This window comes from Helianthus annuus, chromosome 1 (genome assembly GCF_002127325.2).
Source record: "Helianthus annuus cultivar XRQ/B chromosome 1, HanXRQr2.0-SUNRISE, whole genome shotgun sequence".
Classification (NCBI taxonomy): Eukaryota; Viridiplantae; Streptophyta; class Magnoliopsida; order Asterales; family Asteraceae; genus Helianthus; species Helianthus annuus.
Window position 1 is genome coordinate 15,252,717 of NC_035433.2, and position 72,089 is coordinate 15,324,805.

General features: G+C 39.8%; 5 protein-coding genes across 8 annotated transcripts; all 5 read right to left on the reverse strand.

The window, feature by feature from the left end:
- Nucleotides 1-2,926: 2,926 nt before the first annotated feature.
- Nucleotides 2,927-3,643, reverse strand: LOC118492505 (glutamate receptor 2.9-like). The gene is made up of 4 exons (XM_035990628.1): nt 3,639-3,643; nt 3,493-3,561; nt 3,280-3,364; nt 2,927-3,174 (listed from the first exon to the last, which is right to left on the reverse strand). Exons 2-4 carry the CDS (start codon nt 3,511-3,513, stop codon nt 2,996-2,998), a joined length of 285 nt encoding a protein of 94 aa, XP_035846521.1. The 5' UTR covers nt 3,514-3,561; nt 3,639-3,643; the 3' UTR covers nt 2,927-2,995.
- Nucleotides 3,639-6,769, reverse strand: LOC110935504 (glutamate receptor 2.6-like). Of its 4 annotated transcripts, none has more exons than XR_004894086.1 (8): nt 6,517-6,769; nt 6,261-6,425; nt 5,930-6,011; nt 5,344-5,394; nt 5,075-5,176; nt 4,662-4,747; nt 4,319-4,556; nt 3,718-3,743 (listed from the first exon to the last, which is right to left on the reverse strand). XR_004894086.1 is itself a non-coding variant. In XM_035990623.1 (5 exons), exons 2-5 carry the CDS (start codon nt 5,137-5,139, stop codon nt 3,719-3,721), a joined length of 342 nt encoding a protein of 113 aa, XP_035846516.1. In that variant the 5' UTR covers nt 5,140-5,176; nt 5,344-5,516; the 3' UTR covers nt 3,639-3,718. The 4 variants fall into 4 exon arrangements, 1 of the variants encoding a protein (XP_035846516.1); XR_004894084.1 differs by having other exon boundaries at nt 4,651-4,747; nt 5,081-5,176; nt 6,517-6,766; XR_004894085.1 differs by lacking the exon at nt 5,344-5,394 and having other exon boundaries at nt 4,651-4,747; nt 5,081-5,176; nt 6,517-6,765.
- Nucleotides 6,770-15,954: 9,185 nt separating this feature from the next.
- LOC110864661 lies at nt 15,955-21,881 on the reverse strand. The gene is made up of 2 exons (XM_022113803.1): nt 21,018-21,881; nt 15,955-16,341 (listed from the first exon to the last, which is right to left on the reverse strand). The coding sequence occupies exons 1-2, from the start codon at nt 21,879-21,881 to the stop codon at nt 15,955-15,957; spliced, it is 1,251 nt and encodes a 416-aa protein (XP_021969495.1).
- A 2,933-nt stretch (nt 21,882-24,814) lies between these two features.
- On the reverse strand, nt 24,815-30,038 carry LOC110864742. The gene is made up of 2 exons (XM_022113897.1): nt 28,484-30,038; nt 24,815-28,377 (listed from the first exon to the last, which is right to left on the reverse strand). The coding sequence occupies exons 1-2, from the start codon at nt 30,036-30,038 to the stop codon at nt 24,815-24,817; spliced, it is 5,118 nt and encodes a 1,705-aa protein (XP_021969589.1).
- A 1,696-nt stretch (nt 30,039-31,734) lies between these two features.
- On the reverse strand, nt 31,735-32,340 carry LOC110864814. Its single transcript, XM_022114005.1, has one exon. It carries the CDS (start codon nt 32,338-32,340, stop codon nt 31,735-31,737), a length of 606 nt encoding a protein of 201 aa, XP_021969697.1.
- Nucleotides 32,341-72,089: the final 39,749 nt, after the last annotated feature.

Below are 72,089 nucleotides of genomic sequence, written 5' to 3' on the forward strand. Positions count from 1 at the left end.
TCTTGATGCTAGTTTACGGCAAATGGAGGTTCAATGTCTTCATGAGTTTCAATCAGCGGCATATGATGAGGAGAGCTTTCTGAAACAAAAGTCTAAGGTGGAATGGTTATGTGCTGGTGATTCGAATACAAGTTTCTTTCATAATATGGTGAAAAGCAGGAATGCAAGATGTAAAATTCATAGTATTCTGGATGCTTCGGGTAATCGGTATGATGGAGATGGTGTTGTGAATGCGTTGGTTTCTCATTATTCTAATTTTTTGGGTGTGGAATACCCGGTTGAATCGGTAAGCTTGGAGGATGTCTTCACCAATGTTCTCTCGGCTAATGTTGCGGGTTATATGGTGCGTCAGGTTACCCGTGAGGAGGTTAAGCAGGCTATGTTTAGCATTAGTGAAAATAAAGCCCCAGGCCCTGATGGGTACACTTCAGCGTTTTTTAAGCATGCATGGGATATTGTGGGTGACGAGGTTACTAATGCGGTGTTGGATTTCTTTGATAATGGTCAACTGTTGAAACAAATAAATCATACGATTCTGGCATTGATTCCTAAGAAAGATACGGCGGATTCAGTTTTGGACTATCGTCCAATCTCTTGTTGCAATGTTCTGTACAAGTGCATAAGTAAGATTATTACGGATAGAATAAAGGGTAGCCTGGAGTCGCTTGTGGGGATTAACCAATCCGCCTTTGTGCCGGGTAGGAAAATATCTGATAATATCCTTCTCACTCAAGAGCTCATGCACAACTACCATTTAAATAGAGGTCCTCCGAGATGTGCTTTTAAGATTGATATTCAGAAAGCTTATGACACGGTAAATTGGAGTTTTTTGGAGATAGTTCTTCAGCGGTTTGGTTTTCATAATAAGATGGTTAAGTGGATCATGACATGTGTAACCACGGCTTCGTATTCGGTCAGTATTAATGGTGATATCCACGGTTACTTCCCGGGGAAACGTGGCCTTCGTCAAGGGGATCCCATGTCGCCTTACTTATTCACGCTTATCATGGAGGTGCTCTCTTTATTACTTCAAAAGGCGGCGGAATCTTCGTTTAAATTTCATGCTCACTGTGCTAAGCAGAAAATCATTAACGTCTCATTTGCGGACGATTTGTTTATCTTTGTAAATGGTGACATCAGCTCGGTTAACAAGGTTAAAAATGCTCTTGAGTTGTTCACTAGTATATCCGGCTTAGTTCCGAGCCCTTCAAAGAGCACGGTTTTCATGTGCAACGTTCCTCCATCGGTTCGTCAGCAGATTCTGAGTGTTATGCCCTTTCAACAAGGTAATCTTCCTGTTCGGTATCTTGGGGTTCCGCTTATTACCACTAGGCTGAATTTTAAGGATTGCAAGATCCTTGTTGATCGGTTGGAACATAAAATCACGAGCTGGATGAATAAATCTCTGTCATTTGCGGGTCGGCTCCAACTTATAAATTCGGTCCTCTCCTCAATGCACATATACTGGGCCTCCGTTTTTATTATTCCTGTTCGTATCATTCATGATCTAGAGAAAAGAATCCGAAGATTTTTATGGAATGCGGGAACTGATAGTAGAGTTCGAGCGAAAGTGGCTTGGAAGGATGTTTGTTTACCCAAAAAGGAAGGTGGTTTAGGCATTCGTAGTATTGCCGATGTCAATAAAGCTTTAATTACCAATCATATATGGAGTATTATCACTAAACGGAAATCTTTATGGGTAAGTTGGATTCACTCTTATAAGCTGAAAGGCAAGTCTTTTTGGGATATTCCGAGTCGAGGAAACATGAGCTGGGGGTGGAGGAAAATCCTCTCCATTCGTGAGTTGGTTCGACCGCATGTTTGGTTTACTATTCGAAGTGGGACTCAAACAAATGCATGGAGTGATAATTGGAGTGAATACAGCCCGCTTAGATCCTTTATTACGCCGAGACACATTGCCAATGCAGGTTTTAACCTACAGTCTTCTGTTGCGGATCTGATTGATGATCACTCTCAATGGAAATGGCCTCAAGCTTGGAATGACTTGTACCCGGTTTTAATTAACTTACCGGTTCCGACTCTAGATCAAAATATGGAGGATAGAATCAGTTGGAAGGATCGGGAAGGAAACAAGTGTAGCTTCGGATCTGGGGTGGTGTGGGATTCTATACGCAACAGGGATGGAATCGTTTCGTGGGCAAACATGGTGTGGTTCGCTCAATGTATCCCGAGACATTCGTTTCATATGTGGCTTGTGTGCAAAGATAAGCTAAAGACGCAAGACAGATTGGCGGCATGGGAAGCAGGAAGCGAAACTAACTTAAGGTTAATGTGTTGTCCTCTTTGCAGGTACGGCCGGGACTCGCGTGATCATCTTTTCTTTCAATGTTCCTATGCGTCTAAAATTTGGAACAATGTAAAGACAATGGTGGATTTGGATAGTGTGTCTGACCAATGGAGCTCTATTATGGTATGGATGGCTCAATATGCTGATTCGAAGACGTTGGTTCATGTTATTTGCAAGATTCTTATAGCAGCATCTTCGTATTTTATTTGGCAAGAGAGAAACAACCGATTATTTTCTCAAAATTGCCGAACTCCCGAACAGGTGGCGCAGGTGATACTTCATACGGTCCGGTTAAAAGTGATGGGGTTCAAAAAGGACAGCAATCCGGGGAACAGGAGAGTTTTCGAGAAATGGAAGATCTCTACAGAGAATCAGCTAAATGATCCAGGCTAAATGAATTAACTAGAGTCTTGAGTTGTCTAGTTTAGTTGTGGCCGTTTTTGGTTTTGTTGTTCTGGGTTGTTTCTGTAGTTGGTTGTGTTTGTTTTTGGACTGCCTAGTCTTGGTATGCCAAGTCTAGTAGTGTGTGCCAATTCTTGTCACACCCTGTTTTGTTTTTTGATGATATATAAAATTCACCGGGGTAACCCTTTACCCAAAAAAAAAAAAATGTACCAGCTTAGAACTGACCTATTTAAACCACGCGTTCGAGCCTTGTTAAAAAATACTTACTTTTATAAAAACTCATCAGTACCCTACTGTTGCATTCGTGTTCCTGAGCACCTCAATGTTGGTTATTGTGGGTTCCAACCTTTGAGCCGTGAGCATGCTCGTGAAGCTAGCCGTGTAGCTCTGTGTGATGATTAGTGCCACAAAGAGCCACACAACCACCACCATTCTTGACAAATTGCTATGTAACTTGTCACCTGTAAATGAGTATAATCGTAAGTAATGAGTAACAGTAAAACGCTTCATGAACAACCATGGCTGGTTTGATAATTTGGATTTAACAGGTATAACCATCTCCAAACCTGACTCGGTGTACAGTTGAGTGAAATCCAGATAGTCCAGCTGGCTTGACCTGATGGCTACATCACCAGCTACTGCATCGAATTTCTGCTAAAAAAAGATCATAGAAGAAACTACCAAATCATGATGTGCATATATAGTGCCTTAATTATAATAAGAAGTATTTGTATCAAGTATATGTTCACGCAAAACAAAAATCACTGTAAACAAATTACCTTTAAAGGTATTTGTATCATGAGTTCATCATAAGAACCATTGAATGGTATATGTTCAAACGATCCAGCCTATTCAAAGGAACAACAGCATCATCATAATCATTGTAAAAGAATTAGTAAACCGCTTAAAAGATTAAGTACGACACCTTAAAGCTTATCTTTGACCGGTCAGCAGATGTTATGCCACGAAGAACCGAGGTAATGAGGCTTAGTTTTTCATTCCAATTTAGCGAGTTCCACACCCTTTCGAGCTAAAACAAAGAATGACGGTCGTTTCTTTAAAAATTAAAATTAACAATAATAGTTTATATAAATACAACCTATTTATGATATATTTCGACTCGCTTCTTTTTAAGTGAAAAGGTGTTCGACCCGCTTCTTTTTGAGCGATAAAGCATTCGACCCGCTTCTTTTTTAGCGATAAAGCATTCGACCCGTTTCTTATTAAGCGAAAAATCATTCGACCCATTTTTTAAGCAATATTTTATCTAATTTTTTTACATATTTTACCTATCAGAAAAAACCCAAAGAATCTCAGGTTATTGAAACTGATCCAGTTCCCGTGTAGGAAAACTTTCCCTTTTGACCCGTTTAATAGAACTGACTCATTCGACGTTTAAGAATAACTGATCGTTCAACCCGTTTAATAAAACTGGCCTACTTGATCCATTTAATAAAGCGAATCGATAGACCTATTCTATAAAGCTTACATGTTCGACCCATGTAATAAAAACTTTAGAGTTATGCGGCACATAGACACAAAAATGATGGAATAAATCAAAAGTGTTAGTGACCACTAATAAAAATGTACCAGCTTAGAACTGACCTATTTAAACCAGGCGTTCGAGCCTTGTTAAAAAAAATACTTGCTTTTATAAAAACTCATCAGTACCCTACTGTTGCATTCGTGTTCCTGAGCACCTCAATGTTGGTTATTGTGGGTTCCACCCTTTGAGCCGTGAGCATGATCGTGAAGCTAGCCGTGTAGCTCTGTGTGATGATTAGTGCCACAAAGAGCCACACAACCACCACCATTCTTGACAAATTGCTATGTAACTTGTCACCTGTAAATGAGTATAATCATAAGTAATGAGTAACAGTAAAAGGCTTCATGAACAACCATGGCTGGTTTGATAATTTAGATTTAACAGGTACAACCATCTCCAAACCTAACTCGGTGTATGGTTGAGTGAAATCCAGATAGTCCAGCCGGCTTGACCAGATGGCTACATCACCAGCTACCGCAAAAAGTAAGCTGGCAAGACAGGCGAGTCGATCAGTAAGTCTTTAACAATATAACTCAAAAAGTAAGCTGGCAAGACAGGCGAGTCAAAACTGTTTGTTTCAAAAAAGTATAAAATTTGGTGCAAGGGAAAACGGGTTCAGAACCATATGGGCTTGAGTTAAAAGAGCTCGTTTAAACATCAAATGCAATGTTATTCAGAAATAATCCTTGCAAAACGGGCAGGCGGGCCATATAAACTAACGGGTCAAAACGGACCATTTCAATAAAGTATCAATTGGGTTCGTGACAAACTTAAATCGAACCAATTCGTTTATAAGTAAATGTTCGTATTGCCACCTTTACTTGATTAATGTTCTTTTATTTACTTGGGAAGCAAAAGTATTTGTAGAATTTTGATTCATGTCTGTTCAATATGCTGCACTGCAAAACCACCAATACCTGCAGCATCAACATACTTCTTTAACATAAAAAAAAACTACAAATCATGTTCCCCGCAACTTATGTTATCCGTTTGCCAAAACTTAAACAAATAAACGAATTATGGAAAAGTAGAAAGGTAAACTTCAAGGGGATGGCAAAGTGGTAAGCAAGTGAGCCTCTCGTACCACTGGTTTTCTGCCTTTAACCATTTGAAGGCCACCTACATAGCGCGTAAGCTGCGTTTTTTTCAAGAACTCGTTAGCGGGGTATTGGTGGGGGTGTCATGAGCTTTCCAACAACGGTTTCTAGTGGTTATCAAAAAGTCCATAAAAGATCACATCATGTTTCAAACCAATTAAGGAGGTTGAAATAAAGAAATAAAAAAACAGTAACTGTTACTTCATACATCAAAAAAAGTCAATACATCAAAAAAAGTCAACCAAAGAAAACCATTCCTTTGACTATCTTGATTTCCAAATCAAAATAATCATATTAGACCCACTTTCCACACATTAGAAGCCAAAAAAGTACAATTTTTTTTCCTAATATTAATCAAACCCAAAAGAAAACATACAACACTAAACCACACTTGATAAATCAAAGAAGTCCTGAAAAAAAAAACAATTTCTTTAATCATCAGAACCCCAAAAAATCACAAAAAAATTCATCACACACCCACAAAAAGTTCCACTCTTTTTCACATATCAATCAATGAAGAACCCTAAACATAAAAAAAATAAAAAAAGCAAACAAATTAATAAAAAAACTTACATCTTCAATAGGTTTAAGAGAAGAGAGTGAATCCCCATAGAAAACTCCAATCCCCCATGACCGTTATTTGTTCTTTTATATCCTATAAACAGGTAAAAGACACACCCATTTTAATTCTAATATTCACTTGGTTAAATGCGAAAAATCAAAAGAACATCATTCAAAAAAATCGGAAATAAATAACTTCTTTACGGGCAGCCAAATGAAAAGGTGTTGCCCCTTTACCATCTCTAATATTCATAAATCTTAAGAATCCCCTTAAACCCTTAATTTAATTTACAAAATTCAAGTACAGATCATAAAAAAAAGTATCATAAGTCCTTGAAATTACCTTTAAGTGAAAGAAATCTAGCCGTCGTCGTCGACGTCGCCAGTGCTCTAATCGGAACCCAAACATCACCACTGGATGGATGGCTCCAACCACCACTTGTTTCCATTGTCTCTCTCTCTCAAGCTTTAAACTTTTCTGAAGATTTTAGGGTTTCTCGATGGACGGCTGAAAGAAAGGAGAGTAACCAACACCACAAGTTTCATAGGATTGTAAGATTAAAAGGTTGAATAATCGATGTAAAAAACAATAAACATACCTAGATTCAATTCCACTGGTTACACTTCAGGGATTCCATTAATCGTTTTGATGAGAATCGACTCTGCTAGAGATTAATCAGTGTATAAGACAATCACAGATGTATGAAATCGCTATCTCCATGAAAGAAAATGAAAGAGTTAGGGAGAGATCAGAGATGTTCAGGAGGATTAAAGAAAAATTAGGGTTTTTGAATGATAGGGATGAAAAGCGTGTCTAAGAAGCCGCGTGAAAGGAAAATAGAGGAAAAGAGAATGGCGCCCAAGATGAATTCTCTGGCCAAAGAGGGTGTCCACATCACCCAATTGATTGCCTAAGAAAAGGACATGTGGCATTAAGTGTATTTTTGTAGTATAATAGGTAGATTAGTGATGTGCGTAATTTATCCACATTTGAAAGTTACACAAGATCATAGTAGTTAAATTGCATTGATTAAGGTTAGTTAAAAATAGGATATGTTCAGTATGCTAAAATAATAAAAATACAACTTCAATGGCTTGGGCGATTTTGGCGAATTCTGAGAAACCCTAGCATCTTGTTCATCTGATCTTATTCTTGATTGATTTGGGTTAGCAATTGTGGTGTTGTCGATCCTTCTGAGTAAGGTTTCTAGACTTCTACCGTGGTTACTAATCTTTTGAAATCAGGTTTAGGGTTCTTCGTTTCGTTTTTTCTTGCTAGGGTTTGCCGCCAATCTGCTTGGTTGATTTCTGTTTTTCGTGCGTTGGTTTTTCGTTGCTTGATTTGGAGTGGGAGGCGGATTAGGGTTTTGATTATTACGTGTCCGTCGTCAAGGTTTTGGGTCGTTGGTTTTGTTCTTCGTAAATTGTTTCTTGCCGACCAGCTAGGGTTTACGTCTGCATGTGAGTGGTGTCGTACGAATATGAGCACAGAACCGCCTGACATTAATGACAATTATTGGAAACCGTCTTTGAATGCTGATATTCGCAATCCTCATCTTGATGATTTGAAGGCATGCAATGAGTTTTCTCCTGGGAGCTCCCCTGGTACGGCCCCTGTGCGAGGGATTAGTTTGAAAGTTACGAACATAGAAGGGAACACCATGTTACCAAGAAGGGGGCTATACTCTACTGATAACATCTCCATCCTTGATGGTTTGGCTGCAATATCCAAACCGGTGATAACTGATGAGTCAAGACCATCGTATGCGGATAGGGTTAAGAACACAACTCTGATGAAGCGTGAAGTCAATTTCAGAAAGCTGGATTCTCAAGAGGTTTTGCAAGACGCTGATGTTGTCATTCCTAGAGAGGTTATCCGCAAGGTACAAGAGAAATTTGATAATGTTCTTTATGGATATTTTCTAGGTAATCGTTTGCCGTATCCTGTGGTTGAATATTATGCTAAGAACGTGTGGGCAAAGTTTGGTTTTGCAAAAATTATGATGAACTCGGATGGTTTTTTCTTTTTCAAATTTGATACCAAAGAGGGGATGACAAAGGTGTTGGAGGGTGGACCTTGGCTTATTAGAAAAGTTCCGTTGTTTTTGAATGTTTGGTCTCCATCCGTGAGTCTAAAGAAAGAGGGGATCAAATCGGTCCCGGTTTGGGTTAAGTTGCATAATGTGCCTATATCAGTCTACACGGATGATGGGCTGAGTTTATTAGCATCTAAAATAGGTACGCCGAAAAGACTTGATAGTTATACGGCAGACATGTGTGCTGATAATTGGGGGAGGAGTAGTTTTGCTCGTGCTCTAATTGAGGTGAATGCTGATAATGAGTTAAAGGAACATATAATAGTGGCAATACCGAAGTTAGATGAAGACGGGTATATTACGGAAAGAATTAATGTGGAGTATGAATGGAAACCACATCGGTGTGCGACATGTTGTGTTTTTGGTCATAGTGATCTTACATGTGCCAAGAATGTGAACGAGAAAAAGAAACAAGTGGTAGTGGATGAGGAAGGGTTTGTTACGGATAAGAGGAGAACGGCTCGGGGTGGAACTATTCAAAAGAAACAAAAAGCGAAATTTATTTACAGGCCGAAATCCAACAAAACTGGTACAAGTACGTCAGGCACGAAGGATAGTAACAGCGACAAAGCGGGTCCAAGTACTTCAGGCACCAGGTCGGGTACGGTTAATGTAAAAACGTCGAATGCTTTTGATGTTCTTGATTCTGGAGAGGGAGATGGGAATGAGAGTATACCTGGTAACGTCGATGGCAATAATGAGAAGGATGGTTACTCGGATCATGGTATAGATGATATTTTAGATGATATGCCGACGGAAATGGCCAAGTTTATGTCCAATAAACAACAAACTAACTTTTCTGAGGGGGCAAGCACTCCCGGTGCCACGGGTTTAAATGGGTAGCTTAATGACTTGGAATATTAGGGGCTTGAACCGGCCCCTGAAACAAAGTGAGGTTCGAACTATTGTCGCGGAGAACAAGCTAGAGTTATGTGCGATCCTTGAGTCGCATGTCAGTATTGGTAATTTAGCTAAAGTTTGTAAGTTTGTGTTTCGTAATTGGAATTGGACCTCCAATGGTGGTGTTTGCAGCCGTGGTACAAGAATTATTTTAGGATGGAATGCGGATAATCTAGACGTTATGGTCCTTGCTCAAACGGATCAAGTTATGCATATTCAGATTCTTTTTAAGGCTAGCAAAAGAGTTTTATTCTGTTCGGTTGTCTACGCGGAGAACAAGTATATAGATCGACGAGCACTTTGGGCCGATCTATGTAAGCATAAGATTTTTTGTCATGATAAGCCGTGGGTGGTGATGGGGGACTTCAATTCTGCACTCAATATTGAAGATTCGTTATGCGGGGTCTCTAAACAGTCTATTGGCATGCGAGAGTTTCAAGACTGTATTCAACAAACTGAATTGATGGATATAAATGCACATGGGCTGCAATATACTTGGAATCAAAAGCCTAAAAGTGGTGTCGGCTTATTAAAAAAGATAGACCGTATAATGGGAAATGTGACGTTTTTGGACTTGTTTCCCTCAGCTTATGCGTTGTTTCATCCATTTCGGGTTTCTGATCACACTCCATGTATCCTTAAAATCCTCGGCTCCAATGGGTCTCGGCCAAAGCCATTTAAGTTTCCGAACTTTATCGCTACTAAGCCGGAATTTAAGGACATTGTTAATATGGAGTGGACGAAGAATGTGGAGGGGATTGCCATGCTTTCGGTTGTGAAGAAGTTAAGGAACTTAAAACCAAGCTTGAGAAAGTTATTTTTTGATCAGGGAAACTTGCATGTGAAAGTTGATAAGTTGCGAAAGGAATTAGATGACATTCAGGCCCAAATGGACAGTAATCCGTGGAATGTGCACTTGCGTCAAAAGGAAGCTCAATGTCTTAAAGATTTTCAAGCGGCTGCCTATGATGAGGAGTGTTTCCTGAAACAGAAATCTAAGGTAGATTGGCTCTGTGCTGGAGACTCAAACACTAAATATTTTCATAACATAGTGAAAACGAGGAACGCTAGAGCTAGGATTTATAGTGTCATGGATACTATGGGGGTGAGGCATGAGGGTGAAGATGTTGCTGATACTATGGTGTTGCATTATTCAAATTTTTTGGGTATGGAGCACCCGGTTGGGACAACCAATATGGAAAACTTGTTTACTAATGTTCTTAGTGATGAAGATGCGCTCCACATGATTCGACCGATCACTCGTGAAGAGGTTAAGAATGCCATGTTTAGTATTGGTGAGGATAAGGCTCCCGGGCCGGATGGGTACACTTCGACATTCTTCAAGAAAGCTTGGGAGATAGTGGGGAATGAAGTTACTGATGCGGTTTTACAATTTTTTGAAAACGGAAAACTTCTTAAACAGATTAACCACACCCTTCTTGCTTTACTTCCGAAAAAGGACATACCGGACTCGGTGTTGGATTATCGACCGATTTCATGTTGCAACGTTGTGTACAAATGTATTAGCAAGATTATTACTGATCGGTTAAAAGGTAGTCTGAGTTCGCTGGTGAGCATTAACCAGTCAGCTTTTGTTCCGGGAAGAAAGATTTCGGATAATATTCTCCTCACGCAGGAATTGATGCACAATTATCATTTGAATAGGGGCCCGGCCAGATGTGCGTTCAAAATTGATATTCAGAAAGCATATGACACGGTCAACTGGAGTTTTTTGGAGGATGTTCTATCTCGGTTTGGTTTTCATCGTACAATGGTGAACTGGATAATGACGTGTGTGTCCACGGTCTCGTACTCATTATGTATTAATGGGAGCTTGCATGGTTATTTCAGGGGAAAACGAGGTTTAAGGCAAGGTGATCCAATGTCACCCTACTTATTTACGCTAATTATGGAGGTCCTATCACTTTTGCTTAAACGTGCGGCTAGTACGTCTTTTAAATTTCATGCCCATTGTGCTAAGGAGAAGATAATTAACGTGTCGTTTGCGGATGATTTATTTATCTTTGTGCATGGTGATGTGGTTTCGGTCAAGAAGATCAAGGAAGCGCTGGAAATTTTTACTAACATCTCAGGTCTCGTGCCTAGTCCAGCTAAAAGTACGGTCTTCTTTTGCAATGTTCCTCACTTGATTCGACAGGAAATTCTGGATGTTATGCCTTTTCAGGAGGGTGTTCTGCCAGTCCGATATCTGGGGGTTCCGCTAATCTCATCAAGACTCTTGTATAAAGATTGTACGATCCTTATTGAGCGTATGGAGAAAAAGATTGTTAATTGGGCAACTAAAGCATTGTCTTTTGCTGGTCGTTTACAACTTATTAATTCGGTTCTCTCCTCGATGCATATCTATTGGGCCTCTGTGTTCATTATTCCGGCTAGAGTTGTTAAGGAGCTTGAAAAGCGTATTCGCAGATTTTTATGGAATGCGGGTTTGGATGGTAAAACTCGTGCTAAAGTGGCTTGGGAAGCAGTGTGTTTGCCGAAAACTGAAGGGGGTTTGGGCATTCGAAGTATTTCGGATGTTAACAAATCACTTATGGCAAACCATATTTGGAGCATCTTAACTAACCGGGATTCTATATGGGTTCGGTGGATTCAGAAGTATAAGCTTAAAGGTCGAAATTTTTGGGAGGTTCCGTGTCGTGGGAGTATGACTTGGGGATGGCGAAAAATTTTATCTATCCGTCATATTATCCGGCCTCACATCTGGTCATCTATTCGGAGTGGTATCCAAACTAACGTTTGGAGTGATATGTGGTGTTCTCTAAGTCCGATTAGTGCATTTATTTCTCCTCGGGCCATCGCCAATGCCGGGTTCTCGTTACAATCTTCTGTTGCGGATGTTATTGACCACAATGGTCACTGGAAGTGGCCGCAAGCATGGCTGGATCTTTATCCGGTTTTAATCACGCTTTCAGTCCCAAATCTTATTTCTGGTACCGTGGATCGTTTGGAGTGGAAGGATTTGAATGGCAAATTGAGCGACTTCCAATCGGCTCAGGTTTGGAACACCATTCGGAGTAGGGAGAATCAGGTCATGTGGTCTAATATGGTGTGGTTCGCTCAATGTATTCCGAGGCATTCGTTCCATTTATGGCTGCTGTTTCGTAATAAGTTGAAAACACAGGACCGATTGACAGTTTGGGAAGCAGGTAGTCTCACAAACTTAAATTTGATGGCTTGTCCGTTATGTTACGCGGATCGTGAGAGTCGAGAGCACTTGTTTTTCCGTTGTTCTTTTGCGGATCAAGTTTGGAATAATGTTAAGACTTTCGGTCAGTTGGGGAGCGTTGATAACTCGTGGGATTCACTACTTAGTTGGGTGGATCAGAATTCCAGCTCGAAGAAAGCGGATCACGTTATTTGTAAGTTGCTGATTGCTGCGTCCTCGTACTATATCTGGCAAGAGAGGAATAACAGAATCTTTAAAAATCAGAAGCGAACGGTAGAGCAAGTAATTGAGGTAATTAAAAATTCGGTTCGGTTCCGTTTGATGGGATTCAGATTCCGGCTGGTTTCAACGAAGAAAAGGATTTTCAAGTTGTGGAAGATTGAAGAAAATGAAGATAATGTGGCGCGTCCAGGCTAATTATGTCTAGTTGTTAGGCGTTGGTTTTTTGGTTGTTTGTTTTGGTTGTCGTTGAGTGCTTTTTTTTCTGGTTGTGTTGCTTGTTGTCCTAGGCTTGGCTGTCAAGTCTAGTTGGTGTGTCGTATTGATACACCCTTGTTATTATTTGATTCATTTATAAAATTCACCGGGGTAACCCTTTACCCAAAAAAAAAAAATAGGATATGTATAAAGAGGAGTGTTTGTTTGGGTCACGCGGTTTATCATAATTAAATTTGTTACCAAAATCAAAATACTTAATAGTGACATCGTCTTTGTTGATGTCAATTTATTCAAACAAAGATAATAAACCGGTTGTACAAGAAAGATAATATTATCCGGTTTTATAACTTTTTTAATGGCGAAACTTCTATAAAATATAATAGAAACCGGGCTAGCAAGAAACTGAAACCCGAAATTACAGAATTACGTCTTGAATGTTAAATTTGCACCATCTATGTCACACCCTGATTTTCCGGAGGGCCCGGATTTGGGGTATGACAAATTGATATAGATATTCACAATTAACACAGCGGAAGTCTTGAGAGTATAAAATAATTATTACAAATTACAAATGTTCAAAAGTTCAAAAATAATATACAGACCAAAGTGTATAAAAGATCCACAGGCGGATCGGATAACAAATGATTACATATAAACCAGTAGGCTTCTTGCATGGAGATGCAAATTCCACTAAGCAATTACCAGGCAGCTTCCAACCTATTTACGTACTTTGTAACCTTCGCTTAGTCTTTTGAAGATACGTCAGTTTACACCGGTAAATACAAAAAAAAAAAAAAAACCCGACACATTTTGAAAATATTTCAAAAATGATTTTATATACCATAGGTATATCAATTTTCATAAATAACTTGGGACAAACTATATCTCTTGTTATCAGTATTACATGCTTGTCAATACATATGAGGCCCGGAAGTAAACTCCGAGAGATGATTAACCGACACACCACTTTAACTCATAAAAGGGTATCCCCATTAAAGGGTAAGAAAATATTTTATCATAGCATTAGCATATGTCTGGTGTATGCCTACACCCCATGCTTAGGTCGTGGCCACTTGCAATTAAATGAGCCGATGATATCCAGGACACGGTCGCATTAACCATAAATATTTAAATTATCAAGCAAAACGAATTAAAACGGGTTATTCGGATTTTGGACACAAAGGTCATTGATCCTATACCCGACCAAGCGGTAATAATTTACCGTATCCCAAGCCCGTATAGGGAAAATAGGTTAAGATTATTTACCTAGGTTAAGTCTTTTCAATCCAAAGATAAATATAAGCACAGTCATTCAGACAAAACAACTAACAAGGTTGACATTTACTGGACGCCCTTAGTCTGGAATGAATGAATTTATTATCCATTAGAATGTTAACGGGTCTTTATTCAAGTCATAAGACTTGGACCGGTTGACTAATATAAAGAAAACGGTACGGTTCGCTAGATTAAGTGGTGACCGGATAGAATGTGGTTTAAACCCTCACAGGTACAATGACTTGTATAATATAGGGCAACCAATAATATATTCTGATTAGAAGTGAAATTGAAGGAATTTGACCCAATTCGGTTAACTTACATAAACTAAGTTACATAAGTCAACCGTATGCGCATAGGAAGTATCGGGTGATCGGATGAGTCAGTGTCAAGTTCATTATGCTAAAACAAGTTTAATATGTTACTACATCAGTAGGTATTACAAATTTTAAGTTCATTATGGTTTAAAACCATTTTATGCTCAAAAGGGCATTTTGGTCAATATTATGGCATAATACATGAACTTGCGTAAAACCCAACAACTGATTAGGATCAAATGGTATAACCTCTGAGGGTTATTCCATACATTAATATGATCATAATATAACTTCAAATTAGTAGCTAACTTAGCTAAATCGGGCCAGAATCGAAAGTCAAAGCAGAAGTCAAACTGCTTGACTTTCGGTTGTAAACCGAACTATAAACTAGAAATGACGGATTGAACATGCTTTAACATGTTCTAATACGTTATACCAACTGATATAATGTCAAAAATTGGTGTTTAGATGTTTATAAGTTCATTTTATACATTTTCCAAAAAACTGCGTTTTGACTTTCATTTTAACATAACTTTGACTCGTCATTTGACCAACTTAACGTGATCTTCAGGAGGTGCCCTCATAGGGGATTATCACCTGCCATATTACGATCACGTAGCCAGGTTCAATTCGAACATTGGCTTGACCGTAACGGTCTTAACCGAAAGTCAAAGCAAAAGTCAATTTGGTTGACTTTCGGCTAATTACTTATCCTAGAACTATTAAAGAGCTATGAAAGAACACTTACAAGTGTTCCAGGAGGAATATGAACTTAGTGGTAGGCTTCCTTTTGATCAGGAAACAACTCCAAGAGTAGGTTAGAGAGAAAGAAATGAATAAGCAAAGAAATTGTTGAACTTTGGTTGCTATTTATAGTAGAAATGTGCTCATAGGATGATGCCATGTGTTGGCATTGGTTCTAGGATGATTCCAGGTAAATTATAAGGTGTTAGAAGCTGAAGGATAGTTCAAATTCGTGAGCTAGATGGAAATACATGCAGGCTGCCATGGCAGACTGCCAATTCTGCCAGCTGCACTCCTTACGCACCGTAAAGGGTGGCAGCTTACGGTCCATAAGGACCTAGCGCGCATGCAGATTTAAACTGCTTACGGTCCGTAAGGTATTAAACCTTATTGTCCGTAACCGACTACAAGTGACAATGAATTATTTACCTTATGGTCCGTAAGGCTTTAAGCCTTGCGGTCCGTAAGGGTCACCTAGAGGCCAAATAAATTGGCATGTTGATATAAATGGTCCCTCCACAACCAATCTTCCACATTTTTTCACATTTAGTCCCTTTCGTCCAAATAACTTGGCACAATCGAGAGTTGATCGGACACGTGTTGCCATATAATTCGATAAAATTTTCGAGGTGTTACAATCTAGACCAATTAATATTACACTATTTCGATCTACTGCTAATCCAAAAAAAGAGTTTTCTTTGATCATGTCCGTCGTTGTTGTGAAGTGGATATGTTTGTTGTCGAAGATGTTCTCGTTTCTCACCTTCCATATCTCCCAAGCCGTAGTCATTATAACCTCTCCAACGACTTTCTTCGACTCTTTTGACTCGTTCATTTCTTTAGTCATGAGGAATAGTTGTTTCAAATTACGATCTTCGTTCGGGAATGGTACCTTCAACCACACCAAAAAGGACCACCATATCGATTTAGCGATCCAGCAATCCCAAAGAATGTGTTCCACCGTCTCCTCCCCAAGACCACATCTCACACATAATAAGTCTCTGGTAATAACTCCCCTCAAAGCTAAGTTCGTATTTGATGTAATTCGTTTCATCGAAGCTCTCCATGCGAATAAATTTATTTTAGGAGGAAGCCAATTATTCCAAAATGGCTAATAAGAATTGTTGGTTGGATGAGTGCATCCAATCTTTTTGCTCTAATAATTGCCACTGTCAACATCTCCTTATCATTGTTCCAAGCCCAAAATTCTGCTCCACCCTTCATTGAAAAACTTTCAAGAATATTTTTTAAAGAGCCTAGTTGCTCCCCTTCATTCCCCCTTATCGGCTCCCTATCCCAACTCCAAACCCATTTATAATTTTCGTCCAGAATCAAGTGGTCGCTAACCATTGCATCTATATTAGAAGCAATTTTGAAAAGTTCCTTGTACCAGTCTTTAAGCGGTCCCGATCCACACCAATTGTCATGCCAAAATAGTAAATTTTCACCTGTGCCCCACCACTCCTTTAAGATTAACCCGAAGAGACAAATTCAAAGCCACCATATACTTTTCTATTGACCCAATATCTTTCAAAATTCCTAGAAATATTCTACTGAAAGTGAAAGCCTACGTACCATTTTTATTTGCGTGGATGCTTTTAGTGACTCGGACCCATAAAGCATTGTTCTCCATTTTGAGCTTCCACCACCATTTAGCAAGAAGACCAAGGTTTAAACTTTTGATATTACCAATGCCCAACCGACCATGTCGTTTAAGGCTAAGCATTTTATCCCACGCCACCCATTAATTTTCTTGCCTCCATTATTAGAAACCTATATGTAAGGCCCCCAAACCGGGCATCTTACTGTCTGTCACATCATAGTGTACTGTTTAAAAAATAAGACATTACTCAAAATACACAGCGGAAATTTTCGATTAAAAATAGTACATGATTTATTTAAACTTGAAATGTTATTCAATCGTTAACAACTCGAATGCCTTCCACCCATCATGAGTAACCCCATCCGCTAACCAAGAGCAACATCGACTCAAATCAAACGCCTTCAAAACAATCTAACATACATGCAAAAGTCAGCTATGCTAAGTGAGTTCTAATAGTTGAAGTTAAAGCATTTAAAACACATCATAACTACTTTATTTGAAATCTAAAATACCATCTTTGCAAAATCACCATTGTTAATTACAATACGTTATCAACATTTTAAAGTTTAACGACTCTAACATGTCACCTGAAAAGACCCAAATCTCACCCATAATCAAGGTCCAATCATCCTATACGTAATCCCTTCTAGTGTGGATCAGATTACTTAAACATCAAAGGACGACCCTGTGACAACTCGGACTTTAGACCTACCTTGTGTAACGTATGTGAACGTGTTATGATTACGAGCTTTGATTTAAATGAATGTTATGTTATTATGTGCTACGTGTATTGCGTATTTAATGTGTTTGTTTGTTAATGAAATCGAATCGCACAACACACACGGCCCAAGGGCAGCCCAAGCGGATGGGCCGGCCCACTCCCTTATGCGCACCAAATTAAACACTTTAGGGACTTGCTTGTTCTCATTTGTTACCAAAACTCACATTACACACACACTCAAACCCTAGCTAATCTCTCTCTCTCTCACGCACAACCGGACGGCACAAGCAAGAATCGGATCACCTCTTGTAATCGGTTAGTGTTTAATTGTGTTTTAGTTATTGATTGATTGCATGATTGCATGAACGATTAGGAATGTTGATTTAGTTTGTCGATCGGCCGGACGTGTTTATTAATCGGCCGGACGTGTTTGTTGATATGATTCGGATTATGATGTGATAATGTTAGATTGGATGATTATGTCTAAATGTTCATGTAATCGGATGATATTGAATTCGAACGATATGCTTAGTGATGTTCTTGTTGATGTTAATTGGTTTGTTAATCGACCGAACATGTTGTTAATCGGCCAGACATGAGTGATAAATCGGTTAACATGATACATGTTCGGATTCGTTAATCGACTGTTATGCTATGCGATTCGGACCGTCAACTGGATGATAACCGGATGCATGTTCATATAAATTGTTAGAGGTTGGCTCATGATATGATATTAGGGTTCGTTAGGGTTCTTGATAAAATACCATGTTTAGTCGATAATTGGGTTAATTGATTTGTGGATCGGTGTTAATTGATAACTGTTAAGATGTTAATTGATTTGGTAAATTGGAAACTGTTATGTGATTGTAACCGAATGCTTAATATCCGGATATTCAACCGATCGCACAAGGGTAAGCATGAACTGGATCACACGAGTGATAGAATGGACCGAGTAACACGGACTGTCCATACCCACTGTCCGCACGGGCGGAACTGCTCACTCGCACGAACCAACTGCTCGCACGAGCTGACAGTCCGCACGGATTGTCACTCGCACGAACTAACCATCCGGACAGAATGTTGAACCGGGCGGATTGACACTCGCACGAACTATCAATCCGGACGGACTGACAGTCCGCACGAACTGTCACCCGGATGAATTGTCACTCGCACGGATCGTCCATCCGGACGGACCAATTGCCACCCGCACGATTCACCATCCGCACGAAATGTCACTCGCATGATTTAATTGATTTGTATGGGCCATGAACTTTGTATGCTGCAATTTGTTAACTCTGTGTAACCATACGTGCTTTACATAAACCGAACCTAACTTGTATAAACACCATGATAGGACGTGATTGACCATTACTTGCTACTATACTCTTTGTGTATCTGCCGAGCAAATCAAGGTGAGTTCACACAGCCAAGGCATGGGATTCCCGGGTTGGGAATTGGGTTGGATATGTTATTGTTAAAAGAGTTACTCGTACTTACGCATTCTCTAGACTATAGACCATCGTCCTCAAGATAGTCAGGACACGTTACGTAAAGCCTACGTAACCCAGTATGTTTGCCATCTGTCTCCCGGGTCGGGAGGACACGTTACGTAAAGCCTACGTAACCCAATACCATCCACTGGCTTCCAGGTCGGAAGGCCACGCTGCGTAAAGCCTATATAGCCCCCACGCGTACCACTGTCCTCGGGGAAGGGCACGTCACGTAAAGCCTACGTGACCCTGTACGTTTTCCTGTTCTCGGTAAAGAAGAACACATGGTCGGAAGTTAGTCTAGTAAGTACCGTTAATGAGAAGCCCTTATTAGCCAGGATAAACATGGGAAACCCCCACCTTTAGTACACACTAGTATGGGAAGCCCCCACTAGCTATACTTATGCACTATGTTATGAACTTACTTTCTGTGAACTCGCTCAACTAGTTTGTTGATTATTTGCTGCATGCCTTGCAGGACCTTAGGTACATTACGGAGCTTGCACAAGGAGGAGCAGGTCGTTGTGGGATTTGGATTCATGAACGTTATTCGAACTTATAATTATTTTGAGATTACATACTATGCTTCCGCTATTTAAACGATGTTTGGTTTTGGAACATCAATCATGTCATGATGATTTACATTGATTATTTTTACTTTTAAATGCTATGTTTGATATGATTGATGGCTTGATCCTGGTCAGTCACGCCTCCAAGCGGTGGTACTCCGCGTGTGGATTTTGCCCTCAAAGCATCTTAGTCCATAGGCCGATTAACCATACAGAGCCGTATCTAGGGCATAACAATTAATGGCCTAAAAACTTAACTGTAACTTAATTTCGTCCGACAACTACCCAATTTAGCATCACTCGACAACTGCATAACGGACATCATTCGTCACCCGTGTGACATTTGCATATTTTCAATCATTGTACAATTTCGATCGTTTTCGTATTTAATAAAATGTTATATTTTATTTACGAAATACAGATTGTACGATCGAGCGAAACGATATTCACGACATTTTCGGAACAAAATCCAAGTCACACATGCCTTAACACCTTTATATAACCTAAATATTAGGTTAAAGGGGTTAAAATTGGCAGAAAAAAAAGTGGTAATACAAGTCCAAGGGTCAAAACTGTCAATATGTGAAAGAATATGGGTTCAGAGGGTCTTACAAACTGTAAGACCCCATCCTTACGGTCCGCGAGGGACACCCAGCACAGCAGTTTTGCAGCTGGCATTCTCAGCTGCATTAGTTGGCCCCCAAGTCGTGATTTTTGCCACTTCTATTCTCCTTTGGACAACTAGGAAGACACTAAGCATTGCCTTAACACCTAGATGGGCACTTGTCTTGATCACTATAAATAAGTGATCAAGTTGTTCATTTCAACTTGCTCATTTCCAAATTCCTCCTCTCTTCTCTTGGAGCTTGTTTCCATCAATTGGAAACCTCCTACTGAAGTTAATTCATTCCTAGAACACAAGTAAGTGTTCTCTCCTAGTCTATTTCATTATTTTGGCTATTTATGAGCCAAAAGTCAAACAGTTTGACTTTCTGTTTGACTTTCGGTTCTGACCATTTTGGTCAAGTTAAAGTCCAAATTGAACTTTGCAACGTGATCTTAATCACCAAGGTATTAATCCCTTACGATTGCACCTTCTGATTCCTAGGTTTAATAGGCGAAATGACGAGTCAAACTTTTACGAACTAAAAGTAAAAAAATGCATAAAAGTGCATTTACGACGAAAACATTTTCTTTTTGGGTAAAGGGTTACCCCGGTGATTCTATTATAGACAACCGCCAAATAAGTACAAGTAGTGAGGATGAGCTCCCCACTAGTTCATATACAGGACATGCCCCATATATGTAAGCAAAAATCAAACAAACCAAGTTACCACCTCAATCTAGCCTACTACAATCATGATAATGACTAACTAGTAGACAAACGAAAAAAAAAAACAAACAAATGACGTCAACCGCCATCATCAAAAATGAAATTGCTACCAACCGGCAGCCCCTTAGCATGAAACAGAAGCCACCTATCCATTGGACAACTTTATGTGAGAGGTACTTGCCCCTGTACTGGAAGACGTAGGATGTGTACCCGATGTCATAAACTCATTCGTTTCATCATAGACAACCTCTACCTCGTCATCGTCAGACTACTCATTTAGCTCACGTCCCCCTTTATATCTCCCCTAGAAGGAACCCCCGTTCCCCCCCCCCCCCCCCCCAACAAACCCAAGAGCACTAAACGAATTGTGTGTTTGAACCTTGGACGAACTAGTGCACCGCGCATTCACGTAGGAATAACTCACTGCCTTTTTCTTTTTATCCACAGGTCTATATTCAAACTTGGGCTTTTGATTGTTAACTTGAAAACCGCTCTTCTTTACATTCTTCTTTGTCTTGACTACCGTATAACCATCCTCATCTACTTTCAGACTGTTTGTAGGAGGTTTCACTGTCGATCGAATGCATTTTGCACACTCCTCAGAATCATGCCCAAATACACAACAGTGGGCACATCTCGGGGGTTTCCATTCATATTCCACACGAATAGTCTCATTGACATACTTGTTCTCATCCAACTCAGGAATAGCTATGGTTAGGACCTCTTTAAAATCATGTTCAGCAGAGATATCAATGAGGGCCCTGGCATAGCTACTTCGTCCCCAAGCCTCGTTGCACATATCAATAGTATACGAATCCAACCGCAAAGGAGAACCAATTTTAGACGCCAACATACTTAACCCATCATCAGTATACGCCACTAGAGGAACCTCATGCAATTTCACCCAAACCGCAACCTTTTTAATATCTTCTTTTTTAAGAGTGTTTGTAGGGGACCAAGTGTTGAGAAAAAGAGGTTTGTTCCGAATCAGCCAAGGACCCCCTTCAAGAACATTATTCATACCCTGACTATCTTCAAACTTGAAGAAGAAAAACCCATTCGAATTCATCACAATTTTCTGAAAACCATGTTTTTTCCAATTTGTTTTCAGAAAATATTCAACAACCGGATAAGCGATTCTATCCCCCTGGAAGTAACCATAAAGAGTATTTGCTAACCTGCTGTTAACCTGACGAACAGAATCAATTGGTAAAACTACATCCACTCCTTCCAAGGAGACATCCGACTTTAGCGACTTAAAATTAATTTTAGGAGTTTGATCAGCCATTGGCCTTCCTATCATTTTTATCATCATTCTGATTCTGATTTGAATCACTACCCCGCTTAATATCACCCTGCTCGAACTGTTCATTTAAGACCACATCTGCATAAGATTGGACTTGAGCATTATCATCATGTTTCTGATTTTAAACTCGAGGAGGACTAACATCATTCAACGGTAGCACAAAAGCTACCTTTCGCTTGTCAAAGACCTTCGCATAATTCTGATTGGGAGAATCAGAACTGCCAATAATATGTTCAGAATCATTAAGCGGCATCATAAAACATACCTTCTTACGCGGTATTTCAGCAACCGTAGCCGCCATAAGTGATGTTTTTCTAGGCTCAAATGGTTTACCATCAATGTTCTTAATCTTTCTCACAAACACATTTGGGTTTTCTGCATTTTGGCCATCCATAACAACAGTCACAAACAAGCCTCAAACAGCAACCAGCCGGATCCCTAAAGCAGAACGCACTAGGGACTGATTAGCCAAACTGATGGAACAGTTTACGTTGTGACTGAACAACAATCAATCAGCGAATGAAAGGAAGTTGAACTGCCGGAACCCTAATGCAAATCGGACAGCCGAAAAAGAATAAGAATCAGCCGATTAAAACTCCGTGTTCATATCTTCAGCCGATCGAATTGAACAGAAAAAAGAAACCCTAACACGAAACCCTAATCCGACTTCAAGTGATTAGAAACGAAGGGTAATCAGGATTCCTTACCAATAACGGAATCAAAACACCCTAGTTGCTAAGCACAATTAATCACGATCAGGATTGGAAAGAAAACCCTAGGATCTCACCAATTCGCCAAAATCACCCAGAGCCCCATTTTTCTTCCCGATGAAAACATTTTCGGGTATTAAAAATTAAAGTTTTGACACCAAATCAGTTTTATAACATTATTAGACATGTTCCAACATGTCTAACGCGTCATTTCTAGTTAGGTGCTTATTTCTTAGTCGAAACTCGAGCGGTTTGACCACCGCTTTGACTTTCAAATCTGACCGGTTTGGTCAATCTTAGGATTCGACCAAGCGCATTTTTATGACCATACTAATATAGGGAATAACCCTCTGAGGTTATACTTTATGGTCATGTTGTTTGGTTAGTCATATGATGAGTCGTTATATGTACTTTTAAATTGCCGGAAATGCCCTTTTGGCGCATAAAATAGTTTTAAGCATATAAGAACATTGTTTTGACATCTAAACTGATCATACAACATAATTAAACTTGTTTTAACATGTTAGACTCATTATAGGACTTATTTAACCATCCAAACACATAGTTACCCTTACGACCCGTTAAAGTGGCGTAAACCACTTTAACAAGTCGTAACGGGTCAAAGCACTTAGGAACTCTTTCTAATTAGAATGTAAGGTTTAATAAACCATATTACTCGAGATCCTTCACTCTTTTTGTTTATAACCACATTCTATCCAATCTTCCGTTTAAAGTCCCAATACACTAACATATAGTTATCTGACACATTAGGAACCACTTGCACACTTGAGCTTTGTTTACACAGGACATATACGCAATCAAAATGAGTACATAGCTCCCCTCTTTTACATTTTCTAAATGTTTTGGGGTGATTCATATGTGCTAAACCGTTTTCAAGTTTTCAAAACAAAGTCTATGGTTTATATATAACATTATGCTTTCAATAATGTGGGAAACTTGTTGGTGCGTTATCTGTTAGTGCATATGTCTGTTGACTTCGTCTTGTATCGAGTCATGTAATAGAATAGATAGACCAGGACATTTTGTACGAGAGAATCGGGAAACAGGCCTGAACCAGCCACCTCACACGAGGTGACAAGTTTGTGCTTTCTGGAATTCGTGCTTTCTGACAAGTTCGTGCTTTCTGGCAGTTCGTGGGGTCTGGCCAGAAAGCATGAAATGGTTCGTAGGGTCTGGCATTCCTATAAATAGGTGGTCTTGGATCTTCATTTATAACATTCTGATTTCGGAGACAAAGTGCTGCCGAAGTGTCGAACGATCTGTAAACACTATCAAATCAATACAATCGACAGTTAAAGTGATTCTAAGTGTGAATCTATCTGATATAACATCAATACGTCTCGTTCCGCCTTTCATATTGATCGAGAACTCTTCTGAATGACTCGTTTGATCGATTCCCGATCCTACAAATGGTATCAGAGCTCAAGAGGAACAGTTCTTACCATTTCAGCTTGATTTCTTCAAAAACAACTTCTTTCTACTCATTTTCTACACTTTTTCTTCAAAATTTCAACGAATTTACGGTTAAAATGATATGATTTTGTGATAAAACACGTAAAACTGAGTTTTAATCAATCCATGATCCAATCAGAAACAAATTCAACCTAAAACTTGATAAAAATCGACAAAATCATGAACTTTTGGACTTATAATTCTCAAACGAGGTGGATATTCATTCAAATCGTTTGAATTTTGAACCAAATCGCATGAAAAATCATTCAGATCATTGGAAACACCTTCAGATCGTTTGAAATCTTATCAAATCGTGTGAAAAAGTGTCAGTTCGCTTGGAAATTTCATCAGGTCGCACGAGATTTGTCCAGCTCGCACAAGCTGATCATCCAGTGTGACATCTGGCACAAAACCGGTAATTTCCGTACAATTTAATTATTATTTAATATATGCAATTATGTGCTTAAATGTCAACATTGTCTGATTTCATTCTATACTTGTGAATTCATGCACGTTTTATACTTTTTTTTTTTGGGTAAAGGGTTACCCCGGTGATTTTATATATCAACAAACCAAAACAAACCAAGTAGTGTAGAGAGTCTACACTAGTTCAATCATGAGGCATACCCCATGAAAGTAAACCAAAACCACCAAAAACAAGCAACTACAAGCCCAAAACAAAAACAACTAGCCTGACCACTAGGAAAAACAAAATACAATTTAAACAACTAGTCAGCCACCATCGTCCAATAGCTCTTTGCCATGAACATCCCATTCGCTTAGAAGCTTGCGGACATTACCAGTATTCTTCAACCTCGCACCCATTAATTTGTATCGAACCAATTGTATAATATGAGCACCCACAGTCTCTGGAGGTCTTAGCTGATTTTTCAAAATCCTAGCATTTCGCTCCTGCCAAATAGTGTAAGCCGTAGCCGCAACCACCACTCTAGCGACATAATCCTTAGCTAGTTTAGATTTGGACCGAGTAATCAACCAGTCTACAATATCTGCCCATTTGGGTTGAACCGAATCCATTCCCACCTTTCGTTTCACTATATCCCAAACCTTTGTCGAATAATTACATTCAAAGAACAAATGGCTATGGGAGTCGTGATTAGCATAGCATAATAAACAACACATCATGTTCATATTTTTCCGACGAGACAAATCCCATTTTAGAATCTTATCTTGCGTAAGTAATTTACCTCGCATGATTAGCCACATGAGAAACGCATGCCGCGGTATACATTGAGCAAACCAGACTATAGTACTCCATACCACTTCCGTTTCCTTATACCGAATCGAGTCCCACACACACGATGTCGAAAAATCTGTCTTCTCATTACCATCTCGCCATATGACTCTGTCTAGTTTGTTTGGCATAATATGGACTTGATCTAGCTGATTTAAGACAGGGAATAAATCTCTCCAAGCGACCGGCCATTTCCACTCACCGTTTAACTGGATTTGAGAAACAGAATCCTCAAGCCGAAACCCTGCATTAGCAATAGTTCTAGGCACGATGAAGTTCCCAAGCGGCCCTAGCTCGCACCAAGTGTCATACCAAGCCGAGGTCCTCGTACCATCTCCGATATCCGACCAAAAAAATTGTCTCATTTGCGGCCTAAGTTGGAGAAGTTTTCTCCAAGAATAGCAGCTATTCGAAACAACCTTTGAAATCCAGAAGTTTTTACCTCTTAACCTGTAGCTGTGCACCCACTCCACCCACAACGAATTTCGGTTTGTGATGATACTCCAAATATGCTTAGTCATTAGAGCTTTGTTTACATCACCTAGACGCCGAATACCCAAACCACCTTCATACTTGGGAAGACAAACGACTTTCCAAGACACCTTCGCTTTACCTCTATGGAACGCAACATCTTGAGACCACAAAAAATTCCTCATCTTTGCTTCCAATTCATGAATGACTCTATTAGGCAAAAGAAAGACAGATGACCAGAAAATATGCATAGAAGACAAGACGGAAACAATGAGCTGCAATCTCCCAGCAAACGAGAGCAGTTTGTTACGCCAATGTTTGATTCGTTTGTCAAGGCTTTCCATCAAAACACTACAGTCTTTATAAACGAGCCCTGAAGAGATCAAGGGAACACCAAGATAACGCACAGGCAAGGATCCCTCCTTAAACGGCATAATGTTCAGAATAGCATTTTTTATATAACTTGGGACATTACAAAAGAATACCGTGCTTTTCTGGATACTGGGCACCAACCCCGACATTTTAGAAAAGTCAGTAAGAGACTTCATAATACACCTGGCCGAAGCAATTTCCCCTCTAGCAAACAAGAACAAATCATCAGCAAAACATAGGTTGATTATTTGCTGCTTCTCACATTTATTATGAAATTTAAATGAAGAGTCGATCCTGATCATATGATGCAGAATGCCCGTGAGAACCTCCATCACCAAAGTAAAAAGATACGGGGAGAGAGGATCACCCTGACGAAGCCCCCGGCTACCTTTAAAATACCCATGAACATTACCGTTTACGCAAACAGAGTACGAAACAGTAGAGACACACACCATGATCCAATTGACCATCTTGTTATTGAAACCAAAGCCAAGCAGTATATTTTTAAGGAACTTCCAATCAACTGTATCATAAGCCTTTTGGATATCAACTTTAAACGCACATCTTGGCGGACCAGAATTTCTATGATAATTGTGCATCAATTCTTGGGTTAACAGAATATTGTCAGAAATCTTCCTACCTGGAACAAACGCAGACTGGTTGATGCTGACAATATTATTCAAGGCCCCCTTCACTCTCTCCGCCAGAATCTTGGTAATGCATTTATAAATGACATTACAGCATGCTATCGGTCTGAAATCAGTGACAACCGATGGGGACGGAACCTTAGGCACTAGCACGATAAGAGTATGGTTTAACTCTCGGAGAAGATTTCCCGTGTCAAAAAAATCGATAATAGCCCTTGAGACATCATTACCAACAATGTGCCACGCACTCTTGAAAAACGCTGCCGTAAAGCCGTCAGGACCAGGAGCCTTGTCAATACCAATAGAGAACATGGCTTTCTTAACCTCATCTTCAGTAACCTGTCTACACAAATAACTAGCAATATTCGGATCCAATACATTAGTAAATAAATCCGGAGCCGGATTCAGAGAAGTATCGCCCCTACAACCCAAAAATTTTTCATAATGATCAACGACAGCCTGATACACCTGATTACCCTCATGGATAACACCCCCAGTATCACGGATCACATCTATACGGCTCTGATGATTTTTGCTTTTAAGAGATGAGTGGAAAAAAGCCGTGTTCATATCCCCAGCTCGTAACCAGTCTACCTTGGATTTCTGTTTCAGAAAACGCTCCTCATCCAATAAAGCTTCTTTGTATTCAGCACTTAAAGTAGTTTCCTCAACCCGAAGACTCTCAGAATCCGGATGCTTGTCAATAGAATTCTGAATGACATCAAGCTTCTCGCGGAGAGCCTCAACTTTTTTATGCAAGTTACCTTGCTTAAATAATAGTGCACGGAGAGGCTTCTTAAGAAGCCGAAGACGTTTGACAACACGGAACTGGTGCACTCCATTTATTCTAGTATCCCACACCCTCTTCACTATATCGCCAAATTCAGGTTTAAAAACAAGAAAGTTAGCGAATTTAAATGACCGATGTTTCAAGATGTCAGCATCTGGAAGCTTTAAGACACACGGGCAATGATCCGAAAGACGATATGGTTGGAAAAAAGCAACAGCATTCGGAAAATTGGTAACGAAAGAGGTATTACCAAGAACTCTATCAATCTTCTTAAGCAGCCCAATTCCCTTTTTCGGCTTCTGACTCCAAGTGAAGTGAAGACCGGTTCGATTAATATCCAGCATTTCGAGGTCATCTACACACTCTTGGAACTCTATCATACTACGAGTCACCGAAGAAGCCCCCATCGATTTATCCTCTAGATTTAACGCTGAGTTGAAATCTCCCATAATAACCCATGGATTATTGCCAACAAAACTTTTGTGCATAGAGAGATGGTGCCATAGCTCCCTTCGGGTCACATAATAATTAGCCGCATAAACAACCGAACAAAAAGCTACCTTGTTATCTTTCTTAAAAAATAGTTGTAAATGAACAACCTGATCAGTCTGAGACAGCACCATAACATCAAAGACAGCTGGATTCCAACCTATAATGATCCTAGTACCTTTGCTACATCGAGCTCCATTAGATGTCCAATCCCATGAGCGAAAAACAGAACGGCACACTTGACTCAGTCTACTAACATCAACATGCGACTCTAAAATTGCACACAAACTCAAACTATAGTCTTTAACAGCTTGTCGAACCTCCGTTTGTTTCAGAGGGCGGTTCAACCCCCTTACATTCCATGATGCAAGACTAACCATTATTAACCGCTGAAAAAGGAGTGCTTGCCCCTTGTTTAGTTACAGGTTTACTCGCGTCGTTAACCAGAAACTCATCCGTCTCGTTGTATATTTCCTGGACCTCATCATCATCCAAATCATCTTTCGTATCCCCTTGTCCGCTTCCACCAGCTTCATGGTCATTACTCGGATCATTTAACACATCAAAAGGGTTTCTTGAGAAGAAACTCGAAGATGGGGCTGATTTATTAGGCTCTCCACTGGTTTTTAACCCAACCGGACGGTACTCGAATCTCTGTTTTTGTTTGTTAACCGGAAACCCGGTCCTCTTTGCCGCTTTCCTAGCTTCCACATCCCTGAATCCATCTTTGTCTACCACTGGTTTTTTCGAATTCCCTTTAGAATTAGGAGCTTTATGAGCTTTTGGAATATTGGCCGGAGCCTTCGTAACCTGCGTGACTTGCTTCGGACAATCCCCATCGTTATGCCCAAAGACCTTGCAAAGAGAGCATCGGTGTGGGCACCATTCATATACCACGTACATCTTTTCCTTAACAAACCCATCCCCTTCCAAATCTGGAACAGCAATCACAATCTCCTCCTTGTATTCATTATCTGCCGAGATTTCAACTAGAGCTCTCGCAAAGCTGCTCCGACCCCACGAATCTAAACACATTGAGGTAGTATAAGAATCTAAAGCTATTGGTTTACCAATGGCTGTTGCAATCATGCTTAAACCATCCTCTGTATAAGCCGCAAGAGGAACCTCGTGGATTTTAACCCAAAGTTGCACCGACTTCACTTCCTTCTTTTCCAGTTTCGAGGATGGAGACCATACATTAAGAAAAAGCGGTTGTGAACGAATGATCCAAGGACCTCCTTTCATTGCATTCATCATACCATTCTCATCTGCAAATTTAAAGAAGAAGAAACCACTGGCATTCATCATAGACTTTTGGAGGCCAAATTTCTTCCAGTTGTTCCTCACGAAATACTCAACTACCGGGTAAGCAACACGATCACCAAGAAAGTATCCATATAACGTATTAGCAAGCTTATCTTTGACAACCCTAACAGATTCTTTCGGCAAAACTACATCACAGCCCTCCTGCTCTACCAGACTTGCAAGCGTTCGGAAATTAACCTTTCTAGCACTAGACGCCCCAATGGAATCCGCATACGATACCGGAGTCTTACCTGGATCCCTACGAACATTCTGACTTCCTTGCACACCAAGTTGATCACCCAAGACATCCATATCTGCCGTGCTAGACCCGAATACTCCACTAGGGTTTAAGATCGATACTCCACTAGGGTTTGCATGGGATGCATTCATCGCCGCCACGTTAATCCCTCCACATGCAGTATTCAATTCGACCGGTTTAGAGATCTCCAACAACCCATCAAGAACCGAATGATTGTTGGTAGAGTAAATACCACGCCTAGGGAACATATTGTTACCCTCAATGTTCGTCACCCGCAAACCTATACCACGAATTGGAGGTGTTTTGTCTTCCGTCCCTGGAGTGCCTCCACCCTCCATCGTACCGTTTCCATCACTCCTACCCTCCATGCACACGTAACACCAAACAAAAACTCAGATTCAGCCACCAACCAACGAAAACAGAAAAACCCTAATCCTGAAACCCTAGTGCCGAAATCAAAATCCTTAACCCATTAATCCAGTGTATCAATCTAGCTAAATTAAACTCAGTTAACCGCGACCAATAACACCCAGATTAATCAGTCAGGACCTCAACAACAGCAACTATGGCGGCGATTATAGAAAGAAACGAAAAAACCCTACTTAACAGATCGATTACTATTGCTAACTAGTTCGTTATAGAGATTGGATGAACAATCCCTAATCACAGACTGTTATACAAACGAATCTCATTGAAAATTAGGGTTCATGATGCGCAAGAAATCGCCCAGGAGAGAGAGAGAGTTCTTTTCTCGGTTGCACGTTTTATACTTCAAATATGGCTTTATGCATTAATGTTAGCGTTGCGTCAAAAAGACTGGTAAACTCACCGGTAAGACACATTGTGTCAGCAATCCTGCAGAAAGCAGTCAGACAATAGAGTTTGGGCCTAGGAGTAGGTTCAGCATCTAAAATACATTAAAACCCAAGTATGGATACAAGGGTTAACATATAGACTTTCCGGAAGCTAGAATATGCACTAAAAAGCACCTGAAACACACTTTAAATGCTGAATTTTACATATTTCAGCATATTTCAGCAAGATTCAGGATTGTAACGAGTTAATAACATGTAAAAATATGACTAAGTGGTCCTGAATGCTTTCCTAAGTGTTGGGAATTAAAAGCGTCACAAAAGGGTACTTAAAAATCACTAAACGGAATAGTTTGACACTTTAACGAACCGGTATCTAACCGAACAACCGGACACTACCCGAAATACCAAAATTATGCTAGAAGCATTGTTTTAATGTTTCTGAGCTAGTTATGATCACCGAACACCCTAACACACTATATAACATATCATATGCATGGACACTAATTAATACACTTAACTTCCAACTAAATTCTCTAACCTATCCATCAAACTTACACTTTACCCCCCACCCCCCTTTAAAGTGGACGGTCATGGGGTGGCCCCCATCAAGATCCTTACTTGATCCTCTTGATTTCCTATGATCTTATAAGATTTAGTGGAAGATTATGTATGTACTATATGAAACACAATATACATTGGATAAGAGAATTAGATGGATATAAGTTAGAACTTGGAGCTCATTCATCTTCACACCTTCTTCCTCCCTCCCTTGCACCCACTCATGGCCGAGATCACCATCCCACACCACCACCTCCATTCAATCTTGTTCATCCAATCTAAGTTCATCTCAAGGTGTAAGAAGGTGTTTAATGAAGCTTGGTGGCCTTGGAGATTGAAGGACCTCTCCCGATTGCTTTTATCCATCACATTTACCATCTTCAACATCTTGTGTTCTTCCCTAGCCCTTGTGCTAGTAGTAAGCTTCTTGTAACTTGATTTCACTTCATATTTAGTTGGATGAAAGATGATGAACATTGTCAATCTTTTTTTGGGTAAAGGGTTACCCCGGTGATTTTATATATTCACAAACTAAAAAACACAAGTAGAGAGGAAACACCCTCACTAGTTCATTCGCGAGACATGCCCCGCGAACGTAAGCCAAAATCCAAAACAAAACCAATAACAAGAACAGAAACAACTAGACACCCATCTAGCAACCCAAGCAAAAAAAAAAAAAACACTAAATTACTTAGCCTCCATCATTCTTCAAAACATCATCCGGAATCTCCCAGGCTCCCATCAAACGCCTAACACTAGCACACGGCTTGAACTTCATACCCATGAGTTTATATCGGACAGTCGTTAAAATTACTTCACTTAGGGAGTCCGGCGGTCTTGTTTGGTTTTTGAAAAGTCTCGCATTACGTTCTTGCCATATAGTGTATGCCGTAGCTCCCACGAGAATCCGCTCAACAAAACTAGCCGCCGTCTTCAATCTTCGTCTTGACATTAACCAATTCACAATCGAGCTCCATTTAGGATCCACTGTATCCATTCCAACCTTAGAGCGAACCAATGACCAAACATGAGCAGAGAACTTACATTCGAAAAAAAGATGATCATGAGAGTCTATATCCGCATAGCATAGAAGACAGCACATCATGTTCATATTTTTCCTCCTCTCTAGACCCCATTTCAGAATCTTATCTTGAGTGAGTAATTTCTTGCGCATAATCAGCCAAACCAAGAAAGCATGTTTGGGAATACATTGAGGAAACCAAATTACCACAGCCCAATCAACTTCCTGCTGGGTAATTCTCAACGAATTCCAAACCGAGAAAGACGAGAACTCCATTAGATCATTACCAACCTTCCACAAAAGCTGGTCCTGTTTATTCGAACATTGTTAATCTTAAAGAACACTAAAGAACATGATCATGATACTTAAACATAAGCTTATTAACGTATGAATACATGATGATTTGTGTTTATTTGCTTCTTGATGATTGATGATTTGTGTTAGTGATGTTAGACATCATAAGAAACCTACTAGATTGTGATTAAACACATGATCTAGTAAGTTAGGTGATGATCTTGTGAAAGACCAAGATCATCATGCTTTATGTTTTCATGAACTTGAAAAATGAAAATGATTTTGTGAATAATGAAGTATGTAATATATTACTAGTCATACACTTGGATGATTTCGAAAATAATTTTCTCAAGAAACGAAGTTTATTTATGATATTTACAAAGTCATGGTTTCTAAGTAAAATAATCATATTTTTAGTGTTTAAACAAGCCTAGAAACATGTGTGTAACAAGAAAAATACAAAAGAAACATTTTTAGAAAATAATCTTAAAAATTGTAAATGACCAAATCTTTTAATAATGTGATTTACAAACAAATAAATATGTTTTAAAGGATAACTAAAACTACTAAATAACATGGTAAGTTACTACAAGTTTTTACAAAAATTTCAAGTTCATGATGTAGTGTAATTTACATGACTTTGGCTTATGGTAAGTCTTGATTGTGTTGTTGATGATTGATGATGATTTTAAAAGAAAATAAACACATGTTTTGAAAACATAGGAAACCTCCATTTTTAGGGGAAACTATGTCAAAATTTTTATAAGATCTTGACACTTAGAAAAATATAAGTTTTTTGGTGAAACTTATTCCCTAAAAATACTTACCAAGGTTTCCCTAATTTTTGTGTAAATTTCAAGTTAAGAAATGATGATTTCTTCAAAATAAAAATTGATATTAAGTATGTATATTTTTGAGGAAAATATATATATTTATTGGTTTCCAAATTTTGTGCTAAGTGTATGTAATATGTATTATATACAATAGTGTATTAGGACTTGAAAATACACTAAATACTCCTAAGGAGTAAAAATACAAAAATACACATACGAAATACATGAGAATACATAGAAGCACACGAACAAGTTATGAACTTAAAATGTATTTTTGGACAAAAATATATATAACTCGGGTGAAAAATACAAGATACTTATATTTATTTTTGAGAAAATAATATAAGTAAGATACATAGTTAAAAATATAAATTATTTTTAACAACAAAGAACACATACATAAAAGATGGTGACTTGTACTTGTGCGATACAAGTCTAGTGACTGACATTAATAAAACACGTATATGTCACAACGCTATAAAAACCGACCGGTGAAGTTTACGGCGCAAGATACGCAAAGTTGTGACTTCATGTCCCCCTTTTCTTTTAACTGTTTTCTGTTTTTATAACTTTGGAGGTGAAATACATGTTACAAGTGTTACAATGTTTACAAATGGTATGATGAATACAAAACTGAGGAATGATACTATAGATCATGTGACGAATAGGGTGCCATAAGCACCATTAATCAACAATATACCTAGACCGCAGAACAAAAGGTTAGATCTAATGGGTTTCAGGAAGCCACACTTTGGGCCACGTGCTACCTAGAGTGCTTTTGTGTCTCAAGTCGTGAACCGACAACTAAAAATGCCTATGGTTTGGATGCTTCCTATGTCGTTACACATGTTAGTGGCCTTGCAAACCACTAGCGATCTCGTATTCCTTACAATTACAGGACACAGTTTCGGATACGACTAAACAAAATACATACAATGTTTTCATACAAGTATTCAGCATTTATTACAACTACTGCATGAACTCACACCAACACTATGTTGATGATTTTCCAAAACTCACATGTATTTCAGGTAACTAAAGTGGATGTGTGCGCGGTCTTACTCTTGCTCTTGGATGTTGTGTATGTTAGTAGCTATGTTGTATCAAGACTCCGGTGCCCGTTTTGCTGGGTTCGGTTATTATGTCCCACTCCGCGTGGTGATATAAGGACCAAACCTTTATGTTCGTCTTTTAAATAAAGTTGTAAACTTTTCAGACAATATGTCGTTTTGTGATGTAAACACTTAACCTATGTTTTCAGTTATGTAATGTTTTGGCATTTGGAGTTATTTTTACGAGCATGTAGTATGCTTACCATTCGTATGCAATGAGAACCTTTCAAGATCACACCTCGTGCTTCCGCCTTAGAAAGGGGTGTGACATATTGGTATCAAAGCTGCGATTGTAGTGAACCAGGATTCCTTCTCTAGTCTAGACTACAATCTCTAGGATCCTCTGACGAAAACAATTTTTCAAAAGTTTTCATTGCATAAAACTTTCCGCGACATCCACTACCTGAAACTGTTTTCAAAGAGTCAAGTAAGGACACTACGAGACTTAGGGTCCACTGGAGTAGCACTTGTCTTTGACCAAGAATTATTTTCAACTATGTGTAATAATTAATATATACATATACTAGAAATAGAGTATCGCATGTACGCGTATCTTCGTCTGAAAACAGTGGCCTATCTGAAGGAAGTGACCCGGTGATGAAACAAACTGAATGGACTGTGCAAGGAATTACGTAATTATGGATGCATACATAATTATGGAATTCAGTGCACAGAAACCACAGCAAGTCTTGTCATGTGTCAACCGAGATTCCTTCAATACAAGAGAAGGTCAAACATGAACACCCCTCCCCCAGCCTATTAAATACTCTGTTGGAGTAATGATTTAGGACATAAAGACATGAACCGCCAATGTGAAGAAAGATATTCTGTCCTTTACATATACTAAACTTGTACTATAGGGTGATGTAACCCTTATGCATTTTGTTTACTTCGCAAACACCGATGTAACAAGTTGTCCTGATATGTATAAAGGCTCGAAGAATATCTTGCGACACATCAATATTTATCTATTTATGCATGCTTGTTGCTGTATGAATTGATTTATATGTTTGGCGGATTGTTTGGTGTCACTTATGTGGGTATATGCCTGTGTACATATACTACTACTGTCTCGTATGATGATATCAAACAAATGTCTAACCCTGTTGTGTTGTGTTCTAACAGAACATGGCACCCAGGAGAGCTGTGAACGCTCGTGATCAACCTCCTCCTCCCCCACTGCCAAGGACTGCTGAAGAGCTAAACTCCCTGCTAGAAGAAAGGATCTCCGCAGCTATTGCCCAGTACGAGGCGAACCATACTGAACACAGTGGAGGACCCAGCAATGCTAGACGTAATGGGAATGGAGATTCAACTGGAGGAAACGCAGCTCAAGGCTGCACCTTCAAGCAGTTCCTCGACTGCAAATCACTAAACTACGACGGCATTGGAGGTGCAGTGGATTTTGTACGCTGGACGGAGAAGACCGATTCCACTATCCGCATGAGCAAATGTACTGCAGACTAGCAAGTCACTTTTGTTACTGGGTTGTTTGTTGATGAGGCGTTGACTTGGTGGAATTTATAGGTCCAAACTCTGGGTTATGATGCCGCGTATGGCATGACTTGGGATGAGCTGAAGGAACGAATGAGAGAGAAGTATTGCTCTCGTGCTGAACTCCAAAGGTTGGAGACTGAGTTCTGGCACTTGACCATGGAAGGTGCAGACATTACTGGTTACACTCGAAGGTTCCACGATCTGTCAAGAGTGATCCTCTATCTGGTGACTCCAGAATTTAAGCGCATCGAGCGCTACATCTGGGGATTGGCACCGAAATTTCATAGCTTGGTGACTACAGCAAAACCCACAACGATCACTCAGGCTGTAACTCTGGCTGTCAGCCTTACTGAAGATGTTGTTCGTATGAAGAAGTTATCACTGAATCCAGCTGAAAAGACCGAGACACATGCTGAGTCATCTGGTGACAAGAAAAGGAAGCATGCAAACCTGAATCAATCGACACGTAACAACAAGGGTTCAAACAATAAGAAGTGTGATACTAACCCACCTAAGGAGGCGAAAACCTTTGCAGTAGCAAACGATACTGTAGCTAGAAAATACCAAGGAACCCTACATAAATGCCAAAAATGTAGGTATCATCATGAAGGAGCTTGTCGCGTTCCAAGATGCGACAAATGTGGTAGGTTGGGTCATCAAACAGAAGATTGTTGGTGAAGAGGAAACGGAGGCGCTAATAGGAACGGGAATGGAAACCGTAACGGTGCTGGTAATGGAAACGGTGGTGGAAATGGTAATGGTAACCGGTATGGTAATGGAGCTGGGCAGAACCAAGGATGCTTTGGTTGTGGAAGCAAGGACCATTTCAAGAAAGATTGCCCAAGGGAGAGCAATGCTCAAGCTCGAGTATTCGTAATCGGGGCTAGGAACGCACGCGAGGACCCTAATGTGGTCACCGGTACGTTTCTCGTTAACAATCACTTTGCATCCATACTATTTGACACTGGTGCCGATTATAGCTTCATGTCTGTGGAATTTAAACGTATGCTTGGAATAGAATCTAGTAGATTAGATATTCCTTATTCCATAGAACTAGCCAATGGTAAACTTGTTGAATCGGGCGAAGTTGTTGGGGGTTGCATATTAGAACTTGGTGAGCGAAGATTTAGCATCGACCTCTTACCTATTCAATTGGGTAGCTTCGATGTAGCGGTCGGAATGGACTGGTTGTCCAAGAACAAGGCTGAAGTTGTTTGTCACGAGAAAATCATTCGTATCCCTCTGGCGAATGATGAAACTCTCATCGTGCATGGAGAAAAATGAGACGCGCCTCTGCGAATCATCAGTTGTATGAAGGCACAGAAGTGCTTAAGGAAAGGATGTGTTGCTTTCCTGGCGCATGTTGTGGATAAGAAGGCTGAGGAGCCGAAACTCGAAGACATTCCTGTGGTGAAGGAATTCCCTGATGTTTTTCCTGAAGATTGCCAGGACTACCTCCGTAACGACAAGTCGAATTCCGTATAGACTTGGTTCCAGGAGCCGCTCCTGTAGCCAAGGCACCCTATCGGCTTGCATCATCCGAGATGCAAGAATTATCTACACAACTCCAGGAGTTGTTGGATAAAGGATTCATAAGGCCAAGCTTCTCGCCTTGGGGAGCTCCTGTATTGTTCGTGAAGAAGAAGGATGGAACTCTGCGGATGTGTATTGACTATAGAGAGTTGAACAAACTCACTGTCAAGAATCGGTACCCACTACCGAGGATTGATGACTTATTTGATCAGTTGCAAGGATCGAGCTACTATTCCAAGATCGACCTTCGATCTGGATACCATCAGTTGAGGATCCAAGAGGAGAGCGTACCAAAGACTGCATTCCGAACACGTTATGGGCATTACGAATTCCTTGTGATGCCATTCGGACTGACAAACGCGCCAGCGGTATTTATGGACCTGATGAACCGCGTTTGTAAACCATGTCTCGATAAATTCCTGATTGTACTTATCAATGATATCCTGATTTACTCGCGAACGAAGGAAGAACACGAGCAATACCTCAGGACCATTTTGGAACTATTGAAGAAAGAGAAACTTTATGCAAAGTTCTCAAAGTGCGAATTCTGGATTCGCGAAGTACAGTTCCTTGGTCATGTTTTTAACGAGAAGGGCATCCATGTGGACCCAGCCAAGATAGAAACAATAAAGAATTGGGAAGCCCCCAAAACCCCAACTGAAGTTCGACAATTTTTTGGCTTAGCGGGCTATTACCGCCGATTTATCGAGAATTTCTCCAAGATAGCTCAACCGCAAACTTCCCTCACGCAGAAAGACAAGAAGTACGACTGGGGTAATAATCAGGAAGAAGCTGTCACACCCCCAAAATCCACCTGCGGAGTATCACCGCTTGGGAGCGTGACTGACCAGGATCAAGCCACCAATCATATAGAACAATATATATAGTAAAAGTAATTGCCATTAAACCAAACCAAATCCATATGAAAGGTGTTCCAAAACATAAGTAAGTTATCGTTGTTTAGCGGAAGCGTATAATTAAAACCCATCACAATAAAGTATCAAATGTCGTAAGTGTTTAACAAGACAATCACGATCCAAGCCCACAACGACCAGCTCCTCCCTGTGCAAGCTCCATGTACCTAACGACCTGCAAGGCATGTAACAGAGGATCAACAACTAGTTGAGCGAGTTCACAGAAAGTAAATGCGTAATAGTATGTTCGTTTGTAACATGTGGCTCTATTGGGCCGATAGTACGTTCTATTGGTGGGGGCTTCCCATGTTGTATAACCACTAGATTATTCGTAACCATAAGTGTTCTTCACAACCGAGAACAGTAGTACGTACAAGCTTTACGTAGGTATTTCATACGTATCCTTCACAACCGAGGATAGTAGTGAGTATGAATGTCACGTAGGCTTTACGTGAGTGCCTGACCCAACCGAGGCAGTAGTGAATGATGGTATACGTAGATTTTACGTATGTGTCCTGCACAACCGAGGACAGTAAGTAGCATATACATATGTGAGTTTTACGCATGTGTCCTGCACAACCGAGGACAGTAAGTAGTATAAGCATACGTGGGTTTACTTATGTGTCCTGCACAACCGAGGACGCTGGTATGGTAGTCTAGTTGTAGTGTCAGTACGAATCTATTCAACCTTATTCCTTCAATCCCATTCCCAAGCCCCTGGGAATCCCATGCCTTAGTAAGAGTGTAAACTCACCTTGGTTTGCTCGGTATGTTATTGCTTCTAAGGTTTAGTAAATGTCTAAGTTCGTTACACACGACCTAGGATATGTTGCACATGATACGATGTAAGTGTTTGCATCCAATTAGGGTTTGCAAGTCATTGATATTCAAGCAACTGTGTTGTGTGTGTTTATTGTGTACATGATGATATCACATAGAATTGTTCATGCATGCAAGATCATACAGTTGCATTCAGTATCATACGATCATATATAGAATCATACGTCACATAAACAGTTAATCGTTTTCACGTAATTCATGTGTCGCGTCTTGAATTTCACAGTTTAGTCTAACGGGAATATTAACCTAATGGCCACCGTTAACATACTTAACGTATTAACATCGTTAATAAGCTTAACAATTTAACAGAGTTTGACTTCAATATCCCCATTCATTCCTTAACAGATCAATATGCTTTTATCATACAACATAGCTTCAATTTAAATCACACACAAGTAGGACAGGGCCATGCTCTTCTTAAAACTCAGACAAGTGTGTGTGTGTGGGGGGGGGGGCTTCCCCTGTTTATAAGTCGGATAGGAAGTGTGGGGGGTTAAAACTCGGATAACATAGGTAAGGGTTCAAAACTCGGACTAGGGGGTATGGGGGTTAAAGTTCGGACCAAGGCTCGGACCATGGCCTTCACAAAAGTCGGACATGAGAATACTCTCAAAACTCGGACAATAGGTGCCTTAAACAAAGCTCGGACCCCTTGATTTTATGTGAAACTCGGACCCCTTGTAATCATCAAAGATCGGACACATGCATATGTTAATAAAGCTCGGACATTAGGGTTACATGCAATAAAATTCGGATAGCCTTACACCCAACAAACTCGGACCATTGCCTAACCCTTGGCTTATATGGTTAAACTTCGGACTCCTATACTCATAACTAAAAGCCGGACCTTGTGTTTTGGAGCCAAAAACTCGGACCACAAGTGTCATGAAACTCGGGATCAAGCATTTCATGAAGGAGTTCGGACAAGCATCATCATATATATATATAAAAGTCGAACACTTATCATTTACATATAATTCGGACATGAACACTATAACAAAACTCAGACAAGCAATAGTCATACAACAGTTTATTCCAGTTCAACGTGATTGTATCAGTTACGTTTTATGTTCTCGTGCAATCGTGAAAACCCTAAATCATACTTCTTAATGTAGAATCAATTAAATCTTCAATAGTTGGACAAAACAATCATCTAAATCAAGAATCTTAATCATCTAGCAATGTTTACACAATCAATAACATTCTTTCACAGTAAAACAGAATCAGTTAACAAAGAATAGCATATGATGAACTAGGGTTTTCATGAAACACACAATCAAGAATAAAAACAACAATCAATCATTAACAATTTACCTTGGATGATTCTAGAGAGAATGTGGAAACAAAAGTGATGAATGTCTTGCCAATGATTTGGTGATGATTGCCAAAGAATGTGAACTACGTGCTTTGGTTTCTTGTGAAAATGATTAGTGTACAAGGGATTAGGGTTAAGAATCTCTAGGATTTCACGAATTACCCTCTACCTCCCTAAGTATCATATTTTACACATGCACACCATCTCATAACAATTTCATAGTTTCACCACCAAGTTCATATATTTACCAAGTCTTTCACAAATAACAAACATCCATGCACAAACACACAATACGATTCATTTCATCAAAACATATATAATTCCATGGCAACTAGTTGTGCAAATAATCAACTAAATAATAAATGAACGTGCAATAAATGCTAAATAGGAAATCTTGGAAATTCGAGTTGTCACAGAAGCCTTCCAACTGCTCAGAAATAAGCTATGTGATGCACCGATACTATCCTTACCCGAAGGCACTGAAGACTTCATGGTATACTGCAACGCTTCGCGTCAAGGGTTGGGTTGCGTGCTCATGCAACGCCAAAAAGTCATCGCTTACGCTTCAAGACAGTTGAAGGTGCATGAAAGGAACTATACCACTCACGACCTAGAACTAGGCGCAGTGGTATTCGCCTTGAAGATCTGGCGACACTATCTATATGGTACTCAATGTACAATCTTCACAGATCACAAAAGCCTACAACACATATTTGATCAGAAGGAATTAAATATGTGTCAACGACGTTGGGTCAAGCTGCTAAACGATTATGACTGTGAGATTAAGTACCATCCTGGAAAGGCAAACGTTGTAGCAGACGCGTTAAGCCGAAAAGAAAAGGTCAAGACCCTAAGGGTTTGAGCATTGGAAATGACTATCCGAACGAACCTCACTACACGCATTCATGACGCACAACAAGAAGCCCTTAAGGGAAAAAATAGTAGAGCTGAATACCTCTGAGGTATGCTGAAGAATTTGGTGCCAAACGAAGAGGGAACCTTATACTTTAAGAGGCGTATTTGGGTTCCGCTCTATGGCGGTGTTCGAGAAATCATCCTTAATGAAGCTCACAAGTCGAGATACTCGATCCATCCAGGATCGGACAAAATGTATCAAGACTTGAAGGAATACTATTGGTGGCCGAGGCTTAAAACCGATGTTGCTGTCTACGTTGGAAAATGCCTAACATGTGCTAAGGTTAAGGCTGAATATCAAAAACCGTCCGGACTACTGCAACAGCCAGAGATACCCATGTGGAAGTGGGAGCAAATCTCAATGGACTTCATAACGAAATTACCCAGCCCTAAACCTAGTATTGTTTTAAAGTCTTTTGATAAGTTTTTATGAACTCATTTAAATCAAGTCAAGGTTCGTAACTTATTTTGTGATTATTGAAAATGGGATTTTTTTTCTAAACTTTATTAATGGATGAATATCTCATGTTTTTATCATATAGCATTGTTATGATTGTTGCTATGGTATTAAGAAGTCACACCAAATAAACCCACGCTTCCGCAAAGCCAGGGTGTGACAGCTTGGTATCAGAGCCTCGATCATAGCGAACTAGGATTCTTTCTCGAGTCTAGACCATGATCATCAGGGCTCTCACGAAAATGTTTTCAAACACTTTTACATTGCATACACTATACATCCAGATCCAGGGAACAAACCTTTTTACAAACAAAAAGGCACAAATACACATTCCCAAATTTAAATTTATAATTCAGTCTGGGAGGCTCGGAAGTTAGTCTAGTGGGACTAGAGAGTTCAGTCTGGGAGGCTGGGAAGTTAGTCTAGTGGGACTAGAGAGTTCAGTCTGGGAGGCTGGGAAGTTAGTCTAGTGGGACTAGAGAGTGTAGTCTGGGAGCTGGGAGGTTAGTCTAGTGGGACTAGAGAGTTCAGTCTGAGAGGCTGGGAGGATAGTCTAAGAGACTAGGAGGATCAGTTTGAGAGGCTCGGAGGATAGTCTGAGAGACTAGGAGGATCAATCTGAGAGGCTGGGAGGATAGTCTGAGAGACTAGGAGGTTTAGTCTGAGAGGCTGAGAGGATAGTCTGGGGAAGACTAGGATGATTACTTGCTTGTATTAATTGAGATTTACATGCTTATTCGATTTAAGGTAGATGTACGTGCATATGTGATAGTTGTCCGCATACACTAATTGTTAGTAAATACTATGGATATACATGCTACGCACCGGCACACATGTCACTCTAATTGGAGAACGAGTTATCAGGCATTGATAACCCTACGACCACCGCCACAGATAGGGAGACTACATCTGCGCCAAAGACGATTACGTCAGATACTGAGAGTGATCCTAATATGCTAAGGACGAGGACGACTCCTAACAGTCCGTGCTACCAGATTTTGATGATACTTCATCTTAGCTGATGGTTTCTCTGACAAGAATCTTTCTGTCACTCTTGTTTCAATCCATGACCACTCCATCACTGGTCATCCCGATGGTGGACACACCATGGCTCCAATCCTCGATGATGCGCCTCCTGCGGACACTTCTACTAAAGGTTGGCTACTCGACAAACAATATATGACTACGTTGGCATGCTTATCGATGGTCCTCTTGCCGACGCCCATGATGACAGAAAATTAAACGAGAACATTGTCACTAACTTCACTTCTTAAGACCCCTGTTAACAAGCCACCCTCTGAGTCTAGCATGCATTCAGACTCCTTTGAGTCTGTGATACCTGCAACCTTACAAACAGCTGGATTACAGCATCCTATTGCTGACACAAGACGACGATGACATGGCTGCTACTCTATCACCTGCTCGAGACACCACACCGTTACACGACCCAGATCCTGCTCTTGAGCTAGCTCCTACACCTTTGGGCCAGCTTGATGTTGCGCCTGCTGAACCTACACCTTTATGTGATCACGATCCTGCTTCTTTTGGTCTGCCAGACATTGCACCCCTTATATCTACCTGCATCGGGCAATCTCCTCATTTGTTAAGATGTTCGTTTTTACACCCGCAACCGCTGACATTGCTCCTTTCCCCTATGGCGACCGACATCCATTGCGCCAGGGTGCCTATAGCTTCCTTTCAGAATATAACCACACCCCGGGAAGGTACTTCAAGTCAGCACCTGCATAACGATTCATCTGCTACAACAACATATTCCCAACTGCACAGGTCGCCCCATTTGCTGCATTCACCTCTACAACGCCGGACGAGCCACTTTGATAACACGCTATACTAATTTTGGACCCTTGCCATCCCTCTCATTATGGAGGCTATACACGGGATGAGTGCTCCTATAACATCGACTACAGTCGAGGATATGAGTCGCAGAATGTTGGAGCTTGAGCTGACGCCACAATTGGCAACTTCAAACGCAAAACATTACATAACCGAAAACATGATTTTAGTGTCTACATCACAAGACAACATATTGTTTGAAAAGTTTATGTAAAACACTACGTCCTCCACCCTGTCTATCACCAGCATGCTTTGATCCGCCACATACATCAAGATTACCTTGTATTTTTGGCCTTAGCTATTTCGCCATTCTCGGGATTCTGATGCTCATTTCTTTACTATCGAGCGGCAGAGCAGATAATTACTTTAACGTATATACAAGCTCGAGGAAGGACTCACGCATGTTAACAGTTTACTTTTCTTTCCTCTTCCACCCTGGTCACCAGTATAGTTGGTTTCTGGATTATGCGGATTGCATTACGCTTGGGAAAAGACGCTGATGATAAGCCGGGATTGCGGAGACTTTTAAGGACCACTCTTGACTACGTAATTGTGATGCACTGATATACTTGTTGGACAAGGGTAGGGTGACCCTATGTCCCTTCTGTTGTGATGCATTTTGTAAGACACATTGATTGTGGCCGAAGGATAATGAAAGCCCGATCATCTTTAAACACGCGACAATACTTATGACTAATGACTGACGAAAAATATCGTCGCTATGCTCTCCCTAAGCACGTTGATGATCTACATATTTGTGCTATAACTATGATGCCGCATGTTTACTTGCTATATTCCTTTTTACAAGTTGTGCTATAACTGTGATGATTTGTGATTAATGGTTAAACAACTGTGTATTTACGTAAATGTAATATACCTCTGAGGTCTTATTCGTTAAATAGAGACTTGTATGCTCGCGTCCTTCATAAGACCTGACCTAACCGACTTTCTCCTAGGAAGATATCGACTCAAGGGAACACTGATATCAACCACCCTCTACCTACAACAGAGGCGGAAATGCGAGAGCGCCTCTTACAGGCCATCGCATGATACGAGGCCCATCGCTCCGATTGCAGCGGAGGTACCTTAGGAATAACCCCTCCAACGGCTGCACCTACAAGCAGTTCTTGGACCACAAACCTCGAGAGTTTGACGGCACTGGGGGTGCCTTAGTCTTCGTGCGCTGGGTTGAAAAGACGGATTCTGTTTTACGATTGAGCAAATGTGACCCCGAACATCAAGTCACGTATATAGCTGGACTATTGGTGGATGAGGCTCTGTCATGGTGGAACCATCAAGTTCGGACAATGGGCGAGACCGTTGCGTATACAATGACGTGGGACGAACTGAAAGATATGATGCGTAAGAGATATTGCTCGAGGGCGGAAGTCCAGAAGTTGGAGACAGAACTGTGGAATTTGAAAATGGAAGGACCAAAGATAGCGGAGTATGTGCAGAGATTTAACGAATTATCACAAGTTGCTTTACTATTGGGGGGACCAGAGTTTAAGAGAATTGAACAGTTCATAAGGGGATTGGCACCTCAGATTCTAAGCCTGGTAACAACATCTAAACCTTCAACGATCACCGAGGCTATCAACATAAGTGTGGCACTCACGGAAGAAGCAGTTAGACGAGGAGAATTTTCTACTGCGGAGGAAAGAAAGGAGACTGCTATAGAGGCATCTGGGGATAACAAGAGAAAGCTCGCAAATTTCAAGATGGTTACTCGGAGGAGTAGCAAGAAGAAGGCCAAAAAGGGAAAAGACTACATGGGTATCCTACCTAAGTGCGACAATTATTTACGCTATCATGTAGGGCGATGTAGATATGGAAAATGTGCTAACTATGGAAAGAGGGGGCATCCTAAAGAAACTTGTTGGCAAGATACGGAACGGGGTAATGGGGGCCAAGATGGTAGTGAGAATCACAAAGGGGACAATGACAATGGCAATTGTCGAGGCAGAATGAGTGGTAAATAGAAACGTGCTCAAGGTTGTTTTAACTGTGGAAGCAAAAAGCATTTAAGAAAATACTGCCCTAAAAACAATCAGGCACAGGGATGAAAGCTCCCCACCGGAGCTAGGGAGACACGCCAGGGATTCAAGTATGGATATCGGTACGTCCCAAATTACTTAATGTTATGCATTTGTATTGCCAAATACTGTTGCAAATTTTACGATTCGCACCTCTAGAGTTCGAGAGTATAATTGGTTTAAGTAGCGAGTAAATAGATATTCCAGTACCCATTAGAACTAGCTTAGGGGAAGCTAGTGGAAGCCAACGCAGTAACTGGAATCGGCAAGATAGAACCCGGAGAGCGTAAATTTATGCTAGATCTATTGCCAGTTGAGTTGGGAAGCTTCAACGTGGTAATCGGATATATTAGTTGGCAAGTGGTCGAGTGGAGGTTGGTAACCGCATCTCGATGACGAATGAAGGAACGATTGTGACTCACGAAGCAGGATACGCCACCACCGATCACGAATTGCTTAAGGCACGAAAGTTGTTGTGGGAAGGATGTGTTGTTTCCTGGCTCATGTCGGGGACAAGGGAGCCGAAGAACTAAAACTAGAAGATACCCCCGTGATCAGAGAGTATCCTGGAGTCTTCCTCGAAGACTTGCCAGAGTAACCTCCTCAACGACAAGTCGAATTTTTGCATTGATTTGATTCCAGGCGTCACGCCTGTAGTCAATGCACCCTAAGCGACTTACACCTTCAGAAACGCAAGGATTTACAGTGAAGTTTTAGCAGTGGATAGAGAAGGAAGATAACAGACCAAGATGTCCCTTTTGGGTAACCCTATTTCTGCTCGTCAAAAGAAGGATGATGGTTTTCAACTAAACTTCAACTACCAGGAGCCGAACGAGCTAACGCACGAGAGTCGGTGACTCTTGCTAAGGGTTAACGAACCTCTTACATAACTGACTATGAGGACCCAACTACTACTACACGACTGGCCGACGATCAAGCGTCGTTAGCGATGAAATTCAGGAAGAGAGTATACCAAGGCGAAATTGTGGGACAAGGACTTGTTCTAGACGTAGACAAAATGGTGCTTCCTACACTATGTACAAACCGGATCCACACGGGATACGAAATCTGGAGAATCTAGAAAATTTATATCTAGGACCTTTGGGAACCCAGGACCAAACTCGTAAGGGTTTTACTTAGGAACCATATCTGTTAACTCAATCAAACGTCATTAACTTGACAAACTTGTCACTTCAGCTAACAAACCGAAAGTACTTAAATTTGCTTCTGTTGAAGTCTTCACTTTTACTTCTAATGAGTAGATATTGCATCTCTACTCCCCGCAAAGTAGTTGCATCACGTTAATTTTCTTCGTTGAGAGCGGACACACACCTGTTTCGATACTTGGTCATTCCTTCATTTTAGCAAGTACTCATTGTTTCAATACTCGGAAACTTTCATGACACACATGCATCATTTGCTACGCATGTGGTTTTGTTTAAACAAACACTTCATTGAAATTTAAATATTACCTTGCTAAGCCTAATTGCTGATTCGTGATTCGAACGACCTACATTACTGTTATTGTTGACTCTTTTGTTATCAAGTCAACACACTTTCTTGAAAACCGCTTTCTTTCAAGCTACGTTTAAGGTTTATGTTTGCTACCATGCCAAGATTCCCTTGTTGATACGTACGTTTCTTGTCAGGTTACGCTGAAACTAAGTTCGATTGCTTGAACTTATCCAGTTCACATGTTTGATTTGAGACGCCATATGATGTATTGAGAGCATCATATTCTAATACTTTGGCAAAGATTCTTTTGTTTCGAGTCATAGAAGACTTGTTTGGTCTATGACTCCACTAAATCGTTGATTGATTTCGGCACCTTATGGGATACTTCCACAAAATTGAAGCTTGCACTAATTGGGTTACTCATTTCATACATGGATTTAATTGCCTATTTATTTGTTAACAATCCATTTTGATATCCACGATCGAAGCAGTCTTAACACAATTGTGTGTTAAGACAATGGTACATATATTCATTTCGTAAGCACCATGTACCTCCTGACGATTCTTTCGTTGTCAATCAAATGCCTTACAGTGCTTAAGACTTTTTCATCTTCGATCAAAACAGTGATACTTCGATGTTCCATATTCAACCGAAAACTTTATGACATTGTGAAAAATCAATTCTCCAGACTTGTTTCGGTACACTTTCATCTGATCTCAAACACGGTGAACTTGTTCAATCACCGCTGTCATGGAATTATGTCATTGCGACACCTTGTGGTGTCATTACAGACTTGTAGCTTGTGCTAATCATGGTCAACCGGTTCACGCAAAAAAAAAATACATAAACTTTTGTTGACTTGTCATTTAGACATTCCTGATGCAACTACAAATCAAAGCAAGGATACACCAGATTCGCTTGTGTTCACTCGGCATATTCTCGCCATTCAAAACGTTCAACACACTGAATCTTACCATTCGTCCACTTGGGAGTTGACAGATCATTTTAACATTTCATTTGAGTTGTTGATTTTTAAATTTATACAGCGGGTGCTATGTTTCGTGAAAACTCGCGTGCATATTGCGATTGATCGTTTGAAAATCTTAGTAGTCCAGGCTCCTCTTTGTGGAACCCCCCTACTAGCTGGATTACACTAGGCTATACGTCAAGTACGTCTTATACCTCTGACATCAACTTCTAAAAGCACACACCTTTTTAACCCTAGGATTCAGGTTGATATATATTCTTGGACTCACCAAATGTGGGTAAGGTTTGATTCAGATTGAAGATTATCTACCTTGATATTATTCATATACATACACGTGTGACGAAGCCATAAGGGGTTAAGGTAGTACAAATTTCGAGGACGAAAATTTTCTAACGGGGGGAGAATGTGACAACCCTCACCAAACCAGGTATCCGTACGAATTATTTAAAATTTAATTGATGCTTAATTACTGTGCTTGCTTACAATTGCGGATATACTGCTACTTGAATTTTGATACATACACATACATGCATCATACTTTATTTACTGTCACTCCATTATTCACACAGAACTATAGTGACAAACTTGATGCACAAAAAGCATAGTAGCACAATGAACGGATAACCCAGTAAACGTGCTGACATAGCCAGCACCAGACAGACTCTGTCTCTAAGGCTAGTATGAGCCGGGAATAGTTTACTACACTAGTAGGAGGTGTAGGGAAGAGAGGATCTGCGTCACTAGGTGATAGTTATAGTGACCGAATGTGCCAAAAACATACTTTAACGGCAAAATTCTGCACTTTTAAATAAAATTCGGCAATTAATTATGCTAGTAAAGTGCAAAAACATGGGAAAATAATACTAGACACTTTCCAAAGTGTCGGGGATTCATTGTGTCACTAAAAATAATATTAAAGACACTTTGAATGCTTATTTAGCACTTTAACGGATCAGTATCCAACCGAACAACCGGACTTTACCCGGAACATAAAAATATTGTCAATGACAATGTTTTTCCTTTTCTGAGCCAGTTAGGGTCCCCGAATACCCTAACACCCGCTATAAAACACCACACACTAGAAACTAGCTTAAACTCCTAATTAAACTAACTAGTTACCTAACTAAATGGTTAAGATCCAACTATACCCCCCCCCCTAACCGGTCATGTAAGTAGGGGACACCCCCAAGATTTTATGTAATTGTTTATTTGATCATGTTTGGTACTCTAGAGACACTAAGTCTAATGGTTAATGCATGGTGGGAAGTTTCCTTTATAAATCTAAGAGCTCTTCATTCTTATTACCCATTCACTTCAACACACTCCCTTCTCTCTTCCTTTCTTTGGTTTCGGCTGAACCAAAAGCACACCACCATCATCATCATTCAACCATCTTCAACCATTTCAAGAGTATACAAAGGTGCTACAAGGTATACAAGAGAGCACGGTGTGTTTGGAAGCTCAAGGACCTCTCTTGTTTTCTTTTAACCACCACATTTCTTCACTTGAACTCTCCTAACCTTAAGCTAGTGGTAAGTCTCTTAGATTCGTTCATTTTACATCTTATGAAGGTGGTTAATAGTTAAAGTTTGATGAAAATCTATGAACACTAAAAGATCTTACACTTAAATCTCAAACATGAAGCTTTACATAAAGATCACAAGATAAGAGATGATAATACATGATAGATCTGAATTAAACAAACCATAATCTGCTGTAACAGACTTATGATCTGATTTTAATCGTATTAGAATGAATGGTAATCGTATGTGTACTTTTTAATGGCACTTATACTATAAACAGCTTGCTGAATTGCCTTTTCAGCCAACTTTAACTGGCTGTAACAGGGCCTTAATAAAACGAAAAATGTATTTTCTGAAGTCTAGGTTTATGTACTATGAAATACAGTTCTAATGGCACTGGAATCATAATATTTGGACTTCGTTTATTATTTTTAAAGCATCAATTTGTAACAGCAGCTAAAGCTGCATTTTACAGCAGTAAAAGAGAGTCATATTTTCAGTCATAACTTGAATTCTGTGTAGAGTTAGATCATAAAATTTATACTGAAGATGGTCACTGTTGTCGCCGTGATCCTCCATTTGGAATTACGTCAAACGGACTTACGATAAATTTTAAATAAAATATTCCGTGAACTGCAGTCAGAAAAAGGTAAATCTGAATGCAGTCCGGAAAATGAATTTCTACAAAATATTAGTGATGATTTGGACCACGATATTTTTACACAATAATATTTGGATCTTATAAGTCATTCTGTAAAAATTTGGGAATTTTTCGAATAAGATAACTATTTTAATAAATTACCCGAAAACAACCCAGTTTTGTGTTTTAAAACTGAATCGATATAAGCAATATTTTGAATGCCCAAATGTCAGGTTGGGTATTTGAGAGAGATCTAACGTGTTATATGAAAAGAAAATGATACGCTAGTAAGCGTGGCCACCTCCAGTTACAGAGGAAACCCTGGCGAAATTTTTCTAGAAATATAACACCTAGAAATATTTTGGTGACAAGTGTTATAAATATATTTTCAACTTGTTTTCTAAAATATAAATTTCACCATGATTTTTATTACAAAATAACCAAGTGTCGGAGGTGGATTTTTGTAAATGAAACCTGTTAAATATATATTGAGAATATATGTTCATAATAAAACGCTTGTGTGCTTACATGATTTTTTTGTGAACTACATAAATATTATTTTTAGAGTAAAATAATATTACTGGAACATACTTAATAATAACGACTTCAAAATAATACCAACGCCTTCACAATAAATATTTAAGTTACACCGGTATTATTATTACCACCCAAACTTTAAATGTAACTTACGTATTTTCGGAAAAATACTCTTAAATGCGTATTTTGATAAAAGTATTATTTTGGAAATTATGTGGAATAAAATATAATATTTTTGGGAAAAATATTTATATTTTGGAAATAAAATGTTTTAAACGAATGAATTAAAATATATTATTAAGTTGGACTTAACAATATATTCATGGAATTATATAAATGCGCATGTATTAAAACCCCCATCCTTGGGAAGGAATATAATTAACGCATAATTAAGAAGTGTACACACGAAATAGTTGTTGTCTAACTATTTCCCAAAGACATTTAACCTTAAGCTAAGACACGGTCGTCCGTCTAATAGAAGTTAGTACGTGTAGGTCGTTACGCAGCAGGTTGACTGGGAGATACTATTTTGAGACGCACTTCAGTGAGTTCATGTCCCCCTTTTTTCTCTTAACTGTTTTCAGTTTTTAAACTGCGGGGGTGAAATACATGTTACTATGATTATGAGTACTTTTACACATGGTATGATTAGCGTAAGGAGGGTTACTACTTAGATCATGTGAGTGAGTAGGCGGGAATTGGAGGTCATTAATCCTCATTATAGGACCGAGGGTCATTAGCGGTAGATCTATCTGGGTGTAGCGAGCCCAACCCCTGAGTCCGCCAAATGAACCAGGTGGTGACTTTGAGCCCGACGCAAAAATCTGCTAGGTTTGAGTCTTCCTACTGCACTTCACACATATCATTGGCTTTGCAACCCAATGGTGATCTCTTTTTTTCCTTATTTGCTACATACCAGGGATTTTTATACAGACATTTTTATAACGGGTTATACATACCCACTTACACATGAACTCGCTCAACTTTATGTTGACTTTTCAAACTACATTTATTTCAGGAAACTAACGGATCTGGCACGCTATGCACGTATTTTCAAGCTGCGTTTGAATAAAGAAGTCATCCAGGGTTTAGAAGGTGTAACCTCTTCCTGGACGGGTTACATATCCCTAAACCTAGTATTGTTTTAAGGTCTTTTGATAAGTTTTTATGTACTCATTTAAATCAAGTCAAGGTTTGATTCAGATTGAAGATTATCTACCTTGATATTATTCATATACATACACGTGTGACGAAACCATAAGGGGGTTAAGGTAGTATAAATTTCGAGGACAAAATTTTTCTAACGGGGGGAGAATGTGACAACCCTCACCAAACCAGGTATCCGTACGAATTAATTAACATTTAATTGATGCTTAATTTCTGTGCTTGCTTACAATTGCGGATATACTGCTACTTGAATTCTGATACATACACATACATGCATCATACTTTATTTACTGTCACTCCATTATTCACACAGAACTATAGTGACAAACTTGATGCACAAAAAGCACAGTAGCACAATGAACGGATAACCCAGTAAACGTGCTGACATAGCCAGCACCAGACAGACACTGTCTCTAAGGCTAGTATGAGCCGGGAATAGTTTACTAGACTAGTAGGAAGTGTAGGGAAGAGAGGATTGTAGAACTACGTCACTAGGTGATAGTTATAGTGACCGAATGTGCCAAAACCATACTTTAACGGCAAAATTATGCACTTTTAAATAAAATTCAGCAATTAATTATGCTAGTAAAGTGCAAAAACATGGGAAAATAATACTAGACACTTTCCAAAGTGTCGGGGATTCATTGTGTCACTAAAAATAATATTAAAGACACTTTGAATGCTTATTTAGCACTTTAACGGATCAGTATCCAACCGAATAACCGGACTTTACACGGAACATAAAAATATTGTCAATGACAATGTTTTTCCTTTTCTGAGCTAGTTAGGGTCCCCGAATACCCTAACACCCGCTATAAAACACCACACACTAGAAACTAGCTTAAATTCCTAATTAAACTAACTAGTTACCTAACTAAATGGTTAAGATCCAACTATACCTGTGATAACTGTGCTCTGTAATCGATGTACGATGTAAAACAATGTTGATTATTAATAAAACAATGTGCTTTGGTGTTATTATATGTGTTTTGGTGTTATTTTGTGTGTATTTGTGTTTGGTGATTTTGCAATTCGATTAGATTCCAATTTCAAGCTTTAAATCGCTTTCTGAAAGGTTATACGCGCACTAATGCGTAAATATAACCAGTTTAATGCAACAAACACTCCGGAATAGTGAAATAGGCTTAACATACCTTAAATAACCTCCACATAACTTAGAAATAAGTTCTGGATGGTTTGGTGTGTTGAAATCAACTTTGTTCGATCGCAGGGACTATTTGTGTCAAACTACGAAACTATACCAATTTGTGTAGTAACGAACACTCCGGAACTTGATCATAAGTTAAATATACCATAGCTTGGAAATAGGCTTTGAAGGGTTCGGTATGCTAAAATAAACTTTATTGATCAATAGAGACTAAAAGCGTCAAAAGTGCATAAGTTTGCATTTTTGCGCATATCTTACGTCCTGAATATATCCGGACATCCAAAAATTTATGTAATCATTAAAATATTTTATTTTAGTGATTGGCATGATAAAATTCCATTCGTCGCGTAATTTGGATCGTTTTTGCGTTCGTTACGACTTCCGTCGTATTTAACCGAATAACGCAACCGTACGGCCAAACGAACCGACATCCGTGATGTATTTGAGCATATTTTAAGTTCCCTATACTTTAATATCATTTTAGAGCCTTGAAATGAGGTTAAAGGGGTTTAAAAGTGCCAAAAAATCAAGTTTTACAAGTGCATGGACCATTTTTGAAAATTCTGGCAGATACATTGAACTTGGTCCATTTTTTAGGCATCCATGGTATTTCAAAACAATGTGCCACACATGGATGGTTTTGATCCTTGTTTTGCAATACCATTTGATGGTTTTAAGTATTCCCATGGTTTTGAAAACCATGTGCCGACATGTAAGGTCTAGATCAAAGCACGTTTTTCGACGAACGATCTTAACGGTTCTAGAAATCCTATATATACCCCATCCATTTCACTTCAAAACCCACAATTTGAAATCTGATTTATGCTCTCTAAGTGGAAGTATATGCTTCCTACCTGAGAGAAAAATCGGAATCAAATCTTGCGGGGACCTTCTGTAAGCGTTCTTTCGTTCTTTTCATTCGTTTTAGCATTAAAGTCAAACGGCGTTTGACTTTCTGCATTGACCAGTTTATGGTCAATATGAAGTTCGTTTGAACTTTATAACATGAGCGTAATCACGATGGTTATAGTCCCTAGTGACTATACCTACTGATTACCACGTTGACTAGGCGTAGTGACGAGTCGTAGTTTCGGCCAAAATGCATGTTTTTGCGTATTTTGTAACCAAACTACTCTAGGGTATCTAAACCGTTTGTTTTGACATTAAAACCTGTTTTCTAACTTAACTAAACTTGTTCTAGCATGTTTAGCTCGTCACTTTTAGATTAGTGCTTGTGTAGAGTCGTAAGTCAAGCGGACTAAACACCCGCTTAGACTTTCGAACACGACCCGTTTGGTCGATCATTAGGATCCGACCAAACATGTTTAGTGACCATAGTAGCATAGGGAATAACCTTCCGAGGTTATACCTTATGGTCACTTAGGTTTGATTAGTCGCATGATAAGTAGTTTATGTGCCTTTGGTAAATTACCAAAATACCCTTTTCATACATAATTGGTAATTAAGCATATGTAACCGAAACTTTTGTCATGTAACTGATTAGGTAACATAATTAAACATGTATGGGCATATAATACTTGTCATAGGACTAGTTAGACGTCTCGAACGTGCATTGCGCGCACGACGCGTTAAAGTAGCGTAAGCTACCTTAATGGGTCGCAATGGGTCGAAAGCACTTAGGTTAAGTTTCATTTTAGGATGTAGCCTTTGTTAAACCATATCACATGAGTTCCAACACTCATTTGGTTTACAAGACTTCATTCTATCCGATCTTCCGATTTAGGCGTCTATTGTTTGACTAGTGATTCGATTATTAGGTGCTACTTGATTTCTGTGATTTGCTTGAGTTTGTTGGAGTTCTATTTGAACGAGGATACTTTGCACTTCATGTGAGTACATAGTTCCCCTATTTTACTGTTTTTTAAATGTTTTGGGGTGATTCATATGTACGAAATGTTTTCAAAGTTTAAACGATGATTTCAAAAACGATTAAAACGATTTTTACTAAACTAAGAACGATTTTGATAAAGTTAACGAACTTGTTGGTTGTAGTTACATAACGAATGACATTCATTAGCATTGATCAAGCCGACCAGTATTAGGTTATGGTACCATAGGATCTGACAAATCCCGTTAGTTTACTACACCCATGGTTATGTGTGGGGGTTGTGGGTAGCGACTGAATCTGATGTTTGTTAACTTACCCTTTGGTGGTTTGTTAATACGAGAACGAGTTGAACGATGGACGAGTCACAAAGGTTTGAATGTTATTAGCGAGACGACCATATATAAGTTTTCACAATTAAAACGAGGACGATTTAAACGATCTAAACGAGTAAACGATTTGGGAACGATACGGGAACGATTTGGGAACGAATTGGAAACAATTTGGAAACGATGTTAAACGATTTCGATAAACGATTGGTTTTTGGTTAAGTGTATAGATAACGAGACGGGGGTAATATGGTGAAAACATGGTAGATACGCCACTGGTACTTCTTATATATAAGTGTTTTCATCATATTACATATCGTGGCGTTATTTAGTTCACTTGGGTAAACGATTTTGAAACGATGTCACACAACAATGTTTTTCTAAGAGATATAAACTATACGAGTTTTTAACGAGTTTTTACAAGATATTTTACAAGTTGGTTTTCTAAAACAAATGTTTTTGGGGTTAAGAAGCATGGCTACGAGATTTTACAAACTATAACCATCTTGATTTGAGTTGGTTAAATATGTTGCAATACACTTTTTAAAATAAGGTTTGTATTTTGACTCATGTAGTCTAATAAAGTACTGCAACATATAAACAAGCCATGACTTCGATACTCTTATAAAACCTATGTACTCGCCAGCATTTCTTTGCTGACTAAGTTTTTACATATGTTTCAGGTGTTGATGCTTGATTGATTTCTAGGATGCATGCGTCACATAGGATCTGGACGAGGCCTTAGTGACATAATAATAGTGATAGACGATATAAAACTTGTTTATTCTATGTTAGGATAATGTAATGTTTAATTTTATCAATAAAGCGAAACTATTTTGTATCCGTGGTTGTGAAACAATAGCTTCTGTTGCAACACTCCCCGACGTTTCCGCCATGGTTTGTTGTCCTACGTGGTCGGGGTGTGACAGAAGAAGTTGGTATCAGAGCCAATGGTTATAGGGAATTAGGTTATTAGTAATGCTTTGACCTAGACTATAACTTTAGGACCCTAACACAAGTTTACTTGTGTTTAGATTTTAAAACTATACTGTCACCTATCCTTAGGTGATAACCACAACGAGAACACAAATCCGAATCTGCTTCGAAAATTAATCATCCGTTCTAGGATGTTTGATTACTAGGTTTTGAACCCTCTGTTATATGGTTTTGAACCCTTCCAGTTTGACTCATATTTGGCTTAGTGCCTTTTGAATTTTCAAAATCTCGTCAAAGTTTGGATCTAAATAATGTGAACACGTGCAAACTGGAAGAGTGAATGCCTGTACTCTGAGTTTTCTGTCTAAGGCTAGAGTGTTCGTACAAATCCACATAATCGGACCAGTCACTCTTACCTGGGAACTCTTGGGGTGAGTGTTCACTTATAGGCGAGCATGTCTTCGTTGATACATTATATTGACCCATTTACTTTGATTAGTCACTGCGTGTCGTTTGTTTGTTCGAGGTAACGAACAAATGATCACCTTTCTTGTGTTTTGTCAATGTTTTCAATGCCTCTTTTGTTTTTCCAATGATCGATCCCGCTCGTGGACGAGCATTCAATCTGAATGCAAACGAGGCTCGAGTTGACAACCTCATTGTCAATGGTACCTTTGTTGTCAATGCTACGTTTCTTGTTAACAATCGACCCGCATCTATTCTTTTTTATTCTGGTGCCGATAGAAGTTTTGTTTCGTTATCTTTTGAACCTTTGCTTGCGATACCTAGAACTAAATTGAGGAAACCCTTATCTGTCGAAGTTGCTACTAGTAAACCTCTTGTCCTCGACTCTATTATTCATGATTGTCAGTTGAACCTCGATAACCATCTTTTTCCTATTGACCTCACGCCAATGCAACTTGGAAGCTTCGACATTATCGTTGGAATGGATTGGTTAACCAAACACCACGCTGAGGTAGTTTGTTTCGATAAGATTGCTCGTATTCCTTTGTCTTCTGGCGATGTTCCTATGTCTTCTGGCGATGTTCTAGAGATACGTGGTGAGAAGCCATCTGGCGGTTTGAAGCTTATGTCATGTACAAAAGCCCAAAGCTATCTACGAAAAAGATATGTTGCTTTCCTAGCACATGTCACCGAGGAGAAAGTCAAGAGCAAGAGTATTCAGGATATTCCGACTGTTCGGGATTATCCAGAGGTGTTTCCTGATTGAACTGCCTGGTTTGCCTCCAGTTCGTCAAGTCCTGTTTCATTTTAACCTTATACCCAATGCCAACCCGATTGCAAAAACGGCTTATCGACTTGCACCGTCAGAGATGCAAGAGTTATCAAAACAGCTTCAAGAGCTATCTGATAAAGGATTCATCCGTCTGAGTTATTCACCTTGGGGAGCTCCTGTCCTCTTCGTGAAAAAGAAAGATGGGTCTTTTCGAATGTGTATCGATTATTGTGAGCTTAATAAACTTACCATCAAGAATCGATATCCCCTACCTCGAATTGATGATCTCTTTGACCAGCTGCAAGGTGCTTCATGTTTTTCTAATATCGATCTGCGTTCTGGGTATCATCAACTTCGTGTTCTCGAAGAAGATATTCCCAAAACTGCTTTTCGCACGAGATATGGGCATTACGAGTTCACAGTCATGCCTTTTGGCTTGACAAATGCTCCAGCTATCTTTATGGACTTAATGAATAGGGTCTGTAAACCTTATTTAGACAAGTTCATTATTGTGTTCATCGACGATATTCTCATTTATTCGAAGACTCGAGCCGATCACGAGCAACACCTTCGCTTAACGTTGGAACTCCTTAAAAAGGAACAACTTTTCGCTAAATTCTCCAAGTGTGAATTCTGGCTTAAAGAAGTTCAGTTTCTGGGTCATATAGTCAACGAGCAGGGTATTCATGTGGATCCATCCAAGATTGTTGCTATTAAGGATTGGAGTACGCCGACGACACCTACAGAGATTCGATCTGTTCTTGGTCTTGCTGGTTATTATCGTCGATTCATTTCTAATTTCTCGAAGATTGCGGTTCCACTCACTACTTTGAATCAGAAGAATAAGCCTTTTGAGTGGGGACCCAAACAAGAAGAAGCGTTCCAAACGCTGAAGCAGAAGTTATGTAATGCTCCTGTTCTATCTCTGCCCGAGGGAAGCGATGATTTCGTTGTCTATTGCGATGCGTCCAACTTAGGCCTTGGTTGCGTCCTCATGCAACGAGGTAAGGTTATAGCATATGCATCTAGACAGTTGAAAGTTCACGAGAAGAACTATACGACTCATAATCTTGAGTTAGGAGCTGTGGTTTTCGCGCTTAAAATATGGAGACACTACCTCTATGGAACGAAGTGTGTGGTCTTCATGGACCACAAAAGTCTCCAGCATATTCTTAATCAGAAAGAGCTGAACATGAGGCAACGGCGTTGGGTTGAACTCTTGAACGATTACGATTGCGAGATTCGCTACCATCCTGGTAAGGCGAATGTCGTGGCTGATGCGCTTAGTCAAAAAGAGTGAGTCAAGCTTCATTCTGTTCAAACGCTTCTGATCTTCAAACTCGTGTTCTTCAAGCTCAGCAATTTTGTGTTTCACAAAATTTGATAGGTGAGGAGTTGCTGCTTCAACTTGAGCTTAAGCTCGAAAGGAAAGGCGATGGTTTACTCTACTTCAAGGATCGTTTGTGTATCCCGAAACAAGACGATCTTCACGCCCTAGTGATGGACGAATCTCACAAGTCTCGATATTCTATCCATCCAGGTGCTGATAAAATGTACAAGGATCTTCGTACTAAGTTCTGGTGGTCTGGTATGAAGAAAGATGTTGCCTTGTATGTATCGAAATGCCTAACTTGTCTTAAAGTCAAGGCTGAACATCAACGACCTTCTGGTTTGCTTGTACAATCAGAGATACCGGTTTGGAAGTGGGAGAACCTTGCGATGGATCTCATCACTAAGTTACCACGTACATCTAAAGGTCACGATGCTATTTGGGTTGTTATCGATCGATTAACAAAGTCAGCTCATTTTCTTCCGATTCGCGAGGATCTATCTGCTGATAAACTTGCAAAGATTTATGTTGATGAGATTGTTTCACGACATGGATTTCCTTTGGATATCATTTCTGATCGTGATGCTCGATTTTCATCTCATTTCTGGAAGACCATGCAATCTGCTATGGGAACCCAACTAAATCTAAGCACCGCTTATCATCCCCAAACAGATGGTCAATCTGAAAGGACGATTCAAACTTTGGAGGATATGCTTAGAGCATGCGTGATAGACTTTGGTGGTAATTAGGATTCTCATCTGCCAATGATCGAGTTCTCTTACAACAATAGTTATCATGCTAGCATCAAAATGGCACCATTCGAACTCTCTACGGTCGCAAATGTCGTTCACCTGTCTGTTGGAATGAGACCGGTGAAGCTCAGCTTACCGGACCTGAGCTCGTTCTGGAAACAACAGACAAAATCAAGAAAATCCGCGATAATCTTATGACAGCTCGAAGCCGTCAAAAGAGTTATGCGGATATGCGACGCAAGCCCTTAGAATTTCAAGTCGGAGATCGTGTCCTACTCAAGGTTTCACCTTGGAAAGGAGTCATGAGATTTGGAAAGAAAGGAAAACTTGCACCTCGATATGTGGGACCATTCAAGATTGTGGAAAGAAATGGGAAGGTTGCCTATCGACTAGAACTACCTCCAGAGCTTGGAAATATTCATCCGACTTTTCACGTGTCCAATTTGTGAAAGTGTTTAGCTGACGCTGATCTTCACATTCCTCTCGATGAGATCCGAATCGACGAAACGATGCACTTTGTCGAGAAACCCGTGGAGATAGTGGACCGTACTTTCAAGCAGTTGAAGAACAAACAGATTCATTTGGTTAAAGTTCGTTGGGAGTCCAAACGTGGCCCAGAATTTACTTGGGAACGTAAGGACCAAATGATGACCAGATATCCGCATTTGTTTTCACAAGCTTCCTTTAGTTAAAATTTCGGGACGAAATTTCCTGAAGTAGGGGAGACTGTGATAACTGTGCTCTGTAATCGATGTACGATGTAAAACAATGTTGATTATTAATAAAACAATGTGCTTTGGTGTTATTATATGTGTTTTGGTGTTATTTTGTGTGTATTTGTGTTTGGTGATTTTGCAATTCGATTAGATTCCAATTTCAAGCTTTAAATCGCTTTCTGGAAGGTTATACGCGCACTAATGCGTTCGTTACGACTTTGCAATTCGTTTTTGCGTTCGTCTTTGCGTTCGTTTTTGCGTTCGTTACGACTTCCGTCGTATTTAACCGAATAACGCAACCGTACGGCCAAACGAACCGACATCCGTGATGTATTTGAGCATATTTTAAGTTTCCTATACTTTAATTTCATTTTAGAGTCTTGAAATGAGGTTAAAGGGGGTTAAAAGTGCCAAAAAATCAAGTTTTACAAGTGCATGGACCATTTTTGAAAATTCTAGCAGATACATTGAACTTGATGTTTTGCTGATTATTATGGATGTGTGATGTTGTTGTGGTCACTAAACATAATTAACGGGATCAACCAAACACAAACTAGTAAGCTAGAGACCAAAAACAGCAATATGTCCATACTTTACAGCCAACTTCAGTTGGCTGTAAACAGGTCATAAACTCAACGAAAAACCGATATTTTGAATCTAAAATATTTCATTATGAAATACGGTTCTAATGGCACCAGAATCGTAATTTTTGGACTTCGTTTACTATTTTTAAAGAACCGATTCGTAACAGCAGCTTAGGCTGAGTTTTTACAGCAATAAATGAGCGTTGTATTTTCTGTTGTAACTTGTATTCTGTGTAGAATCGGACCATGAAATTTGTACAGTAGATGACAACCGATGCATGTGTAATTACCCCACTGGAATTTTGTAAAACGGACACTCGATGAATTTTTAATAAATTGTTCCGTGAACTGTGGTCAGAAAATACATAAATCTGAGTTCAGTCCGGAAAATGATTTTTACTAAAATATTGGCGATGAATTAGATCCCGAGATTTTTACACAATGATATATGGGTCATTTAGCATCTTCTGTAAAAATTTGGGAATTTTTGGAATAAGTTAACTATTTTATTAAAATCCCCGAAAATAGCCAGCTTTTGAATATTTAAGCTGAAACTACGTAAGTAGTGATTTGCGTGTCTAAATGTCGAATATGTTATCTGTGAATGATCTAACATGTTATGTGTCGATAAAAGTGTTATGTGCAATATCGTATGTTTAATTGTGAATGGGAATAGATGGGGAGGTTACATGGGCACAAACCGTTAAAACGATGCATGTTGTGTGATAGATACGTGTAGGAACTTTGTGTTCTATTTGAAAGCCACTAAATGACTAACTGGTAAATTATATTAGGACGTGATTGACCGACCTTGACTGTTAGCTATATTTGAGAATCTAACCGAGTAAACCAAGGTGAGTTCACACACTTTCTAAGGCATGGGATTCCCGGTGGTTTGGGAATGGGTTAAAGAATTAAAACGGAATCTACATATCTTACTTAGGTAGGATATGTACGTCCATCCTCCTCGGGTAGGATGCCAGTATTAATCCTGCGTATTCTCTTTGGGAGAACTACGTACGTTCGTCCTCCTTGTGTAGGACAACAACCATTAACTTACTAGACAAAACTCTATCATAAGTCCCTCATTTTATATCGAGTTAATCGCCGAGGCCAATGGCGAGTGGGTCATTAGTTAATTGCGCTATTAGGTTTAACAAACCTCACACCGTGCCAGTCGGACGGGCGTGTACTAATGGACTATGGCAAACCATCAGTGATGATAGACACTGATGTAGGGCACAACTTACTTGCGTAGTAGTCGATACCATACGGTCTAGTAGTTCACATGGGGAAGCCCCCACTAATCATGAACAGGGTATGGGTAATAAAAAAATGAATTGGTTAAAACTTTCTTGCAACCAAGGGGTAACCCCCACGGCAATTACGCCAACGAAAGACAAACCACGTTTTCGAAAAACAACTTAAACTAAACAACCAAACGTGAACTCACTCAACTTTGTTGTTGACTCGTTGTTACATGCCTTACAGGTCGTTAAATGCTTGAAGCTTGCATATGGAGGTGGTCGTTATGGGATGCGAACTGATATGTCCCGTATTTAAATAAACTTTATGAATTTATTAAACCTACGTTTTGGACTTTAAACTTATGAACTATGGACTATGTTTTGAACTTATGTTTTATGCTTCCGCTGTTAAACTAAAATCGGTGTACTTCCTTTTGGTCACCAATCGTATTGTATTTGGTTTTATTTACTTAATTATGTTGTTCAATATGACTGGTGGCTCGATCCTGGTCATGTCACGCCTCCAAGCGGTGGTACTCCGCATGGTGGATTTTGGGGGTGTGACAGATTGGTATCAGAGCCATTGGTTATAGTGAACTTGGTTTTAAAAAGGGAAAAGATTTTTGATAAAACCAGACTATAACCTGTGCAGTGCTCAACGATCCACAACGACGCTTCGCTCCACGTGCAAGACTCGACACAATAGGTGGTATGATATATGTTATATTGTCGGTTAGAGAGCTCACACTGTGCATTGGATAATGTGATAATTGTTATTTGAACCTTGTGTGCTTACTCTCTACTGTCGTCCCACACTTATGCACTTTCGCGACACTTCCTCATTTACGTTGCTTCATTATGAAGATCATGAGCGGACGCGGAGGACGTATCAACCTCACTCAAGCCCAGTTGACGGCTTTGATCAACGAACGAGTTGCTAAGGCACTCGCAGCTGTTCCTGCAGGAGGTATAACCTGCTACTTCAACCCATCTTAGGACGTTTAGATCCTACCTTCGCGAACCGAATCTTGTGCTTAAACTAGTCCTCTATCTTCGCGCCACAGGACAACATGCCCAACCTCCCGTTCCTTCGATCCGCAACCGATATAACAAAACGCTAACAACCACACCACGATTTCTACCGATCACAAAATTACCCCCCCCCCCCTCATTACCTTGTTGGGTAGCTAATTGATATCTTATTTTGATCTACACCTTCGTATACCAAACTTAGCAAGCGGATGCCTCCTAATGATGGGATAGTCTTCGGGACATTCGAGGACGGCGATACGGATTACTCAACTTACATACGGACACGACGAGCTACACATTTACCTCACCCCTTTTTCCCCCTTACACTACAAGAGTCGCACTTTGATCCTACGATGGTTTATCATAATTATGTGAAATCTTTTTGCTAGCCTTTGTACCGACCTATGCTTGTCGAATAATGCAATATTTCTACTATTGACTTAGACAGAACCATCATTCCTTTACCACAGTGACGCTAGACACTAATGCGAACACACTCTAGTTTAGAGGGTTTGGAAGGCTCGAATTTCTATCATTGGTGATCACTTATTGAAACCTTGAGAGTGATGATGTGTTGTTGGTACAATTATACTCTCTCGAACACATTTTCGCGTCCTTTCTTTGGAACCTCACGATTACACAAACATATTTTTTTATTCATTCGCACGACCTAAGGAAACTCCTCTAAATTTGGTTGCTTACCGACTCGATAAATGCAAACTCATCTAAGTTCATCGATCAAGGTGAATTATTTCCCCTTCGCGTGAGGGGAGCCCAACAACTTTGATGGGAACCTTAACACTACAAACCTGTACGACGGTCATCCTTCTTCAGCTAGTTCTTGTGGTGCCAACCATATCGATGTAACACTCCTATTAGTGAACGACGTTGTTATTAGGATGGATTGGTTATCTCATCAGCAAGCGGAAATTCTTTGCAACAAGAAGATTTTCCGCATCCCTCGTTCTGGTGAAGAACCCCTCGTGATTCGTGGCGATAAGAGTGGTGCTGTAGTAGGCATCATCTCTTTCCTTAAGGCCTAGAGATGGTTGCGAAAGGGCCACACTGCTATCCTAGCCCTCGTTTCCGATACATCCTCGAAGGAAAAGAAGATAGAAGACATTCCTTTTGTGCGCGATTTTCCCTGAGGTATTTCCTGAGGAATTACATGGACTTCCGCCTCATCGCCAAGTTGAATTTCAGATTGAGCTAGCTCCAGGAGCAGCACCAATAGCTCGTGCGCCTTATCGACTTGCTCCATCAGAACTCGAAGAACTGTCTACGCAACTACAAGAGCTCTTGGAAAAGGGTTTTATACGTCCTAGCTCTTCGCCCTGGGGAGCTCCAGTCTTGTTCGTAAAGAAGAAAGATGGTACTTTCAGGATGTGTATTGACTATCGCGAGCTTAACAAGGTGACTGTGAAGAATCGTTATCCTCTTCCACGTATTGACGACTTGTTCGACCAGTTGCAAGGGTCGAGCTATTACTCCAAGATTGACTTGAGATCGGGATACCATCAGCTGAGGGTCCGAGATGAGGACGTCTCCAAAACAGCATTCAGAACTCGTTACGGCCATTACGAGTTTCTGGTTATGCCATTCGGGCTGACGAATGCACCAGCGGTCTTCTTGGATCTCATGAATCGAGTGTGCAAGCCTTACCTGGATAAGTTCATTATTGTGTTCATCGACGATATCCTGATCTACTCTAAGAGTCAGGAGGAACACGAGCAGCATCTACGACTTATGCTGGAACTTCTTAGAAAAGAGCAGTTGTATGCCAAGTTTTCAAAATGTGACTTCTGGCTTCGCGAAGTCCACTTTCTAGGCCATGTGGTAAACAAGGATGGGATCCATGTGGATCCATCTAAGGTTGAATCGATCAAGAACTGGCCTGCACCCCGTACACCAACAGAAATCCGCCAATTCTTGGGTTTGGCAGGATATTACAGAAGGTTTATCAAAGATTTCTCCAAGATTGCGCAACCTCTCACTTCACTGACTCAGAAGGGTGTCACCTATCGTTGGGGTGATGCACAGGAGTCCGCATTTCAGCACTTGAAGGATAGACTTTGTAGCGCGCCTATCCTCTCATTGCCTGAAGGCACAGACGATTTTGTGGTTTATTGCGACGCTTCCATCCAAGGACTTGGTTGCGTGTTGATGCAACGTGACAAGGTCATTGCCTACGCATCACGCCAACTCAAGGTTCACGAAAGAAATTACACTACTCATGATCTGGAGCTGGGAGCAGTTGTTTTCGCGCTTAAGATATGGAGACATTACCTGTACGGTACCAAGTGCACCATTTACACCGATCACAGGAGTCTCGAGCATATCTTCAAGCAAAAGGAGTTAAACATGCGTCAACGTCGATGGGTCGAACTCTTGAATGATTATGAATGCGCAATCAAGTATCATCCGGGCAAAGCCAGTGTTGTGGCCGACGACCTTAGTTGAAAGGATACTATACCTAGGCGGGTACGTGCGTTACAGCTTACCATCCAATCTAACCTTCCCACTCAGATTTGTGATGCTCAGGTTGAAGCATTGAAAGCAGAGTACATCAGGGCTGAGTCCCTACGAGGATCAAGGCAACGGCTAGAACAAAAGGAAAACGGCGCCTACTATGTTAACGGACGCATATGGGTTCCATGGTATGGAGACCTACGCGAGCTTGTAACGGACGCATCATTTCCGATCGTGACGCGCGTTTTACCTCTGAACTGTGGCAAGCTATGCACAAGTCTTTTGGCTCACGTTTAGATATGAGCACCGTTTATCATCCACAGACGGTTGGGCAATCTGAACGCACCATCCAAACCCTTGAAGACATGCTTAGGGCATGTGTAATCGACTTTGGTAACGGTTGGGAAAAGCATCTCCCGTTAGTGGAGTTTTCATATAACAACAACTACCACACCAGCATCCAGGCTGCTCCGTTCGAGGCATTATATGGACGCAAGTGCCGATCACCTCTTTGTTGGGCAGAAGTTGGTGACAGTCAAATCACTGGTCCAGAACTTGTAGTAGATACAACCGAGAAGATTGCTCAGATACGACAACGAATGGCGGCAGCTCGCGACCGTCAGAAAAGCTATGCCGATAAGCGAAGAAAGCCACTCGAGTTCCAGGTTGGGGATCGAGTGCTACTCAAAGTCTCACCTTGGAAAGGTGTAGTTCGTTTTGGCAAACGAGGCAAACTCAATCCGCGTTACGTTGGACCATTCGAGATCATTGAGAAAATTGGCAAAGTCGCTTACATGCTAAACCTACCTGAAGAACTCAGTGGAGTTCACAACGTATTCCATGTGTCGAATCTGAAGAAGTATTTGTCAGATGAGACCCTCATAGTTCCTCTCAAAGAGCTCACAATCGACGACAAGCTGCGATTCGTCGAGGAACCAGTAGAGATTACGGGTCAAGGCGTTAAGATTCTCAAGCACACCAGAATACCTCTCGTCCGAGTTCGTTGGAATTTCCGTCGTGGCCCAGAGTATACCTGGGAACGAGAAGACCAAATGAAACTCAAGTATCCCCAGCTGTTTAAGAAAAACGCAACCACTACTGAGGCTGAAGCTACTGCAGAATTTCGGGACGAAATTCCAAATCAACGGGTGGGATGATGTGACACCCCAGGAAAATCAGGAAAACAACGCAACTTAACTAGCTTCCTCATTAACCACGCGCTAAATTTCGGGACGAAATTCTCTTAACAGGGGGAGAATGTGACAACCCTCAAATTTACATGTATCTGTACAATTTATTTAATAATAATTTAAGTGCTTGATGACTGTGCTAAATTATTTAGCTGCTCTCTGATTACTGTGTTATACTTACATGTGCGTAGTAGCATACTAGTAGTATGCAGAAAACCTGACTAAATGGTCCCGGATATTTTCTTATGTGTTAGGAATTTATTTCGTTGCAAAAATATATAAATAAGACACTTTACGGTACAATTAAACACTTTAACGGAACAATATCCGACCAAACAACCGGACATTACCCGGACACCAAATATTTGTCAAACACGTTATTTTATTATTCTTGACTAGTCATGATCCCCGTATACCATAACACCCACTATTTTCCCTACTAACTAGTATATGGAATTATATACTTGTTATCTAACTAATACTTGCCACTTAGTTACAAACTTTGCAAATAGACCCCCCCCCTAACCGATTCCAATCCCAAAGAGGACCCACAAATCATTTTTGCCATGCCTCACAATCTCATGCTAGATTTTATTTCCATTGTTTATTGGATTTGTTACTTGTAGGATCCACCAAGATATGTGAACATATCTTATAATATCTTGGCCAAGATTATAACCATCATTCACAATTTTTCTTCTTCTCTCCCATACATAAAGCTACGGCCAAACCCCCTAAATATCACCGTCAAATCTCACAAAGATTTCATTCATATTTTATATTGGATCTTGCTTGATTGCTTAAACAAAATATGGAGTAGGAAGATTTATAAGTATGGAGGCCTAGATCACAACATCATTTCATATCTTTCAACCTCACTCATATCTCTCACTCAAACTCTCTCTCTCCTCTCAGCCCTCACTAGAACTGCCACCACCACCAGTCTATCACCACCATATTCATCCATTTCCAAGCTCCATTCATGTGTTAGAAGGTGCACAACGAAGCTTGGTGCTCTCGGAAGTTGAAGGACCTTCTCTATTCGCTATTAACCATCACTTTTCTGCACTCGAACTTCCCTAGCCTTAAGCTAGTGGTAAGAACTTAGATCCACTCATTCTTTATGTTATTTAAGTGGTTAATAGATGTTAGAATGATGAAAAGTTAAGAAACTTTAAAGCTCATGAACAAGTCTTGAACATAATGTGTTAAAGTGTGGATAAAGAGAAGTTATGTGTATAAATCATGTAGATCTTGTGTTGTTATGATTCTTGGTTGATGATTTGACGTTTTGCTGATTATTATGGATGTGTGATGTTGTTGTGGTCACTAAACATAATTAACTGGATCAACCAAACACAAACTAGTAAGCTAGAGACCAAAAACAGCAATATGTCCATACTTTACAGCCAACTTCAGTTGGCTGTAAACAGGTCATAAACTCAACGAAAAACCGATATTTTGAATCTAAAATATTTCATTATGAAATACGGTTCTAATGGCACAGAATCGTAATTTTTGGACTTCGTTTACTATTTTTAAAGAACCGATTCGTAACAGCAGCTTAGGCTGAGTTTTTACAGCAATAAATGAGCGTTGTATTTTCTGTTGTAACTTGTATTCTGTGTAGAATCGGACCATGAAATTTGTACAGTAGATGACAACCGATGCATGTGTATTTACCCCACTGGAATTTCGTAAATCGGACACTCGATGAATTTTTAATAAATTGTTCCGTGAACTGTGGTCAGAAAATACATAAATCTGAGTTCAGTCCGGAAAATGATTTTTATTAAAATATTGGCGATGAATTAGATCCCGAGATTTTTACACAATAATATTTGGGTTATTTAGCATCTTCTGTAAAAATTTGGGAATTTTTGGAATAAGTTAACTATTTTATTAAAATCCCTGAAAACAGCCCGCTTTTGAATATTTAAGCTGAAACTACATAAGTAGTGATTTGCGTGTCTAAATGTCGAATATGTTATCTGTGAATGATCTAACATGTTATGTGTCGATAAAAGTGTTATGTGCAATATCGTATGTTTAATTGTGAATGGGAATAGATGGGGAGGTTACATGGGCACAAACCGTTAAAACGATGCATGTTGTGTGATAGATACGTGTAGGAACTTTGTGTTCTATTTGAAAGCCACTAAATGACTAACTGGTAAATTATATTAGGACGTGATTGACCGACCTTGACTGTTAGCTATATTTGAGAATCTAACCGAGTAAACCAAGGTGAGTTCACACACTTTCTAAGGCATGGGATTCCCGGTGGTTTGGGAATGGGTTAAAGAATTAATACGAAATCTACATATCTTACTTAGGTAGGATATGTACGGCCATCCTCCTCGGGTAGGATGCCAGTATTAATCCTGCGTATTCTCTTTGGGAGAACTACCTACGTTCGTCCTCCTTGTGTAGGACAACAACCTTTAACTTACTAGACAAAACTCTATCATAAGTCCCTCATTTTATATCGACTTAATCACCGAGGCCAATGGCGAGCGGGTCATTAGTTAATAGCGCTATTGGGTTTAACAAACCTCACACCGTGCCAGTCGGACGGGCGTGTACTAATGGACTATGGCAAACCATCAGTGATGATAGACACTGATGTAGGGCTCAACTTACTTTCGTAGTAGTCGATACCATACGGTCTAGTAGTTCACATGGGGAAGCCCCCACTAATCATGAACAGGGTATGGGTAATAAAAAAATGAATTGGTTAAAACTTTCTTTCAACTAAGGGGTAACCCCCACGACAATTACGCCAACGAAAGACAAACCACGTTTTCGGAAAACAACTTAAAACTAAACAACCAAACGTGAACTCACTCAACTTTGTTGTTGACTCGTTGTTACATGCCTTACAGGTCGTTAAATGCTTGAAGCTTGCATATGGAGGTGGTCGTTGTGGGATGCGAACTGATATGTCCCGTATTTAAATAAACTTTAAGAATTTATTAAACCTACGTTTTGGACTTTAAACTTATGAACTATGGACTATGTTTTGAACTTATGTTTTATGCTTCCGCTGTTAAACTAAAATCAGTTTACTTCCTTTTGGTCACCAATCGTATTGTGTTTGGTTTTATTTACTTAATTATGTTGTTCAATATGATTGGTGGCTCGATCCTGGTCATGTCACGCCTCCAAGCGGTGGTACTCCGCATGGTGGATTTTGGGGGTGTGACACTTTGCACTTCATGTGAGTACATAGTTCCCCTATTTTACAGTTTTTTAAATGTTTTGGGGTGATTCATATGTACGAAATGTTTTCAAAGTTTAAACGATGATTTCAAAAACAATTAAAACGATTTTTACTAAACTAAGAACGATTTCGATAAAGTGAACGAACTTGTTGGTTGTAGTTACATAACGAATGACATTCATTAGCATTGATCAAGCCGACCAGTATTAGGTTATGGTACCATAGGATCTGACAAATCCCGTTACTTTACTACACCCATGGTTATGTGTGGGGATTGTGGGTAGCGACTGAATCTGATGTTTGTTAACTTACCCTTTGGTGGTTTGTTAATACGAGAACGAGTTGAACGATGGACGAGTCACAAAGGTTTGAATGTTATTAGCGAGACGACCATATATAAGTTTTCACAATTAAAACGAGGACGATTTAAACGATCTAAACGAGTAAACGATTTGGGAACGATATGGGAACGATTTGGGAACGATATGGGAACGATTTGGGAACGAATTGGAAACAATTTGGAAACGATGTTAAATGATTTCGATAAACGATTGGTTTTTGGTTAAGTGTATAGATAACGAGACGGGGGTAATATGGTGAAAACATGGTAGATACGCCGCTGGTACTTCTTATATATAAGTGTTTTCATCATATTACATATCGTGGCGTTATTTAGTTCACTTGGGTAAACGATTTTGAAACGATGTCACACAACAATGTTTTTCTAAGAGATATAAACTATACGAGTTTTTAACGAGTTTTTACAAGATATTTTACAAGTTGGTTTTCTAAAACAAATGTTTTTGGGGTTAAGAAGCATGGCTACGAGATTTTACAAACTATAACCATCTTGATTTGAGTTGGTTAAATATGTTGCAATACACTTATTAAAACAAGGTTTGTATTTTGACTCATGTAGTCTAATAAAGTACTGCAACATATAAACAAGCCATGACTTCGATACTCTTATAAAACCTATGTACTCGCCATTATTTCTTTGCTGACTAAGTTTTTACATATGTTTCAGGTGTTGATGCTTGATTGATTTCTAGGATGCATGCGTCACATAGGATCTGGACGAGGCCTTAGTGACATAATAATAGTGATAGACGATATAAAACTTGTTTATTCTATGTTAGAATAATGTAATGTTTAATTTTATCAATAAAGCGAAACTATTTTGTATCCGTGGTTGTGAAACAATAGCTTCTGTTGCAACACTCCCCGACGTTTCCGCCACGGTTTGTTGTCCTACGTGGTCGGGGTGTGACAATACCCCCCCCCCTAACCGGTCATGTAAGTAGGGGACACCCCCAAGATTTTATGTAATTGTTTATTTGATCATGTTTGGTACTCTAGAGACACTAAGTCTAATGGTTAATGCATGGTGGGAAGTTTCCTTTATAAATCCAAGAGCTCTTCGTTCTTATTACCCATTCACTTCAACACACTCCCTTCTCTCTTCCTTTCTTTGGTTTCGGCTGAACCAAAAGCACACCACCATCATCATCATTCAACCATCTTCAACCATTTCAAGAGTATACAAAGGTGCTGCAAGTTATACAAGAGAGCACGATGTGTTTGGAAGCTCAAGGACCTCTCTCGTTTTCTTTTAACCACCACATTTCTTCACTTGAACTCTCCTAGCCTTGAGCTAGTGGTAAGTCTCTTAGATCCGTTCATTTTACATCTTATGAAGGTGGTTAATAGTTAAAGTTTGATGAAAATCTATGAACACTAAAAGATCTTACACTTAAATCTCAAACATGAAGCTTTACATAAAGATCACAAGATAAGAGATGATAATACATGATAGATCTGAATTAAACAAACCATAATCTGCTGTAACAGACTTATGATCTGATTTTAATCGTATTAGAATGAATGGTAATCGTATGTGTACTTTTTAATGGCACTTATACTGTAAACAACTTGCTGAATTGCCTTTTCAGCTGACTTTAACTGGCTGTAACAGGGCCTTAATAAAACGAAAAATGTATTTTCTGAAGTCTAGGTTTATGTACTATGAAATACGGTTCTAATGGCACTGGAATC

Coding starts and splice junctions, on each gene's coding strand:
- LOC110864742 (XM_022113897.1), bottom strand. CDS start 30,038: ATGGAGGGTAGGAGTGATGGAAACGGTACGATGGAGGGTGGAGGCACT. Junction 28,378..28,483: donor TTTTTCAGCGGTTAATAATG/GTTAGTCTTGCA, acceptor GTGCAATTTTAG/AGTCGCATGTTGATGTTAGT.
- LOC110935504 (XM_035990623.1), bottom strand. CDS start 5,139: ATGAATCAAAATTCTACAAATACTTTTGCTTCCCAAGTAAATAAAAGA. Junction 4,748..5,080: donor AATAAAAGAACATTAATCAA/GTAAAGGTGGCA, acceptor CTGTCTTGCCAG/CTTACTTTTTGCGGTAGCTG. Junction 3,744..4,384: donor AACACGAATGCAACAGTAGG/GTACTGATGAGT, acceptor TCTTTGTTTTAG/CTCGAAAGGGTGTGGAACTC.
- LOC110864661 (XM_022113803.1), bottom strand. CDS start 21,881: ATGGCTGATCAAACTCCTAAAATTAATTTTAAGTCGCTAAAGTCGGAT. Junction 16,342..21,017: donor TGGATAAAAAGAAAAAGGCA/GTGAGTTATTCC, acceptor TTAATCTTAAAG/GAGTGGTGGGGCACAGGTGA.
- LOC110864814 (XM_022114005.1), bottom strand. CDS start 32,340: ATGGAGTTCTCGTCTTTCTCGGTTTGGAATTCGTTGAGAATTACCCAG.
- LOC118492505 (XM_035990628.1), bottom strand. CDS start 3,513: ATGATACAAATACCTTTAAAG. Junction 3,365..3,492: donor TGATACAAATACCTTTAAAG/GTAATTTGTTTA, acceptor TTTTTTTAGCAG/AAATTCGATGCAGTAGCTGG. Junction 3,175..3,279: donor TCAACTGTACACCGAGTCAG/GTTTGGAGATGG, acceptor ACTCATTTACAG/GTGACAAGTTACATAGCAAT.